General features: G+C 40.7%; 3 long non-coding RNA genes across 3 annotated transcripts; 1 reads left to right on the top strand and 2 right to left on the bottom strand.

Moving 5' to 3' along the window:
• Positions 1-26,846: 26,846 nt before the first annotated feature.
• LOC119016355 lies at positions 26,847-28,261 on the bottom strand. Its single transcript, XR_005074052.1, has 3 exons — positions 28,111-28,261; positions 27,051-27,145; positions 26,847-26,948 (listed from the first exon to the last, which is right to left on the bottom strand). It is a non-coding gene; the product is annotated as an uncharacterized LOC119016355 (long non-coding RNA).
• Positions 28,262-48,788: 20,527 nt separating this feature from the next.
• Positions 48,789-50,166, bottom strand: LOC119016354. The gene is made up of 3 exons (XR_005074051.1): positions 49,961-50,166; positions 49,141-49,262; positions 48,789-49,041 (listed from the first exon to the last, which is right to left on the bottom strand). It is a non-coding gene; the product is annotated as an uncharacterized LOC119016354 (long non-coding RNA).
• A 4,463-nt stretch (positions 50,167-54,629) lies between these two features.
• Positions 54,630-55,850, top strand: LOC119016349. Its single transcript, XR_005074044.1, has 3 exons — positions 54,630-54,640; positions 54,731-54,890; positions 55,184-55,850. It is a non-coding gene; the product is annotated as an uncharacterized LOC119016349 (long non-coding RNA).
• Positions 55,851-72,089: the final 16,239 nt, after the last annotated feature.

The following is a 72,089-nucleotide window of genomic DNA, read 5'->3' as shown; positions in this document are numbered from 1 at the left end:
TTAAACAGAGATGTGAACTGAAGTCTTACACAGGAATGTTCAATGTAGCTGTTTAACATGACCTATAAATTGTGACCTTGTTTTAGGCTGTTTTATTACCTGTGTCTGGTATTGAGTGACCACTGGATCTTATCACTTACTTCTCTGTGAAGTATTCCTTTAAGTGCAGGTCATAAATTAGGAACTATTGTAGTGACAAACACACCCACAGAGAGGGATAAATACCATGCTTTTCTCTTCACATATGGAGTCTTCACTTTGTAACAGACCTGCGTGTTGCTCTGTGAATGCTCCTCTTGTACAAGATTAAAACCTTGTTTGAACCTTGAGCTGATTCCGATCTCCTTCCTCCAGTTCTAAATTATCGCATAATTGTTTTAACACACAGTAAAGATATTTACAATAAGTCAGCCCCTTCCCTCAAACTAATGGCAATTTGTACCTTATTATTGCCCATGGAAATGGGCTTGTGGAGGTGTAATTGTGTCATGACTTGTGGCTGATGTAGAAGTTTCTCTTCCATGTTGTGTGCACATGTGCTTTTAGAAGTGTTGCCCATGCTATTTGATACATGATATTTTCAACAGATGCTTCATGTGTTGTTCGTACATCCAGTAAATTAAGGTTGCAACTGGTTCTTAAGACATGTTTTATTTTGCAGAGATTTTTGGAGAGAGGTAGAGCTCGAACTGAAATAACTTATTTTAACATGTATTCACTCAATTTTAAGATTCTTGGACAAGTTGAGACAAAAAAGACATGTCATTGATCAACTGAAGATTATACCATTCATGCACAGATTAAAAAAAACAAGTGAACACATTTTAAAAGAAAATAATCCATGTCACATGTCTAAATCTGAGATTTTATATCTTGGCAAGTGCAGAATTAATTGCAGTGTATCTTCTATTATTTACCTGAACACCGTGAATTTAGCAGTTAGCTAGTGATTTTTGTGCTGAACTGTAAGTTGTCAAAAGGAGAATTATGTGAAGGTCACTGCCAGACTGATAAAGTGTCAGGCAACCTTAAAGGAGGACAGTGGCTGTCAGCAGCCCAGATGTGTTCCACTTGTGGTGTCTTTTGCAGCAGCTTTCCACAGCCAAATCCTAAGTGTGGCGGCTGCAGTTGGCCTCTACGTCCACAAGGTGTCATGCTCACCAACGTCAGCCTCACCATCTGCGCCTCTTCGTCATATCTGCTGCACTCTTTAACCACCACCACAGGATTTTAACAAGAGTGCACCCTGGTGCACTGCATCGTATGTGCTGTTGTCTGTTGCAAGTGATTTTGACCATCACATTTGTGCCCCAGAAGAGAGACAATCCACCTTGTCCTTCAGACTCTCGAACAAGACTCGTTTTCCCCTCCAAGGGGAGAAGGAAGGCACACGGTCCATCACGCCATCAAATCTCCCGTACCCCCGGTCCCAAATGGGTTGGCGGTCACGCTTAGGTCTACGCCCATAGCGCACCTCCGTCCAACCCTCCTCCATATGTTGGGTTTAGTGAAAGGTGTATTTAAATAATTATAGTTATTTTTTTATGTATGATTGTTTTTATTAACATATAATAATAGCTATCTATGAAATAAAATATTCAAATCAATTTGTTTTTAATTATCAAAAATATATATATGAACTATAGAAAAATATTAACTAAAAGCGCTTTCCCAAAATTAGGAAAGAATCCTTATTGTTCTTTTGAAATAAAATAAAATAAAATCCTTTTCTTTTCATCTTTTTTTTTTTGTCTTTTTTTCTTTTTTTACTTTTTTTAGTATTTCTTTCAAAAACAAAAATGTGTGCCCACAAACAACATTTCGACCTACTCTAGGTCTTCATCAGGTTGAGGCACACTAAAAGAAGAAGACTAGCTTGCTAGCTATCTGGCTGCTTGATGTGTCTCTGTTGATGATCTGAACAGAAATGACTGATTCTCCATCTGCATCCCCTTATATAGCATCCAAATTGCATCCTGTAACATTTCTAAATTTGTCTTAGCCGTTCCTTATTTCAATATTTTTGGCCCCACCCCTTTTTTTCTTTTTCCTTTGTCTTTTTATAAAAAAACAAGTATAATACAAATGAATTACAAATCAAATATTTTGTTTTAACACAATATGAATTGTTTTTAACATTTATAACCATGTATTATATTTCAAAAGTATTTATAATGAATTATATGTTTTAATATATTATGATTTTACTACATAAACCTATATATCAATTATTATAAACTTATTCTAAATTCAGATATAAATGAATTACTAATACTTGGATTAAAAAATATTTGGATTAAATAATACAAAAAATAGGGTTTACAACAAGAATTAAAATGATTAAAAATAACATTTCCTGGTTAGGGTTAGAACAGGGGTAAGTGTAAGGGGTATAGGTATGAAAACCACTTTTTGGTTGAACTTTGGATGGCCATATCTCCTAAATGGAAGGTCGTAGAGACTTGAAACCATGTCCTACCCCGCCAATAATGGTGGGCTACGAGTTGCCTGGTAACACTGGCAAGTCTCTACGAGTTTGGGTTCCCGACATATGACTATTCTTTTGCGTACCTCGGCAACCGAAGGTCGGAGGGAGCTGGGACCAGCACAGGTGTGTTCAGCAGCCTGGATTTGGGCTAGACGCAGTCTTAACTCAAGTCTGAAATTTTTTCCAACTTTTGAAGGGAAGGTCCTAGAGAATTGAAACCAAGTCCTACCCTCCCATAACAGTGGGTTCTGGAGTTATTGCGATTTTCCTGATCGCCCATTAGCGGCCATTCAAACTTTGGCTCATTTGTCAGACATCTATTGGACTCTTTAGTCTGCCATCGGTGATGCTAGGCAACTGGAAGTCACCTAGCATCACCGATGTACCTAAGCCCCCACGCCACGTCAAGGCAGAGTCCATGTGGGGGTCCTAACTATAACTATATACAACTAAATTAATGGAACTAAGACTACATCTAACTAACTATAACATAAAGTGTCCAACTAAAAATAAATCTAACAAAGTATACTGAACTAAAACTAAATCTAAATACAACTAACAAACTAAACTAACTATATACATTATAACTATTTACAAAAAGGAGAACGTCGGCCATCTTTAACTCATTGTCTCTGTTGATAGAGGTCATAGAGTGCTGTCAGTGGGAAAACTAACGTGAATGTCAGGCACAGTATTCAGCAGGTATCAGTTTGGCAGCTACAGCCAACCTATGCTGGCTGACATAGGTCGGCTGTAGCTGCCTCTGCGATACCTGCTAAATATTGTGCCAGACATTCACTTTATTTTTTCTGGGACTCTTCTATGGGGTTCCCACTGGGTGTCAGGGGATGGGGAGGGGTGGGGGGTGGGGGTGAAGTGTTCCCAGTGGCAAGTTGTGCCTCATTGGGGAAATTATCTTGTCTTTTAGACAAACTTTATCCTCCCGTTACTGGGGAGGGAAGGGAGGGGAAGTTGGTGGCTGGGTGGGGGTTGAGGGCTCTTGAATCCCTCAACCCCCAAAGGAACCCCTCATCTTTGTTTTCACCCGATACCTTCTTTGTGGGCGGAAGCGATTTGCCCAGTCACTTTTACATTTTTTGTAAATGGCATAGTTAAGGCTTTTTTTCACTCCATCATGGTCCACGATTTAGTAAGGCACTGCAAAAACACTCAGGCCAGCGCTTCACCTGATGCTAACAGAGAATATATGGAGAACGTAGACTCTTATTTTCCCACAGGCGTTTCCACCAGCACCTTGCAAACACAACAGGTGCATATTCTGCTGAGTTTTACACTGTTGCTAACATTATTTACCAGGTATGGGGATGAAAACCACTCAAAGTCAGGTTTTTTGGGAACAGCTGGAGAACGAAAAGTCCAATCGACTTGAAACCAAGTTCTAGGCTCATTTTAGGCCCCTCCGGACCATCTGGTAGCAGTCCCAAGAGGATAGGAGCTATGTTTTCTGAGACCATTTGGAGTCTGTAGATAGCACTAAAAAATGTTGAAATTTTCCTGAAATTTCCCCCAATTTTCCCAAGTGTGAGAGGCCAAATGGTACCTCCCAGAAAGTGTTTAGGAGCACATTTCAGGCCATTTGGAGTCTGTCTATACCTGTAAAAAAGTGCCCTTTTTCCAACTTTTTCTGGAAATTTGCCTGAGACGGCTGTTTTTCTGCACATGCCCCGAGTGGTTGAGGTCAGTAAACATGGCCAGGTCAGGGTAGGGTAGGGAACAAGGCTCGTTTTCCTGTCCAAGGGGAGAAGGAAGATGCACGGTCCATCCCCCCATGAAATCTCCCATACCCCCGGTCCCAAATGGGTTGGCGGTCACGCTTAGGTCTACGCCCATAGCGCACCTCTGTCCAACCCTCCTCCATATGTTGGGTTTGGTGAGTGGTGTATTTAAATAATTATATTTCTTTTCTTTATGTATTAATTGTTGTTATAAATATATGATAAGAGCTATCTATAAAATAAAATATTTAAATCAATTTGTTTTTAACTCTCAAAAATATATATGAACTAAAGAAAAAATATTAACTAAAAGTGCTTTCCCAAAAATTAGGAAAGATTTGTTTTTCTAAGATAAAATAAAATAAAATAAAATCCCTGTTTCATCTTTTTTCTTTTTTTAGTATTTCTTTCAAAAACTAAAATCTACGTGTGCCCACAACGTTTCGACCCACTCTAGGTCTTCATCAGGTAAAGGCACACTGAAAGAGAGCTGGCTTGCTAGCTATCTGGCTCCTTGATGTGTCTCTGTTAATGGTCAGAACACAAATGAGTGTTTCTCCCCCTGCATCTCCTTATATAGCGTCAAAATTACATCCCTTAACATTTCTACATTTTTGTTAGCCATTCCTTATTTCAGTCTTTTTAGCCCCTCCCCTTTTTCATTTTTCTCTTTCTCTATGTGGAAAAACCATTACAATGAAAATTTATATTAAATTAAATTTTAGTGTTAGCAAAATGTGAATTGTTTTTTAACCCTTATGATAATGAATTATATTTTTGAATTATTTATAATGAATTATATATTTAATTTATTATGATTTTAATACATAAATATATATCAATTTTTCTGAAGTTATTACTCGGTTCTGACTTTATGTATTGGCGCGGCCTTCAAGCTATGTACAACTTTTTAAATTGTGTTGATAGGCCAAGTAAAACCGGAGTTGTGATCAATATTGTCCGCCACGTTTTTTCGCTAACATTGCCGTCACGTTTGCTGCGCGTTTGGTGCAGGAAGAAGCGATGATAAAAACGGGCTGCTCTCGCAAAAGCGTCCGCAAGCAGTAAGTGTTTACAAGCAAAACACATTCCCGTTGCTGGAAAAAGGCATCATACCAACCAATCACAAAATGATATGATAAATCACGTGATTTGGTTGCTGAGGAACGGGGGAAGCTGTGGGAGGGACGGTGACGGAGACAGACAGCAGATAGAGACAGCGACAGAGATGGCGAGTTGTGAGAGTTGAGAGATTTGTGACATATAGCGTGTTTGGAGTGTGTAATTCGTGTGTCATATAGTGTTTAGTGTAGTGTGTTTAGTGTGTTGTGTAGTCGTTTTTTTGTTTCATGAGTCAAAACAATGAGGAGACTGCTGAATGTGGAACAGGCAGGAGAGCTGAGAAGCCCTGAGCTTGAGGCACTGCCTGCATTTAAATGTAAGTAGTTACTTATCACTTTGTAAATTTCAAAAACTTATGCACAACTTTAGCAAACAACTATTTGTATTTGCATTCTAAGTAATAAAATTGGTTCATTAAACATATTTGTGGTTTTCACAATCAAAAATCTAACTTTTTTCTACTCTGATTTTATGATTTTTCTTGAATTTAGGTCCATTGTGTTAATACAGTTTGTCAAAATGAAAAAAATAACTGTAGATTCACACATGTGAGGTTGTGCTGAAAATAATGACACCAAACAAGGCAAGGTAAATAGTTTTTAAGGTGAAGTATAATGGTAAAATCAAAAATAGTCAAAAACGGCCAATTATACTCTGGACTCCTAAGGGTTAAGTTCTGGGCAGACAGATGGATCAGTAACATTTTAGATCTGTATGAGAATGATAATCGTTTAAGTTTCAATGAGATCAAGCAAACGCTTAGCATTGACTCTAAACATTTCTTCAAGTATCTTCAGATAAGAAGCTTCATAACAAAGACACAGAACTCTATAATTCTTCCCTGTCAGAATTCTTCAGAAAAAACAGTTCAAAGTTCAAAGTTTTATCAGATCATCATGGCTGCAGGAAAAGAATCTTCAGAGGATAAAAGATTAGCATGTTGCTCAGACCTTAATGAGGAAATCACTGTAGAAGAGTGGCAGGACATATGTTTTCAATGCCAAGCACAAACAATAAATACAAGGTTTAAACTCCTCCAGTACAAATGGCTGATGAGAACACACTTCACTCCAGAATTATTGCATTGCATTTACCCTTCTACCCCAGATACTGTGTCAAATCCAGCTTTCCATAAAGGTAGCATGTTTGATATGACGAATATCTAGGTTAAAGGGCTGTAAAAACAAGCACCACCTCATCAGACGCTGATTTGGATTTTGTAATGAGTGCAGGAACGTTAGCGGGTTATGATCAGTATAAACTACTACAGTTCTACCTCCACCAACATATACCTCAAAATGTTGCAGGGCCCAAATGAGGGCCAGGGCCTCTTTTTCAACAATGGAGTAATTCAACTGATAAGAATTGAATTTTCTGGAGAAAAACCCGACTGGATGGTCAATACCATCAGGACCAGTCTGCAGAAGTGCTGCTCCAGCCCCCAAATTGCTGGCATCGACCCGAAGGTGGAAAGGATCACCTAACCGGGGAGCTGCCAAGACAGGAGCAGAGGAAATCAGATTTTTAACATTCACAAAAGCACGTTGACACTGAGGAGACCAGTCAAATTTAACCTTTGAACTCAGAAGCTTAGTAAGAGGTGCAACTACCGAGGAAAAGTTCTTGCAGAATCCTCGGTAGTAACCTACCATACCCAGAAACCGCATCAGCTCTTTCTTAGTGGTGGGAGTTGGAAACTGATCAATGGCTATGACTTTAGCTCTAACTGGACGCACCTAACCCTGGCCAACGACTTTTCCCAAATAAGTCACTGTACCTTGAGCAAACTCACACTTTGCTAGGTTAATGGTCAGGTTTGCCCAAGCCAACTGCTCAAACAAAGCACCAATCTGAACAACATGCTCTGCCCAGGTTTCACTGTAAATGACAACATCGTCCAAGTATACTGCACACCCCTTTAAACCTGCTACCACTTGGTTCATTAGCCGTTGAAAGGTGGCAGGGGCATTTCTTAAGCCAAATGGCATGACAGTGTAGGAGTAAAGGCCTGAAGGTGTTATGAACGCAGCAATTTCTTGAGCACGTTTTGACAATGGCACTTGCCAATACCCCTTTAAAAGATAAAATTTGCTGACATATTTTGCAGTGCCCACCTGATCTACACAATCCTCCATGCGTGGAAGTGGATAAGAGTCTGGCTTTGTGATGTTATTTACTTTACGAAAATCAGTGCAGGGTCTGAAAGTTTTATCAGGTTTACTAACCAGCACACACGGAGAAGCCCAGCTAGAGCAGGACGGTTCAGCAATTTTATGCTCTAACATGTATTTCACTTCTGCTTCTAACTGAGTTTGTTTCTCCTGAGGGAACCGGTAAAACCTCTGACGAATTGGTGCCGCATCGCCCACCTCAATATCGTGCTCTATGAGGTGTGTCCTTGTAGGAGTGTCTGAGAACAAAACAGGAAATGACAAAATGAGATCAGACAGCTCCTTCCCCTGTGCTGTTGGCAAATGTCCCAACAATCTTTCCAAATTTCTCAGGGACTCTGAATTTTTAAGCCTGCCCTGCAACACACCAGCATCTGGACTCTCAATCTTCTCTCCACCATCCAAAGATGGAGAGACCACATCCCCCACTGAAGACACTGAAGACACCAAAGCCACCGGCTTCACTTCCCCCCCACTAGTACGTGGAAAATAGGGTTTCAACATATTAACGTGACACAATTGGGTAGTCTTCCGTCTGTCAGGAGTGGAAATCAGATAATTTAAGTCTGTAACCCGTCGAACAACAGAATAAGGCCCCCCAAACCTAGCCTGAAAAGGAGATCCCACCACCGGGAGGTTGGCCAGGACCTGATCACCGGGGTAAAAGACATGCACCTCAGCTCGGCGATCATACAGTCGCTTCATCTTATCTTGCGCCTTTTCTAAATTTAGTTTTGCCATCTTTACTGACTCATACAACCGTCTCTTGAACCCATTTACATACTCTGTTAGTTCTTCCGGAGGAGGAGATTTTTTCCAATCAGACTGTAACACAGTCAACGGACCACGAACTGTGTGACCAAACACAAGGTCATTTGGGCTAAAACCAGTGCTCTCTTGTGTGACCTCACGAGCCGCCAGCATTAGCCATGGCAGTCCTTCCTCCCAATCACGACCCAACTCAGTACAATATGAGCGCAAAAGTGACTTGAGAGTTTGATGAAAGCGTTCAATGGCCCCCTGACTCTCCGGATGATAAGCAGTTGACTGGATGTGTTTAATATGAAGCTTTCCCAGAGTATCTGCAAACACCCTTGATGTAAAATTGGTTCCCTGATCGCTTTGAATCACCTTAGGAATACCAAAAACAGACATGAACTGTGTCAAAGCTTTCAACACTGACTTTGTCGTTATGTTGCGCAAGGGAAAAGCAGCCGGATAACGAGTTGTCTGACACATCACTGTAAAAAGATACAAACTTCCAGACTTAGACTTGGGTAGTGGCCCAACACAATCAATTAACAAATGTTCAAATGGTTGATTTGCAACTGTTATAGGATGCAAAGGAGCTGGCTTAATGCCCTGGTTTGGTTTACCTGTGAGCTGACAAGTATGGCATGTTTTAATGTAGGCAGAGATGTCTTTCTTCAGCCGAGGCCAATAAAAATACCGCAAAACCTTGTCATAGGTCTTTTTAACCCCCACATGTCCCATATCATGAGCAGTTTTCATTATGCCAGCCCTCAGTCCAGATGGAACCACAATTTGGAAAATGGCGTCACCGACAAAACTTTCGCCCTGGGGCAACCATTTCCTCACCAACATGTTATCTTCAAAGAAATACCCCTGCGCCACACTCTCCATCTCCTCCACTGGACGCGCCTGCTGGAGCAGCTCTATCAAAGGAAATTGGACATGTGGAACATTCTTGTCTTTAACCACCAAGTCATTTTTGTTTAGTGTCTGTGACCTTGTGACCACACACGCTGGAAAAATCTGTTTGAATTCCTCACACTCAACCTCCACCGGGCCAAGAGCTGGCAAAGAGGTGACAACTAATGAGTGAGGAGACTCAGAAAATGGACCATCGATCAGATCATTCCCCAAAATCACCTGCACCCCTTGAACTGGAAGAGCCGGCCGCACTGCCAAAGACACCTCCCCTTTAACCAGATCTGAAAAGATGACAACCCTATGCAAAGGCACTGGAAACACATTCAACCCCATACCTTTCACCAGCACAGAGTCTCCAGTGGCAGTGTCTGTTGAAAATGGCAATATAGAGGCTACAATGAACAAGTCCAGAGCACCAGAATCTCTCAGGATTTTAACTGGAACTTTTTCCTCACCCCCAACCAAAGAAACAACCCCCTCACTCACATGTTTTCGATAACCTGGATCAATATCTTCAAACTTATCAAAGTTGTGTTTTTTCTCTGGAGGGTTCACAACAGATTTCTCAGAGGGACACAACGGCTCCTCAAATGAGAGGTGGGAAACCAGTGCAACCGGCTTAGTGTGCTGCTGTACTGCAGCGATGGCCTCAGCCTTCTCACGCAGCATGTTCACTGTCCCTCGCAGAGGAGCAACTAAGGCTGCAGGTTTAACAGGACGGTAACCTGTGTGGGACTTGTGCTTGGACCTTAAAACAGGACAGTCAGCTTTCCAGTGACCATTGCCCAAACAATAGTTCCAAGTTCGACTAGAATCCCATTTGCCAACATGGCTAGCTGTTTTGAAACCAGGAGAGTCACTCCCTGAACTCCTGAGATAACCACTAGCTCCGCCCTTACGTCCATTTTCTCCCCGGACTTTATGCGTCAAAGCATATTCATCGGCTAAAACAGCAGCCTCAGCTAAAGTTTCAACACTCCTCACTCAGATAAGTGGTCAGGTTCTCAGGAAGAGTTTCTCTGAATTGTTCCATCAAAACCAGTTCACACAGTTGTTCAAAAGTCTTAACCTCAGAGGCCAGCCGCCAACGGCCAAAAAGAGTAGACAGTTCACGTGCAAATTCAACGTATGTTTCCCGGTCCTGCCTCCGGACGCCCCTGAACTTCTGCCGATATGCCTCCGGTACCAATTCATAAGCCTTTAACACGGCCTGTTTGACCATCAGATAGTTTTCGCTGTCTGACATTGATAAAGCAGCATAGGCTTCCTGGGCCTTCCCACACACTGGAGCAGCAAGGTCTGCTCTGAATCACTCCAGTTCCTGTTTCTGGCTAACCGCTCAAAGAGTAAGAAAAAAGTGTCAGGGTCCCGCTCTGAAAATTTTGGCACCAACCTTAAACATGAAGACACATCAAAATACGGAGACCCACCAGCTCCATGGACCCCCATGTTACCCGACGCTGGATTAACCATCTTACCCTCCTTTAACAAATCTAGCTTGTAACGTTCAACTTGTTGCTGTTCCCTCTGCTGAAGTAATTCAGCCTCACGTATCTTGGCGGTGCATTTCAGTTTCTCCAGTTCAACAGCGTGTGCCTGAGCACGAAGAACCTGGGCCCTCTCCTGAGCCTTTTCCTCCCGTTCCATTTCCAATTTATGCTGCAGGGTCAACAACTCTTTTTGTTGCTCAAAAGTCAAAGACATGCCAACCACAGGCCGCACAAATTTCAAAGACTGCTCTGGGGGACTGACCTGGGGAAAAACAGTAGGTAAGGTAGGAGTTGATGCATTTACAGCATCACCGCTTTCAACAGCAGCAGGCAACACCCCCAACTGCACCAAATGATCCTTAATTGTACTCAAGATACAGTCCTTGAGGGCCTTACTAGGGATTTCCACATCAAAATAGTCAGCCACCTTGAATAACTGCTCCTTAGTGAAGGTGTTTAACAGATCCTCCCTGGGATTCTGCAAAAACTCAACAGCAGACATGGTTCACCCCACAGCAACCAACCCAAAGCAACCAAATTCAAAAGGGAAATAAACACCCACACAAAAAAAATTTTCCCTGGCAAATCTCAAGTTAGACTAACCTGCACAGCACAACACTCAGACAAATTCCCCTTAACCCAGGGCAACAGCCAAAATGTGGAACATCTTTCCCCTAGCTGACTACCTAACCAGGAAGCTAGCTGACTCTCTCAACCCTAGTCTTCATGCACTAGCATTGGTGGGAAATTGAAACACAGAACCCAATGACCCGGCCGGGCAACTATCGAAATAGCAGCCCACCTGGACAGTCACGGAGGTGTACCCAAAGCAAAAGTTGCTGTGGCCACGCTAGTGCACAAAAATAACAAACTAAAACAATAAACAACGAGCTCACAGGTGGAGGTCGTTCTTATGCTTACCGGGAAAGTAGTTCCACTAACTTAGGCTGTTTCAAAGCACCACAATGATTAAGGGCAACAAAATGCAGGCAGGTTAGCAACACCAAATCCTGAGCCTACAACCTCATCACACACTGCCCAACACACATTTCCACAGAGATGTGAAAGCCTCTCCCCAAACAAATGTTTTCTGCAGGCTGCAGCAATAACATCAGCTTTTGGTACTCACCACAACAGACCACTGATGAGGCCAACAACACCACCCAGCTGAAACCTACCAATCCACCATACTATCCAGGCTTTCAGTATCCTGGACAAGCCCCCATTTGTTACAACCCTGGCTCTCAGGTTGAAACAAAGGAGAGGAGACACACAGAGCTCTGAGACGATTTCAGTATTTATTTAACTAAACAACCTGAAAAGAACATAATGTGGGTGTGTGTTGTATCAAATGTAGTGTGTGTGTGCATGTCTATATGTATTTAAGACAGCAAACACCAAACCACAGCAGGTTGTAGGCCATAGCAGCAGTCAGCCGCTCAGCCACCAGAGAGAGAGAGCAGACTGACTGAGGCAGCCTTTTATCAGTGATGCCACACCCTAAGGTGTGGTCTGCTTAGGACGGCCCACTGCTTCCTGGTTCTCCTAGAAGGCACTGAGAGGACAAGCAGATGCTCAACAGGGCCGTCACAACTTCATGTAAGTATTTACACTTAAATGCTACTTTATACTTCTACTCCACCCGCCTTCAGAGAGAAATATTGTACTTTTCACTCCTTTATTTTTGCTTGAGTGCTTTTCAAATGAAATCTTAACATTGTACATAACATTTGATATGTGTAGAAATGACTACACATTATTTGATTAAAGTGGTTGATCTTAATCTTTGCAATGTAAAACCCTGTCTGTCTATGAGTCGTTAGCAGCTCCACTTAAGAAGGATTTCCTCTCGTATCTTTTCACATGCTTTCCATGAAATAACAGTTCAAGGTCCAATGAGGCACAAGTATGAATAAGTAATTTTAAGAAAGCAAAGATTAAAGAACTGTTTTTCTTCTCCCCTCTCCCATTAATCTTCTCATGACCCACCAAATAAAGGGAGGGAGAGAGAGAGAGAGAGAGAGAGAGAGAGAGAGAGAGAGAGAGAGAGAGAGAGAGAGAGAGAGAGAGAGAGAGAGAGAGAGAGAGTAGCAAAGCAAATTCTCCCAGATGCAAGACGGAGGAAATAACAAACAATGACAATATCAAAGATACTAATGAAATGACAACAATAATGACAATATTACAGAGGGTGTTGAGCAGGACCATGGGGCAGAGGGTGGTTTGTACAGGTCCAGAAGCTACAGCTCCAAATACCTACAGAGAGTAAGGGGGAAGAGAAAGTATACAATGATGGGAAAGAGAAGATGTTGGGTTAGTAACAGGCATTGAGAATTTCTCAATGAACACAAAGATGGTTTCTCCAGATGATATTGCTGTATTTACACTACACCACAAACATGCAGACAAAAGCAGATGATTTGGCTTCTCCAGCATCATTTATATAAAAATTTGGGTAAGTTTTAGTTTGAATGTATGTAAAACACTCAGTCAGAGCATGTCATTTTTCATCAATATCACTGAGGTTCTTCTTCATAGGGACTTCCTAACTCTGTTGTAGGCTACAATAAAACAAATAGTGTGTCAGAATTTCCCATTTAGATTTAGAAGATCAAAATGTGAAATTCCTGTCCAAAGTAGATTGAAAACCATTAACAATGCAAGGGGCAAATAAGGGACATTTCAAATTCGATGTCATATATCCTCATTATGGTTCTTTTCTCAATGAGAAAAGAGTTTGTTGTTGTCATTCAACATTTGATCGTCCCTCCGGGTTGAGCTCTGTGCACTCACTGCCTATCACAATGCAGCTCCATGAAATAAACTGATACAACCTTGGAAGAGGGCACACTAACAAAGTTTGATGTTAAAACTTTACCTTTTTCCATTTTTGGTGACTGGTGGTGAAAGGCTTGTGTCCTACTGTACTGCTGCATCACTGTAGAGTGCATCAGGCATCGGGCTCTTGTTCTCTTCTCCCTGAGTGGACTCTGAAAAAACCCAAAGGAAAACAAATTACAGCAGACTCCACTACACATTTTATCTTGTTCAATCATTTCAACCACATGACATGGCCAATACAGCTTGAGCCGAGCTTTTCAGGAAGCACTCATATTACATGTCCAAGCCAGGCTCTAGCTGTTGGAGGCCCCAAGTTGTTTATAAAGCTACTTCCAGTATGGTAGTGGCAATCGACATGCTTTCTGGATACCATGATTTTACACTTCTCAGTGATCTCCTAAATTCAGGTTATGGGCCTCCATCTGTTTTGGTGACCAAATGAGGTCGAAAGAGCAACTGGTTATGGAAGACCTCAGTCAAGGTCAAAGGTCACTGGAGACCATTCTTTCAGTATATACACTCAAAAAAACCCAACCTCTGCAACTTTGTCCCTTCAACCTCACAAGGAAGGAAACACTCATAGTACATGTCCAAACCAGGTTTTAGACGTTGGAGGCCCCAAGTTATTTGTTATTTGCATGAAATAAGCAGAGACCTTCAGGCATCACATTTAGTAGTTCAAAGAACATTATTATTGAAGTTGGTGGCCCTATGTCATTCCTAAAGCTACTTTTGGTTTTAGAGGAGCAAGAAACCCACTGCTAACAGTCTTATAGTACATTTTCAGACCTCTATCTTTTTTGTGGGACCAAAAATCACCATTTCTTAATGGCCCCTAGGGACCTCCGTGACCACTTTCTCCTTTTTATCATCTAAAAAGATCCATTTTCTGCAACATTGATCCCTTAAAGCAAAAAAACATATGTATAAGCTCTAAATGTCCAAAAACTCAAACAACTGACCATGAGAGATGCTTCAATCCATTTTTCTGAAGTCCCATACATTCTGCATATGTTCCAGGACTATTATTTTTCAAGGGGCCTTTCAGGACTGTCAGGGGCCATTGGGACCCCTTGCAGACCACTCAGATTGCAAGAAACAACTAATATTTTTGGACACTGGGGGAAACTCATGGTAAGTCAGTGACTATTGGGGTACCTTGCAGACCACTGAGAAGGCCACGAAATGCCTCTATATTTCGGGGCTACTAGGGGCCGCCCAGAGTTCATTATGCTCTTTTGCGGGGCCTTGTAGACCACCAAATTGGTTAAATAAGGCATTTTTATTCTGGGGGACATGCAGGATACTGTGGGTCCCCAGAGTCACACTGAGGGCCAATAGAAATCATTGCAGGCAACTCCAATGCATTTTAAATAAATGGCCACCTGTGCCCAAGATTCATATTGTTAGGGTCTAATAATGATAAACTGGATGATATTGAAATATTGGCCCCCAGAGTCTTGATTAAGTGCCCCCTGGTACCCAAAAATGCAACTACTAAAAAATAAATGCATACCTGGATACTGGCACTGCGATATTGGCTTACTGGGAAAATGGCCCCAATACACATGAATGGATGGCATGCCCAACATATTGAATACTAAAAAAGATGTTAACTTTTAGGTAGATCCCGATAAAAAAGGTCAACTTTTCAATATAAGATTCTGACCAACCTTGGAGCTGCTGAAGATGACTCTATGTTGGCATAGGAGCTGAAAATCTTCTTTGCCCACTTCAAGGTCACAGCACCAGAGACAGCACCACTACACCACATGGCCCACAGCAAACCTCACAATTGAAGAACATAAGGTGAGGTGCATGCTGTGGGCCGTCAACCCGAAGAAAGCGGCTGGTCATGAAGTGCTTTGAAAAACTGTTCCGTAGTCACATTTCAGCAGCCCTACCCCACAGCCTTGACCCCCACCAGTTTGCCTACCGAGCAAACCGATCCACAGAGGATGCCACAGCCATAGTACTCCATACTGCACTATCACACCTGGAGCAGCAGGGGAGCTATGTGCGTATTCTCTGTGTGGATTATAGCTCTGCATTCAACACCATCCTCCCTCACAAGCTAGTGGTCAAACTGGGGGACCTGGGGCTTCCACACACAACCTGCATGTGGATCAATAGCTTCCTTTCTGTGAGGGTAGGAACGTAGATTGAGCGGTAAATCGAGAGCTTCACCTTTCGGCTCAGCTCTCTCTTCACCACAACAGACTGATACAACGACCGCATTACTTCGGCCGCTGCACCGATCTGCCTGTCAATCTCATGCTCCATCCTTCCCTCACTCGTGAACAAGACCCCAAGATACTTAAACTCCTCCACTTGAGGCAAGAACTCTTAAACTATAACAAACCACCATGCTGTTGTAAGTACTCTTAATAGTCCACAGAGTTTTCATGATGGATAGAATATAACACAACATTTTTTCCACAGAGAGGGAAGATGCAGGTTGAAGTTTCCAACTTTTTAAAGTGACTTTGGATTCAGTTAATGATAATGTTGTTCCACAATGCGACTTGCAGCTTCTTTCTCTCTAACAGAGCAATGCTGGAAACAAGGAAGAGGGTCCATCAACCTCCACAGCACAGCTTTCCTCAGTAAGATATAGTTCAGCATTGACCAACAACTTACTATGACACTAAGTAGAAACTGTGAAATTCAGCGTCATTTATGTTCCTATAGCTCCCTGTGAAACAACTGTACAAGGTGTACTTGCAAACACAAATCTTTAAGTCAAATCTGGAAATGGACCACATAAAACTGCAGATGAAAAAGACACAAATGGAAATACAACTGCTGGATCATCAGTTAGAGGTGGGTGATGTGCCCACAGGTGGATGATTTTTTAATTGTTTCAATAACAAAAGATTAATTGTACAACATTTCTACTTCCAGGAAATAAAGAAGACCTCATAACATGAGAGGCATATTGTCTCTCTTTGACAATGGGGAGGTCATGGGTCAGTTAGAAATGATTGAAGCATATCATGTCTCTAGCAGCTCTTCCATCTTGTGCATCAGCAGGGGGGTTAGGATTTTTGTATGGATCATCAGGGGAAAGAGTAGGACATTGCTCCCCTCTGACTGTGGCAATGTTGTGTAGGAATACACATGCCACTATGAAAGTGTAAATTCGGGCATTGAGCATCCCAATGATCATCTCCACCCTGGCTCGTGTCCTGCAGAGAGAGCTAAGTTGTATTGTTGCTGTGGGCCGGGCTCAGGGTCAGGGTAAGGGGTCAGCAGATGGGGCTGGCAGGATCACCTCTGTCTCCGAGTAGGTAACCATCGAACTCTCCTATGGTAATACAAGATACAGTTTAATGTTTCAGTTGCAAAAAGAGGAAAGAACATATTGAACATAGGATATAGCTTTACTCTATATAAATTCCCCACAGGCAAATGTATCACTCAGTGTAGACCCAGGCCACTTTGCCTCCACATTGTTGATCATGTAGGCTGCATCACACACGATCTTCACAGTGGTGAACAGTAATGAGCTGCAGTAGCTGTATTGAAGTGTATTTCATTTGGAATGTTAAAAGCTACTATTTAGGCTTACCTGTACATTAATGCTGTGGACAGATCTCCTATTTCATTTCAGTGCTACTGTCACATTTCTGACAGCCCGACCGACAGCTGCCTTGGACACATGCTCTGCATCACCAGTGTTGTACACAAAACTGCCGTTGGCAAAAAAACGGAGTGTAATATAAAGAAATTGTTTGGAACTGAGAGCATTTCCATGATGTGTCATGTAAGCGATGTGAGGGCTGAGAATATTGTTTAGATAAATGATTGATGGTGCTCATCAGGTAATGATAAAACATCCAATCCAAGTCTGATAATCCTCTACCGATCGAGATTTCTGCAGAGTATTTGCGCTTTGACATCAACTGACACCTCGAGAAACGGAAACGCCATGTCTGCCACTGCCTTCAGTTTGCAGGCTTCACTTTAATAGCAGGGGAAACTCAAGGTTAGTTGAAGCAAACCTGCCAGCGAGCAGGTTAGTTTCATGGAGTATGTTGCCCGGGTAACTTACTCAGAGTTATGATGAACTGGCTTTGTGAAACCAAAAAACTAGAGTTTTCCTCATCTCAGGGTTGACTAAACCTGCTCTCTGAAACAGGCCCCTGATCAATGAACACAAGGACAAATAGACTCAAACACAGTTTTTATCCAACAGCAATAACAACCATCAATGCTGCAAAAAAATAGTATGCAATATACTGTTTTTATGCAATGACTGGGTGTGACATGATTTTTATTCTTTTTTATATTGTTTATTTTTAATAGACTCAATGATGCACTGACTAGAGAGAACTTTAAATTTCGAGAGGGTCTGTACTGAGATGTTTGGCATTTGGGTTTAGGGAGATCTTGGGTCTTTACTGACATATTGGTGAAGTTAGGGTTAAAGGGTCCATGGAGATGTAGGGCTTCATTATGGAAGTATTAGGTGTCACGAAAAAGTCCAATGCCCCCTATAATTTTATTAGGTCTCAAGAAAGGGGTCAAAAATAGGGTGAAATGACGTCCAACTTTGAAATCCACTTTTGCAGTTTTTAGATCCAACTTTGCAGTATTGATAAAACCCGGACCCTAAGAGCGCTGCACTAAAACAAACCTGAACATCTGAGCTAGACGAGCTACATGATCTACAACATATTTTCACATCTTGTTTCTGTTTCTTTTTTTAGATGCAGCCAGCTTTTGTAAGCCCAGGAACAGCAAAGATGTTGACAACTCACACAACAAAAATGCATGTATTTATTTATGTGTTGTAGCACAATCAGTTTATAACTTAAAAATGAGGAAGCAAGACTGTTAATTCCATTCAGATGTCCTTTAGTGAGTAAAGAAAGGGGACAAGAAAAACTTACATACAGCGTGTGCTAACTAAACGAGAGGTCCAGCACAGCTTCCTGCAACAAAATCTGATGTCATCATGCCACGTTCACCTTTTTCCGCCAGAGCGTCCTGGGTAATGAGGTCGGTTTTTAATATAACTCTAAATGAAGTAAGGTTCTCCTTTAAACTACATATTTAACATATGAACAGGTTTTATGAATTTGAATGTTGACTCATTTTACAGTTTTTTCAAAATGTGAACACTAAAATCAAAAGTATTACATAATTATCAAAACCTTAAACTCAAGAAGCAAAATATGGCCCAGATGTGCACCACTATAAGCACAATGTCAGCCTCACTCTTTTTACAAAACAATACACAGTGATTTACAAAACACTGACAAATGACCACACCTATGAGCCAGTCAGTAAATACAGCCATCAGATGCACCAACACATGATTGCTTAACTGGAGACACACCAATCAGGTTCAAGCACTATAAAAATGTAGCAGATAAGTTCACTTGCCTTTAACTAAAATGGAGGGAGTCAGAAGAGTGTGAATGAGGCTGAGAGGGGGAATCCACAGAGGAGAAGAAGGTGGTAGAGGAAGAGGCGGAGGCCCAGCCAGAGGTAGAGGCCGAGGTGGAGGAAGAGGAAGAGGAAGCCCTGAAGCAGGAGGAGAACAAGGAAGAGGAAGGAGAGGACCAAATTTATCTAATGACACTCGTGCAACACTAGTGGACCATGTCATGAACCATGAACTGATGCTACGGGAGGCTGGACTAAGAGTTCAGCCAAATATTAGCAGATATACAGTGGCATCTGCCATACAGATTTTCTCAATTTCTAAAACACAATTTCTGAAACCGTGCTCCATTTTCTGAAAACATTCAACACAAAACCTCAGCTTCAAGTACTATTTACAAAACGTCTGACTTCACATGCAAAATGAAACTTCTGCCTTAACACAGATTTACCTGTGCTCAAATCCAAACACTGCTCTCAAATCAGAAACAAAGTGATCATGATGTTATACACAATCAAGCAGTCAGCAAACAGTACACCAAACAATAGAAAACACGTTGTTCAAAACATACTTCTCAGGGAGATGTACATCTCAATCAAATTTCATATTTTTCCGTCATTGTTTTTTGATGAATGAAAACATGTTCTATCATAGTAGCTCACAATTGATCAGAAATTATACTCTGCTTTGCTCTTTGCATTGTTTTTGTTCCTCCTCCTCCTTGTACCCCTATTTTTACAGTACTGTAACCTGCATCTCACAAACTTGTCCTTTTTTTTCTGCGATACTGTAATTCTTGTTCTGTGTTGATATGAACCTGCAACCAGTCAAAATCTATTGAGCACTCAGAACTGTAAACAAATGGAACACACACTGTTCAGGGCCAGACAATGTGTTTATTGTACAGTATACAGCCTACAATGCACTGTACTACAGTGAATACTGAATATAGCTGTCCTTCCACCTGCATGTGGCAGCCTTGCAATTCTACAAAAAGTAGATGTGCAGTTACAAAAATATTCATGCAGTACAATACATGCAGTGATCAACTTTACAAATGTCTACTGAAAAAGCTGCATATAGTGTAGTACAGTAAATTTGCAATTACAAAAATACAGTGGTATACTGTACCTGTTCTCTTCTTGACCTTGTCCTCACTATGGTAGACACAGAAAATCAGCTCACATTGGGTTGACTGTTGCTTGAATTTCATCAGATATTTCCACTCTTTGTCTTCCTCTTCATCCTCCTCTTCCTCTTTCTTGCCCTCCTCCTCTTCCTCCTCGTTGCCCACCTTGCATACGCACTCGTCCTCTCACATTGTTTCTTCCATCCATTCTTAGACTTTCTCTGTCCCATCTTCAACAACCTGTTTGCTCTCTGAACTGGCTTATATTGGTTGTGTCACATGATTTGAAACAAGTGAAATCAATTTTAAATGCTTGTGTTAAATAAATGGCATGTGTTCTCTATTTGTATTTGATTGGTGCCACTTGTGTTCACCAGTAAAAAAAAAAAAAAAAGAAATCAAAAAAGAGAATGTGTTTAGAAGTGAAATCTATTGACAACAGACTGCACAAATAACTAAATGAGTTCAGGCAATTGTGAACTTTGCTCAGCCAATGGGATTTAGCGTTTTAGCAATTGAGAAAAACTGTAAGAAATGTATTAAACAAAACAATACTTATGAACAACAGCAGATAGGGTGAACTTTTTTCATGTATTAACACCTAACATCCCATATGACCCACCATCTCTGTATGGCCATACAATGACAAGACAGTGAACTTTTTTCACAGTTTTTATTTTTATTTTATTTATGCAAACGAGTTAAGGGGGTTATATGGCGATATTGGGCTTTTTTGCCATGATATCTTTTTTTAACAGTTTTTTATTTATTTATGTTTTTTAACAAAATTACCCCGTAATGAAAACTGAGTAAAGAATAAACCCTGTCATGATCAGGATCATGATACTACGATAGCTGTCGGGATCAGACAGTCATCGCAGGTACACTGGTTAGGGCAGCACTGAAAAAGATAGAAAGAAGAAGCCAGTGAGCAGTAACTGTGTGGACAAAAATGCCATTTTGATGTCAGAGGTCAGAGGAGATGAGCAGACTGGTTTGAGATGGTAGAAAAGGCAACAGTAACTCAAATTACCACTCGATACAACCAAAGTATGCAGAATACCACCTCTGAACACACAGACCTTGAAGCAAATGGGCGACAAAAGCAGAAGACCACACGGGGTGCCACTCCTTTTGCCTCCACAGTCCCCAGACTTCATTCCAATAAAAGCACCTTTGGGGTGTGGTTGAATCTTATCACATCATGAGATAAGAGTAGCTGCTACATTGGAGATGTACACATGCTTAGGAGAAGGGGCAGCTGTGGTGGAAGTGGGTGGGGCCACAGTATCAAATCAGTTGAAGAACTGGTTGACTTCATCAGCATTTTCCACATCACCCACTATTGGCTGTCTTTTTGTTATAGCCAGAGATGGTATTGATTCCTCTCCACACCTCACAGATGTTATTGAGCTGTAAATTCCTCTCTAATGTCATGTTTTTGATCAGGACCAGGTCTAATCTGGTCTATATGATGAGAAAACAGTTAAATCTGCCTTTATTGCATTTTCACAAACAGAATGAAGGTTTCACAGATCAGAAACTGTCTTATAATGAATGTTTAGCCTCGGTGGGATAAGCGAGGGCTTGGAGCCAGAGGGGCGTAAGTGGCATTTTGGGCGAATATGAGTTCTATATATCAAAATAAAGATCTCGATGAGCTCTATCCAATGGTGCCAAAAAGACCTATCTGAGATCAAACTGTATTGAATAAACCAACAAAACAATGAAGACCCAACACAAAAGTGTGACTAATGATTGGAGCCAGAAGGGCGTAAGTCCACTTACGCCCTTCTGGCTCTGAAAAATACATGTAGGACCCATGTGTTTGTTCAGAGCCAGAAGGGCGTAAGTGTAGTTGCTGCCCTTAAACTGCATTCAAAATGGCTGGCACAACTGTAGACATGGAACTATCTGAGGCAGGAAAGATTTTGATGAATATTATGCAAAAAAGTGATGAACCCTATATTGGGAACATGCAAGTTAAGTACCTACAACCTCACTGTATATGAAATAGATAGTAAAGATGTTGGGTGTTACATGTGGCATGAGCATGAAGGCGGCCAAGGATCATCAGAGATCTGCACTTGTGTTTACTCGTACCGTTCACAACTTAATTCTGAAGTCAAACATGCAGTTTTTCATTTAGATACATGTGGTAGACAGAATAGAAATGCTGCCTTTAGCACAATGTGCCTGCATGCAGTCAGCACATTGCCCCTCTCCTGTATTGACCATAAGTACGTGGAGTCTGGTCATAGCCAGATGGAGTGTGACAGTGTGCATGCTGCAGTGGAAACTGTGAGGAGAAAGGTTCCAATCTACTCCCCTGATGGCTACTACACCCCTGTGATAGTGGCAAGAAAGAACAACCCATACACTGTACATGAACTTGGTCATGACTTCCTTGACTTCAAGTCTTTCTCCAATCACATACTCAAAAACAAAGCCGAGGATGAGGAGGGACAAGTAGTGCTTTGACAGAAAATTAAATGGTTTCAGTACACATAAGAAGAACCCAGACCAATCTTCTTCACGACCCAACCTTCCGTGAACTGAAGGTGGCAAAGCAGGCAACCAGGGACACCAGAAGCACCCATTCTGTGTCCAAACCAAGTTCAATGTATGAAAGTCCTCCTGGGATCAGTGCAATAAAGAAGAAAGATCTGGACGGCTTAGGTGGTAGCGCGTGCCAGTTGCCAAACAGTTCAGTTACTTTTATTACAGTCTGTACTGTTCAGCAGATGTCTAGAATGGAAAAGTGAAATGAGAAAAAAAGAAAAAAAATGATAGTGATTTAAGTGACAATTAATGACTTATTCAAGTGTTGATTATTCAGTCAATTCCCATTTTGACCAGTTATTTTCTGCATTGTTCAGCAGATATGTCCAAAATGTCAATAGAAGACTTGGAAATGTTTGGTGCCACAAAAGGCATATCTGACGTTTTTGCCATTTATTTTTTTATTTTTTTATTTTAAAATGTTTTAGAACATGTTGATTGTGTTAATATGCCATGAATTTATTATTTAAATACTCATTCATGTAAGTATGCCTGTGGTTGCAATGTTGTTGTTTAAGGGTTAATAATACAGTTGATTGAAGTGTGGTCAAAATTTTGTTTTGTTTCACCCGTAAAGTTTGTCAAAAGCCACTTAAGCCCCTCTGGCTCCAAGCCCTCGAAAGGTTTCACAGACCAGAAACTGTGTAATAATGAATGTTTAGCCTCTGCACAATAATCTAATCCAGATTTGACAAGTCTAGGGATTGTGGTTTTTGATCAGGACCTGGTCTAATGTGGTCTATTGTCAGGTTGGGGTTTAAAAGGGGAAAACTATGGAAGGGGAAGGAAACTATGGAAGGGGAAGGTGGACCCAAATGCAGTTACACACAGGAGGCAAAATAAGGAGGAACAAAAGGCGAGCTTTAATGAAAGCTGATACAAAAACCAAAAGCAGACAAAACAGGGCAAAAGACAAAGTAGCAAACAAGAACGAGACAAAGTACAAATCAAAAATCAAAGTCCAACTCAAAACATGGAAAACTCAAAACCAAAAACATACCAAACGGGACAGGAGCCTGGAACAGGAGCCTGGGACAGGAGCCTGGAACAGGAGCCTGGGACAGGAGCCTGGGACAGGAGCCTGGGACAGGAGCATGGAACAGGAGCATGCAGAAAACAGCAAACAGCAAACAATGACCAAACGAAGAGTGAGGGGAAACACAGAGACTAAATACACAGACACTAATGACATGACGAGGAACAGGTGAGGAGAGAGGAGGGAGGAAGCCAGGTGAGATAATGAGGGAGAGGAGCACAGAGGAACAGACCAGGAGGGAACAAGACAACAGACAGAGGGAGCCAGAGGGGAGAACACAGGAGAACTTAAAGGACACATGAAGGCATGGAAATTCAAACACATGACACACAAGACATGGAAAAAACACAACACAAGACATGATACAAGGATGTAAATCATAAACAAGAAACCAAAAACCAGACACAAGAACAAACAGAAACAGGAGTCCTGACATCTATATGCTGAGAAAACAGTTAAATCTGCCTTTATTGCATTTTCACAAATACAATAAAGGTTTCACAGACCAGAAACTGTGTTGTAATGAATGTTTAGCCTCTATAGGATAATCTAGGCCAGATTTGAGAAGTCTAGGTACAGTGGTTTTTGATCAGGACCTGGTCTAATGAGGTCTGTAGGTATCAAACAAAAATGGTGAAATCTCCCCTTTAGCATTTTCACAAATAAAATAAACGTTTCACCAATACAATAGCGGGTGTCAGGCAAAGTTAATGTCTTACCTAAAATGTCTAAACAATTTTTACATCAAGAAATGTCACAAAAAACAGACAATCAGTGTACAAACAGTCGCACTGCACGTTACGTAATTTCCTCTTAACTTTCCCCTCAAGTGCTGAATCGGAAGGTGCTGAATCAGAGGCTAACTTCAGCGTCATCAAAAACAATGGATTTCTTGTAGGGATGACTTCACGGCACTACACGCAGGTTGCACTGTGCTGATCCAGGTGACATTATGTATGCAGGTACACTGCAAGTCAATGCACGAGACACTGCTGGTCCTGAGTAATTTGGTGCCCTGGGCAAGATGTTAGCGGGCGCCCCCCTGCATCACAGTCAACTTCACAATCAATTTTCATACACTCACACAAAAACTGCATATATGTATTTAAGATCTGATTTGTTTTAAGTCAAAAATATCACAGCAAAGAAAAACTGAAGAAAGAAACAAGTGATAAAAATACAATATAAATAAGGCATTACTCAAACATGTTATCTCTCAGCCTCAGAGTGCCATCTCTCACTTATCTATTGTCAGCCACTTTGCAAAATGACCTCCAACTCCTTCCATGTTGCCATGTGGGTATTGTGCTGCTATCTATCCTCATGAACCTTCAGCAAGTGGCTTTCATGTCTCCAGTCCTTTAGTCCTTCTTTATTTAGTTTGTATTCTGTTGGAGAAAACATTTAGCACGTGAAGCAGTGCAAGCTATCATTTCTGTTTGAGTACATCAGCCAGCTTCTTTTGATTTTTTCAGCATTGACTAAGACTCTGTTACAAAAGTCATGTTGACACTCTCCCATCTTTGTTTTATTTGAACTGGTCCTCTGTGAACTAGCTCTGATCTTACATAGTCAGTTAGAAGAGATGTCCAGTCAGCAGGTCTACTGGTGCAGCCTTAAGTCCTGATGCTGTGTCAGTCTGCTGTGCTGAGGTAGAGGGACAGCAGCACCTGATGCTGTGTCACTCTGCTGTGCTGAGGTAGAGGGACAGCAGCACCTGATGCTGTGTCACTCTGCTGTGCTGAGGTAGAGGGACAGCAGCACCTGATGCTGTGTCAGTCTGCTAGCTAGCAAGCTAACACTCTGCTCCAATAACAGTAACTACGATTATTAAACTATGAATTTCATTCACTTCATCACATTGATGTTACTGTACCTGCATCTTCTTCACGTCTTCCTCTCCTTTCCTTCTTTTCCTTCACTGGGTACCGGATGGTTTCAGTCTTTTGGACCTTGTAATTCCGCTACAGTATCAGTAAATCTCTCCTGGTCTTGGGGTCTCAGTGCGGTCAGATTCAGACAGCTGGCCTCTCGACCTGCCCCCCTCACAGAGGACAGGTGCAGTGCAACTTTGCTATGATGCTATGTAGTTCAGTAAAGTTGGAAAGATATTCACAGATTCAAACTTCCGGGATTAATAAATCTGAAGTGAAACATTTTTCAAACACAAATGATGCCTCTGTCACACTGTAATAGCATAGACTACGAGCTACAAGGACCAAAACCCCAATTGTTTACAAAAATGAGCCGTCCTCCGAGCTGGACGGAGATCATTGATCTCTATGCGCGGTCGGCAGCCGGGCGAGCTGCAAACAAAAATCAATAACTCCCCTGTTATACAGACTCCAAAATCACTACACACACCAAGGGTCTCCTCATGGTCATACTACAACAGATGTTTTGTGCAGTGCAAACTGAACAAACCCAAAAGCATGACACAAGAGACAGGCTAGTAGATGTTGCAGGAAACTGTTTAATTCAACAGAAAGAGTTAGACAAACAAGATTATTGTCAGTCAGACACACACACACACACACACACACACACACACACACACACACACACACACACACATGCATCTGCATCTGCAGTCATCCCCAGACAATCTGTATGGATCCATCGTTTGCAAGTTCCACACTAGATCCACATAGAAATAAATATGTTAAACATAATAACAAAGCGTTTCATTTATGTTGTAATGAATTGCATATATAATCTAGGGTTTTTGTTTGTTTTTGTAAGAGTGTGTATTAATGTTTCATAACAATTTAACAGCACTGTTACCCAAATAGGATTACCAGCAGTATTGGTCTGGTTCTCACTTCCACAGAAGGAGCAGAAGTCATCCTTTGAAACTGAGGACACAGTCAACACACATACAGGCAGGCAGGCACACACACACACAAACATATATATATGGGTACATCATTAAATGAGGTGCTAAACAGATTCATAGAATATTTTGAAAGATACCTGATCCTTTGAGTATTTCCTCAGCCATTTGTCTTCTTAGATTATGAAGAGATTTTTTGGACGCCTTGATGCGAAAACGCTTTGGGATGTCTGGGAAGTCCATAATTGTCATCTTGACCATATGTGCAGACGGTGAGACAACTGTGTATGAACTAGCCATCCTCCTATATATTTTTATGATCGCTACAACTGCTTGTAGAAAATCACCTGCATGACAAAAACTCCACAACTGCTGTCATCTTTCTGGCAGGTGTCAGCTATCTTGGCAGGCTGCCACTTGATGTTGACCCAGTCCTCCTTCCCAAGCCTGTTTCGTCTCATCTTGAAATACTCTCTACAAGATGAAAAGAATCAAGTTTGTTTTATATTTGCACTTAGTCTTTGGCTCTACTAACTCTGGGCACCTTTTATTTTCCCACATTCTATTTAATATTACCCAAATTTGTATGCCACTTTTCTAGAGTCCTCCAACTTGTTTGTCCCTTGCAATGGATCCAGCACAAATATCTGGTTTGACAGGGCATGGAGATACTGTTTGAAAAATAAACTTATAATTAAACCAAAGCATCTTTCTAAATGTCAACAATCACAACAGAATTAATACTATGGTTATTGGAATATATTCATCTTTATACCAAGGATTATAACCTTTGAATAAACAACCCATCAACCACAAATACGTTCTGTAAAGGCACATCGATTTACATGTATAGTTTTATACTCACCACAAACTTCCAGTGAATGTTTCTGATATTTACAAAGCCAATGGCTCAATCATAGTCATCGAATTTAACCTGAGATGTTTTTTTAATTGACAAAGATTCAATTATTCTGTGATATTCACATATGAAAGCAATGTAAGTGGTATCCATGTCTTTTTCTCCACAGGACCGAGCAGAAAAATGTATTCTAAATTAAAAATAAATAAATAAATAAGCTTTTCCTGTATCACATCACAAGACTGTAGTAACACTAGGTGTGTAAACACAATTAAATTCAGTCTTATAGCTGCAGCGTACTGGCAAATTTACTGAATACATTATTTATGTTGCTGCTAAGCCTAACCAAAGTCTGTATAGGCCGTTACTGGCCTAACACGTAAAACCAATGTGGGGCTTCATATGGGCAGAGCATGCTACTGTATGACTGTTAAACAGACCACTTGCAGCATCTTTCATGCACATTCAACTTTTTCTTACGGAAGCTTAGATCTCCTGACATCTCTAGTGAGAATATGCCCATGTTTTATCAGTCTTTGGTGGCAAGTGTGTTGTTTTATGCTGCAGTCAGCTGAGGAGAAAGCATCAGCCACAAAGATCTAAGGCAGCTGGACAAACGAATCAAAAGAGCTGGCTCTGTGATTGGAACCAGGTTGGTCACACATGACTCATGCAACCCCTAACACGATGATCATGTTGGCCCAATTCAGTATCTTTCATACATTTGCATAGAAACAGCTCATACAAAACCAAACAAATCATTACAGCTGTACTTACATTTTTCAGTCCTTGCCTGGTCATCTGCTCTCTGGTTCCATGTAAAATTACACCAATGGTGTAATGGTTCAGCAGGAACAGACGGCCAGCAGTATCCTTTGAGTTTAGGACGGCTCTGATGAAACATTCTATTGCCTACGTATGGGGGAAATTGAAGAGAAATTAATATTACAAAAATGTCAGTTAATGTTGGGGACACTGTCAGCATGTTTAAGTAGTTTTGCTTCACGTGAGCTAAGTTTGTCAGAGGTCACTCTACAGACTCTTTGAAATGAAAATGGATTTGGATGTCCAGCACAACTCATGACCTTTTCACATCAAGTGTTGAAAATATATTTTTTAAATTAATTTAAGGACAACACATATTAATGAACATTATACACATGTAAATATGCCAGATTATAGCCATAGCTTGTTTCATCTGTCGTACCCAGGCATGTTGTTGTAGTAGGAAAAGAGACACATGAGAAATACAAGAACCATAGAAGACCAATACGAGGATGCATGCATAGATGGCTACATCATCCGATGATTTAATGATTTTTAGATCTTTCTGGTTAAACAACATTTTGTGAAACTTGCCTCTCCTATGACGAGCTCATCAGGCCTCAAACTCAGGAAATCGCAGTGCCGGAGGTTTAAATCCACCTTCTGTTGTGCATCTCTTAAAACAGAGTGCAGGCATCGGTATTGGCATCCCTAATAAAAACTAAACATTTCCGCTTAATGCTCAGACCAAGTGGGCCATTACAGGGATTAATAGTATTGGGCTTACCTCACCTGTGTGGTTCCATAAGGAAACCGCATTGGGGAAACGGCAAATATCCAAAACCGCCCATACAAAAGAGAAAATTGGATTGAGCAGTTTACGTGCAGTAGCCAAACAGCTGGCTCAGGTCCAAGTGAGGAAGTTGCACCACTTGTGATGATCAACTGCAGGCAAAGAGAGTCTGAATTCCCAACCGCAGGACCGCCAAGATGGCGAGGCGAAGAACGGGCCAAGGAGTGAGAGGCAAAATCACCATGACGGCAGCCAAGGGGCAGGTCAGATGACAAAAGTGCCGAGCGGTAATAGCTCCCAGCGTTAGCTCAGCCGATGTGGACCGGGAATGGGAGACCAGCAGTCCCCGGCGTCCAGCCCAGTAGCCCTCGGTGTCAGCGGCGGCAGATCGCGGCGTTCGCCTCCTCGGGTCCCGGAGTCAGCAGCGGTGGCTCGACCGACGTCAGAGTCTGGGAAGCTGACAGATGTGTCTTCCTCGTTTCAAGCGACAAATTCTTTAGTTTGAGTTGTTGCTTTAATTTTTGGCGTCACTCGTTCAGCAAGTTTAAGATGCCCTGTGAAAACACACATTTCAGACCGAAGAATTAGCTGTCATTCATGGTAACCTGTCTCTTTCTCGCACTTAATGTTCCCACCTGGGAGCCACATTCCCCACACCTAACAATGTATCATACCTGTTCAAATGCCCCACATATGAAGATTTACACATTTAAAACTAAGCACTGCTCTGGTATTCGTCCTCACAGGACAGAGGAGGCAGAGTTGAAAACACTGTAAGGATGATTCTAGTGTCTATGCAATATCTCGTGTGGATGACATCAAGTCGGGCTTCCAACTGTTTTTAGCAGAGTCCATGGAATTTTTAGAAATACATACTTTTTTTTTTAAATGAGACAGGCCGGAAGCGGTGTCTGTTAGTTCTGTAAACTTCACGGAGAGACTGAATATTAGCTGTTTAGTAGTTTATGTTGAATCGTATTTTTTGACCGTAAAGATTGCCTTTCGGGGATGACTCTGCTGTTTGTCGAGAAGCAGGCTACAGTGGTATTTTATATGTGTTCTTTATCGGTATTAGCTACAACACAAAGCAATGCTATTTCTGTAATGACTGCAATAGCTGGTGTTATCATTTTGTTTACCTGAAATTTTATTTGTACAGTGTTAAACATCTGTGAAAGAAACAGAAGTGTCGTATCCAATCAATCGGCGGCATAACTTGTATGAGTTCGTGTTGATATACTGGCACATCCAGTATTGCGTACGCACAGACGTATGGTAGTAATGGGCAACACTGTCTGAGGCATAATGTTTCCCTGTCAATGCAAACACTACTTACGCACTTGCCAGAAGGCAGCTTCACAAACACCTCATGGTTGGGGTGGTTAACGTACGTCACAAGCTTGCTGGTTATCGACATACACCGCCTGGTTAAATACTTGCAGAGAGCAACTGCTAGTGCCGGCGAATCTCCATGCCTTCTCTGTCGTTCACTGTGGTGAACTTGGCTGCGGAGTGTGGGCACGCCATATCTATATTTACAATGTGGAAACACACAACCCATTCAGATTTACATATGAATCACATTACTAACAACAAAGGTTTTGACATGAGTTGTAACATTAACTTTTTCATTTATGCATCCGTCCATCACAAGCTTTTGCGGGTTATAGCTAATGTTATATACATCACAGTTTACTCATCTGGGGAATGTAAGCGCAGATGCTGACAGGGCTTTGGTGGTGATTAGAGTCTTTGATATATCACAGATTAGCAACAAAATGTATTTGATTGCATTCATATATTTATGTGGTAACCGTTACTCCCTCCAGCCATCTTTGTGGCCAAAAATGCCTCATTGACTTGCAGTACAGAACTGGACCTGGTGGTGATTTCCCCGCTGTTTCTGACAACATGAACCACCATAGACATATACGTAGACGCCTCATGGCGTGCTGGAACGTAATCTCGCACCACCACCATCTTGGTTAGGTCTCCTCACTGCAGGCTAGCACTAGAGACAATTGGAATCAAGGAGAGCGAGCAACTATGACCGTATTTTGTGCAGTTTATGGTTGCAACTGGCACAGTGTTGTTACCAGATCGCGGGAGATCACCTTTCACAAGTAAGATTTGTTTGTTTTTTGAAAATAATTTTTGTGACAGCGCCCTGTATCGTAACTAAATCTCTGCCATTTGTAACCGTGTGAAAATACGGTAAAAATTCAGGAGGTTATGATCATTGTAGTTGTGGATACACCTTCCTCAGTAGAAATAGATGCGGGGGGGTCACATTGGAGACCCATCCAAGATGGCGGCCGTGCTGATACGTTAGCTCCAATAGGCAGCATCAGTGTATGAGGCGTCTACGTATATCATGTCTATGTGTACCACAGTCTATGCTACCAACGCAGCCTTCACACTCTCCACTTGTCTCTCCTCTTGCTCCAGCGTGTAATCTGCCGCCTCCTAACATAGATGCGTAGCGCGGTCAGTCAGACTGGGGGCTGAAGAAGAACAGAGGCTGCTGACGTCACTCTCCTGCGCCGCTTGGGATTACAAATTCAAATTGAATTTCGGAACATTTTTTGTGGGGGGCGGGCTTTTTAGTTGTGTAACAAAACGAGCAGTCTTAAAGAAGAAAATGAAAATGCAATTTGGATGATTTATTACTCATTTTACATATGTGTCAAAAAATGCAATTATGGAACAGATTCGCTTCCATAGGATATATGTTTGTACACATATATTTTAATAAAGTCTCCCTTATTTTATTCTTTTATCCTTATTCTGTTGGTGTTTGTTCGGAAAGTAACTATATTACGTGCAATTTCAAACTTTTTTGTTCCTGTGAGTTCATGATGAGCCCACATTGGGCCTCATTCATGGGGCGTGCTTATGAACAAATTTGTTCTTAAGTCCAATATTACAGTGATAATTCTGTCATATTTATTCATGTATTCATTTATTCATGACTTGCACCTTGCAACTTGCAGCAGGAGCGGACACTGCGGCCGCTCGCTCTGTGGATTTGAGACCGGATGGCTGCCGTTTACTCTGTTGTGATCTGTTACTTCTCTGTCTTCTTAGTCTTTCGCGGTTCCACTGGTACCTTGCCGGTGATAACCTTAAGATGCTGAGTCTTGATCTTTTCTCTCACACTTTCTCTCCAGATTAGGATGTTCCTCTATCTTGTATAGATGCACATAGTTTGTTCTTCTCCTTCCCTTTACTGTTTTTACTTCAAAGTAGTGCAGTGTCCGTAGGAAATATGTATTCCTACAGAAACGTGGGAGGTTAAGTAGCTTTTTCATGGATGGGCAAATGAGGCTGTGTTTGAAGGTGGGACATCAGGGATATTTAGGTTTGTTGTGAAATCCGATATTCCAAGGCATAATTGGCTGTTTGTGACTGTTTTTGATTTTGCCATTATATTTCACCTTATAAACTATTTACTTGGTGTCATTATTTTCAGCACAACCTCACATGTGACTGTACAGTTTGTTTGTTTGTTTGTTTTTGACATACTGTATTAACACAATGGACCTAAAATCACAACAAAAGTTTTTTTTTTTACTGTGAAAAGCACAAATATGTTTAACAAACTATTTTTTTTATTACTTATAATGCAAATATAAATTGTTGTTGCTGAATATGTGCATACATTTTAAAAATGTACAAAGTTATATGTAACTATTTACATTTAAATGCAGGCAATGCTCAGGTCTGCCTGAGCTCCTTCCAGCTGAATGAAGAGCTGCACTGCCTGCTCCACATTCAGCATCTCCTCATTGTTTTGACTCATTAAACAAAAACTGACTCCACTACACACTAAACACACTACACCAAACACTACATAACACACTAACTATACACTCCAAACACGCTAAATGTCACAAATGTTCGCGAAAAAGCGTGGCGGACATTATTTACCCTAAGTCCGGTTTGGACCTACCGATGCGTCCGTCAACTCGGAAGGTGGGCCGCGTGGGTGGCTTAGTGGCTAGCAGCTAACTACACAAGAACATCCACAGATTCCGATTACACTTTGTTATCCGCGCGTCTCCGGATCTCCTCAGACCCAAACAGACAAGTTCCGGACTCATTTAGTCTCATTAATCCACAACAGTCAGTTTAGATGCACAGAACAGAACCGGACAAAACCGCTGGCAAAATCTCGGTCCAGCTTGCACCTCTGCAGGTATAAATCCGCTTGTTGTCGTGGGTTTGAGCTCTGCAGTGATTGGCTGTGGTGCACACAGACACACACACACACACAGACACACACACACACACACACACACACACACAGACAGACAGAGATTCCTTGCTTTTCTAGATATGATTGTCTCTGTAGTGTGTTTCTGATAATTTGGGAAAGATTTCTCTATTAACCTTTTGTATGTAAAGATAATGAAAAAATAATGAAGCAAACTAAGTAAAAAAAAAAAGTTTAAAAAAATAATAAATAACACACAACCAGTAAGATATGCAAATTGGTATGTGATTATGTCATCAGTATGTAAATGAGCGTGTGACACCAGCTGGCGACTTTTAGTGTCTTTTGAAGCTAGTGCTAGCTACTTTCTTTGGAAAAGAGTCGACGACACTGCTTTCGCCAAAGGTGCTCCTTTTGATCACCCCCAGTCCACTGAGTGGATGAGAGGGGTTCCTCAAAATTGTCCTCATCCCGGGTAGAATAGAATAGAATAGAATAGAATAGAATAGAATAGAATAGAATAGAATAGAATAGTCTTTATTGTAATTGTACAGGAGGGTACAGTAAAATTGAGGGTGCTCCCGCAGCAACAAGAACAATACTAATACTAATATTAATATTAATATTAATATTAATTATTAAGCGTAACAATCCTCGCCTCCGCGTCCAGCAACACCAGCCAGCTCATTCCCAGGTGCATGGAAGCATCAACGGGTGGCAAGGGAGGTAAGGGTCGGAGGCTAGGCAATGGTGGCATTGATGGGAGGGTTGTACAAATCCACGTGGGTTTTTGCATAGCTTTTGCTGAGGTTTAACATATCTACATTTCCTAATGCATGGCTTGAAACGGAAGCAAATACTGACAAATAACCATTCTGGCTTTCATCTCCAGGTGTCAACAGGTAATTGAAACAGCTTTTTCAAGTGCTAAATTTTGGTTTCTTTAGTCTGGCCCCAGTCCTCCCAGGGATTCTCCAGGCCGGCAGTTTACTCTTGTGTGGCAAGGCAGGAGTATTCTATGCTGGTTAACATAGAATCGTCCAATGAGAGGTTGTGCCTGATGCGGTGATCCATCTTGTCCTTGAGACTCTCCTTGCTTGGCTGTTTATTCATGACCCTACCTGAGGTGGGATGCCACTGTGGAGGGAGGTAGTGTAAGGGAATGTGTATGGAAGGGAAGGGAAGGGAAGGGAAGGGAAGGGAAGGGGCATAGGTGTGTCATTCAGTGACAAATTGTGCCTGATGGGGCGATTGACTTTTTCCTTCTGAATGTCCCGGCTTGGCTGCCATGGGGGAGGGAGGGGAAGGGAAGGGAAAGTAAAGTAAAGGGGAACTCCAGATGTTCCTCTTATTCCCACATTCTAGGGGTTTGGGGAATGGGGGGGTCAGGGTCCTTGAATCCTTCACCCCCAGAAGAAAGTTTGTTGCCTCCAGACTGTCCAGACAAGTTTGACATTAGGATAAAAAAAACATTAACAATTACATGGGATGCCTTGTCCTGCATAATTTAATGTATACACATTGGGAACAGGGGAAATAAAACATTAAAAAATTACAATCTGGGAAAACGAACAATATATATCTGCCTAACTAACTATAACAACCTATGTAACTGAACTATTTACAAACAATCTAACTCTAACTACATCTACAAAAAACTACACAACTTCTATATACACATGAACTATTTACAAAAGACAGTACATACAATAAAATATTCCACCTTAAAGGAGAACATCGACCGTGTCGCAATCATATCCCTGTTAATGGAGGTCAGAGAGTGCTGTCAGTAGGAAAAACAGTGAATGTGTGGCACAGTGTTCAGCAGGTATCAGTGTGGCAGTTAAAGCCAACCTATGCTGGCAGACATAGGTTGACTCTAGCTGCCTTTGTGATACTTGGTAAATATTGTACCAAATTGTTTTGTTATTCTTCCTACTTCCTATCCTAACAACAATTTATATTTGCATTATAACTAATGCATTTGGTTCATTAAACATATTTGTGGTTTTCACAGTAACAAATCTAACTTTTTCCTACTCTGATTTTACGTTATTTTGTGATTTTAGGTCCATAGTGTTAATATAATATGTCAGGCAATTAATCTAATTGATTTGTAATTGATTAATCTAATTAATCATATTTTAATCTCATATATGCTAAAGGGACCCAAATAAAGAATTCGAATTCTAGGACATTACAAAATTATTACAAAAGTATTGCATCACTAATCAATTGATTACACTATGAAGAGAAGATTTGAGATCCTTTGGGGGGGGTGAAATACAAATACACTTAAATAAATAACATTCAGAAATAAAATAAGGCTGAGTCTAAATTAGGCACTTAATGAGCACTAAAGCTGACTCAATACAGCAATTCAAAATGAATACCAAAGCTGACTAAATACGGCAATTCAAAATGAATAGTAGAAGTATAAGGCTGTGAACAGTGACATAGAATTTGTCTTAATAAGAGCTTTACATTGCACCCCATTTAGAACTGGGTTCTTAGTGGGGGGGTTTAATTTGAAAGTAGCGACCGTCCTTAGCTTGCCGCAGAACAACAAGCTAACACAACCAAACAGCTATAGAGACCGAGGAGACGCTGCATCTCCTGGATCTCTGCAGCTGTCCAGTTGTTCACCTTAATTTCCACGGATGAAGTGATGGACTGACAGCTGTGATCGGCTGTTTCCTGGTTTTAAAACTCCTCGGTTGTGGGTCGCACAACAGTGCAGGTCACTGGCACTTCCGCCCACCTCACGCAGAGGCCGGCACATTCTTCCTCGTTTTTAGATAGCAGGCGTGGCAGAAATTAATTGGTATTAATATAATTGGCTGCTCGGTGCTCTTGTCTAAAAACGGCTCATGTCTGTTGTCACCAATGCAAATTAACGCGTTATAAAAATTAACACAATTAATTCTGAGATTCTGAGTGGCAATTCAATGTGCCCTGCATTTTAAATTTGGCCCACTGAATGACCCGTAGGCTACCTGGCAGTGGCACGTCACGGTAGCACTAGCATAGACATTTTATGGTTGCAATAACCGGCGCAGTGTTGTTACCAGATCGTGGGGGATTACCTTTCAGAAGTAAGATTTTTTTTTTTTAAATAATCTTTGTGACAGCACAAACCATGCAGAACCAACGACACACAAAACACATGCAACAACAAAATGCTGCATCGAGTTAACACAACAGAAGTGTCAACACAACGGAAGTATTAATCTTTTCGACCTGTTATTGTTATATTATTTTAAAAGATTGTAACCAAATATTTAAACCACGTAGCTTTTTATGTCGCCTCTCTAAAAGTTTTACTCCACTCTCGTCAGGTACAATGTTCAGACTGTAACGCCCACCAATGTAATAATGTCCACAAATGTAATACATTTTCCACAGACGGAATAGTCGCTCCCTACTACAAAACATGCTATTTCCCACAAATGTAATAACTGTTACGTTTGCAGGGATTTATTACGTTTGCAGGGACGTAAACATCTTTATTGTGATAACTTCCCACAGATGTAGGCTAATAAGACAATGAATAACTTTGATATGCTGCCAAAATATGTGTCTTGAAGAGGCATCAGATCCAGAGACATAGGCTAGCCTACTGCTCACAATGTCAGTACATCGAAACAACTTGGAACCCACCTTCTGTGTTTTTTTGGACTCAAACTGTTTGATACACTGTAAAACTTTTCAGTGTGAATTTACAGTATTTTACTGGCAGCAGCTTCGCCAGCAAAGTACTGTATTTTTACAGTTTATTGCTGTATTTTTGAATAAAAGTATATTACTGTAATTGAACATTCAGTTTATTACTGTAAATTTACAGTACTTTACTGGCCACAAAGTACTGTATTTTTAGTTTATTGCTGTACTTTTGAATAAGAGTATATTACTGTAAATGAACATGCAGTTTATTACTGTACAATTTACAGTACTTTACTGCCCACAAAGTACCATATTTTTACAGTTCATTACTGTAGTTTTGATTACAGTATATATCCTGTATTTAATGATAATTAAAATAGGTTACTGTAATACCACCAGCACTACTACTATGAAAAATGACAAGAAGACATTTATGCAGCTCCTTCTCAAATATTTATTAAACACACTCATACATGCATTTTGGCTTACATTTTTCTGTTACAAGCGTGTTTATTGGGGCATGCAAATGAAATTGAAAAAAATATAGGTGATTAAGAGGCAATAACCACTGATAAGGAACATCAAATAAACTACTTTTAATTACTGTAACTTGCTGCAGAAGAGCAGCATTCTAGTTGCATGAGTGTATAAGTATAGAGTGAACACAAAACAATTATGCAACTGTTTTTCTTGAAACGTTTTTTAACATTTTTTTCTTGAACATCAAACTGAGTTCCTTGTGTTCCATGAGAATGAGATGACACTGGGGTTCAATCACTGAATGAGGGAGAGTGTGTGTGTGTGTGTGTGTGTGTGTGCGCTCGCGTGCATGCGTGAGTGCATGCATGCATGCTCAGATAAAGTTCCACTTGAAGTCACTCAGCTTTTTGATGAGTGTGCAGACGTGGATTCACTGTTGTTGCCTTCTTCTTCACCATCTTTCCGCTCTTCTTACTGTGCACCATCTCATTGCTTGCTTTTGTGCCCCTCTCTGGATTGATGTCAATGCAACATCTGAAAAACAATGGAGGATGACAAAAATATTCTTTTGATATCACTCTATGAATGAGACATGTCAAGCAAAATCTGTTCAGTAAAAAGTAGTGATGCAGAATACTGAACCATATAATTGTCATATTTCACTAAGTGGAAACTGTAGGAACCATGACTAGGTGTTTGGATATTGGTTTGGCGATTATGAAAAGTGAATCAAGTCCAGCTGTGTGGTAGTAGGTGTGAAAAAGCTCCTACCTCTGAATGAATTCCAATGTGCATGCAGCATCATGTTGATACTGCATGTTGAAATTGTAGTAGGACGAGAAGAGCACAGCGAGACCAAGCAAAAAGGATGTTCCCTCACACAGCACTTCTTTTTCTATGCTCATCATCCATTGGTCTGTCTGTGTCACTGGACCTGAAAAAAAGATTAGAAACATAACAATTAATACAAATGAAAAAAATAAAGCATTGTTAAGACTACAAGATTTTCTGTGTCGTCAGATAGCCGTGCTGTTCACACTAAACAACTCTCTCTTGTAATCGGGAGTCTTGGAAGTCTTTGTGCTGTTCACGTTACATGACTGATCACCAGCAGGTGTCGCCAATGGTTCTGTCTGGTCTCCAAATGTTTTTTTTTATTTAATCAAAAGCTAACCCTGATTATGCTATAAACATCTGAAATTATGCTTCATAAGAGCAAAAAGTTTAGAAATCAAAGGAGGAAAACAGTCAGTCTGATCCCAATTTTATGAAAGATGCAAGTTATAATTTCAAGCACTTTCAAGCATTTAAACTAAAATTCAAGCACTTTTCAGACTTTGACAAGAACATCACTAAAATTCTAGCATTTTCAAGGATTTCAAGCACCCATACAAATCCTGCACTTTATAAAGGGGAAAAAAGTAAGAAAAGAAAGAGTGTAGCTGTACATATTTTATTTCATTCATTCATTATTTACTTACCAACCACAATCAACCGTGGTGTGTCAGGCAATGGGACAGTCATCTGCACAATGGCTGGCGTGGCAGACACCTTACAAAAAGGCACAGAAACAAAATGATTAACAGTACGGTACCTTGCAGATGCACGTTAAATATTAAATATACTGTCCTAGAATTCTAAAATAATGGAAAAGACCTAATGTTAAGAAAGAGGAAGATGTTGAACAAATGAAATACTGTTGTTTAAAATAGACACTGTAACAAAGATAACCTTACATCAGTTTCTATTATAAGGGCATCCAGTGGCTCCTTGAAGTGTGCCATCAGAACCGGCAGGATGTTTAAAGCAGTCACACTGCAGTCACTCCTGTAGAGAACAGCCTTTACATCAGCATTTGTTGGGTTTTGTTTGAAAAACTCCAGAATGTTTCTGCCATGCTCTTCAAGAAAGGCCTCCATCTTTCGGACAACTGGAATATTGGTCAGCAGTTCAAAATGAGCGCACATCTGCCAAAGCTGGCGCTGGACTGGCATTTATCATTTGCCGTTGCAAGCAATATGTTGCCTCCATGAGCTGTAACACTTCTGCTCTTTCCATTCCTGAGGAAGCTTCATGTGAAAAGATCGCTATCAGCTTTTGTCTCTTATTTTCCAGAGATTCTTCTGTCTCCTCAGGTGGAAGCTGAGTATCTGAACTGACTTTTGAAAACTGATTTTCTTCTTTTATCACTTTTCAATGTACCAGTGTTGCATGCATGGAAAAGATCCTCTGACTTTAGGGCATCCACAATACTATTCATATCAGCCTCAGAAATATCTAGAGTCACCAACTTCTCTTTGAGCTTGTGAAATAGATGAGACTGGCTGACATCATGCACGTCCTGTAAATCTTCAATAATGGTCTGGATTACTGAGGATGGGAGTAACAGTTTTGCCTGGAGTTTAAGGTAACACAAAGCCAAACTGTTTAAAAAGAGGGATTCATCAGCACGCTCGGGAAAAACATCTGATTGCTCTTCCTCTCTATCAGCATCATCCAGAACATTACCTTGCATATTCATGTTCTCTGCCTGTTCACCCAAACACTCTGCGTGTGTAACTGCTCCACTAACAAAGGTCAAAGAGCTTGAAATATATTTTTTGTGAGTTCTTGATAAATGAGATGAAAATGTGGACACCACAAAGAACCGTTTACCACAGTTTCTAAATGGACAAGAAACTGTCCTGCCCTCTCTGATGTGTCCCTTCAAGTGAGACAGTAAATTGTTAACACTGTCACATCTTACAGTGCAAAAATCTACATGACAAGACAGTGTGTCATTAGTGCATTGACATGAAAAGCCACTTTCATCTGATGCCCTTTGGCCTTTAGCTTGGTGATCTCTGTACACATGTGTTTTAAAAACACTTACTTTTCGGAATATGCGCTTACAATTAGGTAGAGCACATTTGAAGGTCAAGTTTCGGACATTCTTGTGAATTTTCATATGCCTCACAAATGCAAATTTTGTGTCACAGCTATGACCACAGAGTTCACAATGAAACATTTTGTAAAATGGAAGAAAAGTTAAATGAAATGTAATTTATTTGCCTATTTTGCAGGGAAAAAATTGTGGCCAGGAACTCTGACTTGGTGAAAACTGTAAACGTATAAGAAAATTCACATTAGCTTACTAATATACCTCTTTTACACCGTGGTCTGTCTTGGCGTCCTGTGTCGGAGTTTGAGTGGCTTAAACTCTGTTAAACTTAAACTCCGTTAAGCTAGCTGCTTAAGGAGGAGAGAGAGATCCTACAGAACGGAGTAAGGGAGTAAACGGAGTTCAGGCTAGCAGAGGAGGAGAGGAGGAGAGAGCGATCCATACAGATTGCACAGCGAGACGAGCACTCACTCTGTTTCCGAGAAGTGACGATGGAGCAAAGACCGCTCACTCCGTAACTCACTTATATTAGGCCTTCAAATTTACTTTAAACTTGCAAACAACTTGCTGTTTTAAGGCCAACATGCACTAATACTTGCTAGCTTACCTTTACAATATCGCAAATATGAAGCTTTTCAACAGCCTTGTTATAATAGGCTACTGTTCTAAAAGGCAGAAAATTAAACAGCAGAAAATCTTTGCATCTTATACATTTTAAAGGTTGAATAAAAATGATTACTTACTCGGTGGAGGTTGTCGATGCAGCTCTGGACACAAGAGGCTGAGCTGAGTGCAGCCTGTCTGTGGCAGAGACTCACAGATCTGCTACAAAGTTTAAGTTTAAATAAGACGCAAGTTGCATTCAAGCTTTTGCCAGAAAATAAAAGAAACTCTTCGCTGCGTTCGCTTTGTCTTTTTTCCCCGCACTTTTTCTCACCTTCCCAAGATTCATCGCTGTTTCAAATTTACAGTAAATTCCTGTAAATTATGGAATTCTCTTAAATTACAGTAATCAGTTTGCATTGCAGTTTACAGTATTATACTGTATGACACTAATACAGTAAAATACTGTTCAGATTTTACTGTGAATTTACATCAAAGTCTTACAGTGTACAGCTCCCAAGGACTTTCATCTGTTCCTTGTCTAATTCTTTCAAGAGGAGTAAAGTCAATTTGTTGCATTACCTCGTTTTTAACTGCTAAAGCTATGACACTGTAACATGTCTTAGCTTCCTCTGGTGTCATTCTGGCAAACTCTGTGGGATCGTGGGGGATTTCACAAGCATTGAGCACTTTGTCTTTCAAATCAGGTGGCAAAGTCGACTTTAACAGTTGCATCATAGCGTGCATATGAGGACTGTAGATCATGCACACCAAACTCCATTCTTCTAACCATTTTTGTTTATTCGTCATTACGTCTTTGGGAAAATGTCTGACTATGGCTTTTAGCTCCCTGCGGCTCCAAGGTTTGTAGACGACATCTTTTCCCATTGTTGAGCTAATTTTGTTGGGTTTGTTTTCTTTGGTTTTCAACCACTTATTTATTTATTTATTTATTTATTTATTTATTTATTTATTCATTCATTCATTCATTCATTCATTCATTTATTTATCTATTTATTTAAACCCACCCTTGTTATTCTACTTCATTATTTGACTCAGGTCTTGGGTATTCAACAACTCAGTCATCACCAGTGTTATGAACACTGGATTCTTTTATCTCTCACACAGAATAAACACTTTCTATTTTCATTTTTTTTTTCTATGTATTTTTGTTTTAGTGTTTCTACAGGACATTTGATTGTCCGGCTTAATCTTAGTCTGCATTGTGGTTTTTTTTTTTCTTCTTCTTCTTCTTCTTCCTCTCCTTGTTCTAAGTGAGCTATTAGCTTTTTATTTTGATCTGTAAGAGAAACCATTTTAGATTCTGCACAGGCACAATGTCTCTCAATTTCTACATTAAATTTCTTATTAAATTTTATAATCTAACTTGACTCAATTTAAACCAATGTCGCAACAACTGACAAACAAACAACAAACAAAAACTAGCGTTAAACAAAACAAAACCACAGGAATTTCAACACTGACCAGACCATCAGACCAACAGAATCACCGAAATTCTACACTGGTCTTTTCTATGAGACTAATAGAATCACAGGGGTTTTCAACACTGATTTTCCATCAGAAACACAGAATCACAGGGGTTTTCAACACTGATTTTCCATCAGAGCAAACAGAATCACAGGAATTAAGACCTGATTGTTTGCAGCAAAACAGACAAAACCAAACAAAGTTCAGACCTGGTCTTTTCTATCAAAAATGACAGAATCACAGGATCTTTAAAACAAAACAGAATAACAACACCACAGGAATGTCAACACTGATATTTTCTATCAGACCAACAGCATTACAGAAATTCGACACTGGTCTTTTCTATGAGACTAATAGAATCACAGGAATTTTCGACACTGATCTTTTCTGTTAGAACAGAATCACAGGGGTTTTCAACACTGATTTTCTATCAGAGCAAATAGAATCACAGGAATCTAGACCTGATTGTTTGCAGCATAACAGACCAAACCAAACAAACACATGCAGAAAGAGAAAATTGCCACTAAGATCATTTGTTGCATTCAAATGCAAGAGACAGCACTTGATGACATGAAGCACACAAAAGATGATATATATAGGTGTGTGTGTGTGTCGCAGTGTTTGACATTGTTATTTATTGTGTTTGTAGACAGTAGTTCACTGAAAAACCAAAAACCAAAAAAAAAAAAAACCACATGGGCTCTGCCTTGATGCGGTGTGGGGGCTTAAAGCTTCTGTGATCTCCTGGTGTCTTGAAGAATCTCCAGAATCACTGAGGCTAAACCAAAGAGTCTCCAACATACAGCTAAACTTAAACTAAAAATGCCTCCCTGCCTTCCAACAACACATTTGTGGTTTCATGTCGTGCTTCTGTTCAGCTGGCAGGTGCACGATTCACATACTCATTTCTGAAGGTGGAGATGGAGGGAAGTACCGACACTCTGTCACAGCGGCTGAGAGGGAAGAGCTGAGAGGCAGCGATGGTCCTGTATCCCACCGCGGCTTCTCCCAGATAGGTGCGTCAGTGCCGAGAGACAAGAAGGTCAGTGTGAAAACCAGGGATACCTTAGCATTTTGATTTGAACCAGGAGTTCCTGGGTTTGCTATTGTAAAAGCACAATCACAGTAAAGATATTTACAATAAGTCAGCCCCTTCCCTCAAACTAATGGCAATTTGTACCTTATTATTGCCCATGGAAATGGGCTTGTGGATGTGTAATTGTGTCATGACTTGTGGCTGATGTAGAAGTTTCTCTTCCATGTTGTGTGCACATGTGCTTTTAGAAGTGTTGCCCATGCTATTTGATACATGATATTTTCAACAGATGCTTCATGTGTTGTTCTTACATCCAGTAAATTAAGGTTGCAACTGGTTCTTAAGACATGTTTTATTTTGCAGAGATTTTTGGAGAGAGGTAGAGCTCGAACTGAATTAACTTATTTTAACATGTATTCACTCAATTTCAAGATTCCTGGACATGTTGAGGCAAAAAAAGTCATCGATCAACTGAAGATTATACCATTCATGCACAGATTAAAAAACAAGTGAAGACATTTTAAAAGAAGATAATCCATGTAACATATCTAAATCTGAGATTTTATATCTTGGCAAGTGCAGAATTAATTGCAGTGTATCTTCTATTATTTACCTGAACACCGTGAATTTAGCAGTTAGCTAGTGATTTTTGTGCTGAACTGTAAGTTGTCAAAAGGAGAATTATGTGAAGGTCACTGCCAGACTGATAAAGTGTCAGGCAACCTTAAAGGAGGACAGTGGCTGTCAGCAGCCCAGATGTGTTCCACTTGTGGTGTCTTTTGCAGCAGCTTTCCACAGCCAAATCCTAAGTGTGGCGGCTGCAGTTGGCCTCTACGTCCACAAGGTGTCATGCTCACCAACGTCAGCCTCACCATCTGCGCTTCTTCATCATATCTGCTGCACTCTGTCACCACCACCACAGGATAAGACATTTTGACAGGAGTGCACCCTGGTGCACTACATCGTATGTGCTGTTATCTGTTGCAAGTGATTTTGACCATCACATTTGTGCCACACCAGATGTGCTACAATGCTGCATTTTCAGGGCTGTGTGTGTGTGTGTGTGTGTGTGTGTGTGGTTTCACATGTTTTGGAGTAGTATGTGACAGACATCCATTTCAGTGTGTTCATGATATAGCATTTAAACATGTATTTTGACATGAGTTATGTGGATGAATTGTAAGCTCTCAGGTGCCTGTCACAACTGTAGGCCATTGCATGAAGTTGCAGAGCCCACAAGTCTCACCTGCCAAGGCCGTGGCCATTCATTTTTACATTGTGACCTGTTGACCTGTCAGCCTAATCCTGTGTGTGTGTGCGTGTTTGTGTGTTTTCATGATGTATCATTTATTGAGAATGTTATGACTGTATACATGTATTTTGATGCGCACCGCTCCCTTTGTCTGTGGATATGGGGTTATAGGTTAAACTCAGGATTGGGGTCAAAGGTCAAAATCAGGGTTGGGTTTAGAATCAGGGCTGGAGTGAGGTTAAGTTTAGGTTTTAAGATCAGGGTTGGGGTCAGGTATAGGGATGAAAACCACCCAAAGTCGGTCTTTTTGTGAATAACTCAAGAACGAAAAGTCCAGTCGACTTCAAACCAAGTTCTAGGCCCATTTTAGGCAGTTCCGGACCATCTGGTACTGCTCGCAAGTCAATTGGACCTACGGAAGCCGAGATATAGCAAAAAGACCCATTTCGAAGTTGGTCTTTTTCGAATAACTCGAGATAGAGAGAGATGGTTCAGGTATCCAGAGACTCGTCTCAACGAGGCGCATCCGTAGATACATCAACTTCCTAAGTCGGACTTGTAGTTTTTGAGAAATTTCCAAAAAACCCCGATCCATAGGACTTGGTCGGATGGAGCTGAAACTTTGGCTAACCCCCCCCCCCCCTTTTTCAGGTCCCCTGAGTCCACTGGTAGCATTGAATCATGAATCAGTCAAGTTTGGGTGAAATTGGTGAAAATTCACAAAGTGTTGGGCGCTGCTTAGCTCGGTTGGTAGCGCGTGCGACCCATGTGTTGAGGCTCTGCAGCGGACCAGGGTTCGACTCCCGGCCCAGGTCCCTTTGCTGCGTGTCACCCCCCCTCTCTTACCCTGGTTGGGTTCTGGGCCATTCCCGAACTGGTTGAGGTAAGTAATCATGACCAGGTCAGGCGTCAAGTCCCATGTGAAGCACAAGCTGAAAGGAATTGACAAAGTGTATGGAAAAGATTGAGGCCCCGTGGAGTCTATCAGCAAGTGTTTTGGAGCTGAACCAAGATTGACCATGATCAACTTTTTTTGTCAGCGACGTTTCGTGTCGGACCCGACGTCTACCCCCCATGGCGGATGCAACGGTGTTGCTCCTGGATTTTTCCGACAGGTGGAAGTATGTGTGACGTGGTGTGATGGGTCATAACTGGGTCCAGGAGAGACCTAGAGAGTTGAGTGGTGTCGGGTTTTGTTCGTCTCGCCGAGAGCTTTCCATAGAGGTCTGAAGCGTCCGGATTGGACCAGCGGTTTCCGGAGCTATGAACTTGAGAAGGTTGTTATTTTTGCTGACCTACATCGTCTAATAACTTTTGATAGGAAGGTCGTAGGAAGATGTGTGAAGTGTGTGCGTTGGACTCGGGATGGCCTGGCGGTGTTATTTCATGTGTATTTTTTCCAAAGTTGTTTCTTGCTTCTTTTCTCCACTAGTTGGTAGATGGTAGAAAGTGGCCTATTCTGAAAGCCCTCAAAGAGCTCTATAACATATGCAAAAATCAGGCCTTTAGCTGGTGTCTAAATATTGATGTTCCCAAATGATGTGAAATTTTGGGGTCCATGAAAACTTGTAGCCATTGACCCCCTCTGCCAGGCTTGGGCCAAAGTGGGCCGCTCACCCATACTTGGTCATAGAGACTGGCCAAAGACAGTTTCGGAAAGGTCTCGGGGAGCTGGATGCAGCTGTACCACGACGGGAGCTGTGCGTTGTTCCTGCGCGGCACCAAAGTTAGAAAATTGGTACCTTGTCAAGGTTGATATTTAAGCAAGGCGAGCAGTCAGAGATGTGGTGGAGGCATCCATGGAACCATCTGACAGAGCTTTCCTACATACGTGCCCCCCAATGTGCCGGACCTTTGTGGACCAAACTTGGCAACGATGGGTGCTACTGAGAAGACATTGACGGTGGGCATCAGGCAGTCCATGGACTGCAACATATGTCACTCCCGTCCCTCACTGACCACTTTTGGGCCAAAGTGTGTGCACTGTAAGACATTTCAAGCTGTTTCAACTTGCAAATGAGAGTTCACCTGCTGCCTTGAAAACGCAAGTTCACTCAACTTGAGGATAATCTTTGTTTCAACTCAAAAGTTGAAGTTCATCAAGCTGATATGACTACAATGTTCTAGTACTCTCAGCACTGTTTTTGAAGTTGTCCAAGTTGATTTAATCTTTAACCACTAGTTGTTTCAACTTCTTAATGTAAGTTAAAACAAAGAATTATTTTACATTATCAGTGCATGAAAACTTAATTTACCTAGTCCAACTAACTCTCATTTCTGCATTGTTATAACTCATAGTTCGCAGTTAAAATAACTCATCGACATTTATACAACTTGCCATTTCGAGTCGAGGATTTAACTTTAAAATTTGTTGCAACTTAGATGTATAAGTTATCTTGACTGATTCCATGTTTGCTTATTTTAGTAACAATCACTGAATACTCACAGCCTCTCTGTTCAGAAATATAACATTTATTTGAAAAACAATGTTATACAGCTTAAACATTAGGTTTTGATCTCAAACATGCCTTCACAGCTAAATAGGTGGGTTGAGGCTTAACAATCAGGCTCATGTAAGACAATCAATGGGTTCATAAAATCCTGAGATGTACAAGAACAGTATTGCATGTTGGTAAATCTAAACCATTCTTTTACAAAACAGCTGACTTTTAACACATCAGTCTCAGTTATGATAACTACCTGTGCTGGGGTTGAGAGAGACAGTAAACAGTTTTATAAAATCCAAATATAAAGAAGAACAATATGATACAATGTATCATTATACAATCCCAAAAAACAACAAATCTGCTGGTTCCCACATTCTTCCAAAACCTGTAATGAAAATAAGAAAGATGAAAAAAGAGAAACAGAGTTTGAGGTATTGTGGGGTTCTCCTGAGGCAAATTAAGGGATACCGAGAGCTTTCTAAAACCATACAACAAACCTCCATCTCTAGACAGCAGATCTCTTTAAAACAATACAAGTACACTTGTTCTTTTGTTAACATAGTTAGGACCTCACCAAAAGTTCTTACACATTTTAACAAACCTATAGTTCAGAACAATGTGCAAAGTCTACACTTTTTAATTTATGATCTTTTCTTGACTTGCTTGGTTCATAACTGACTTGTGTTGTACAAACTACACTTTAAAAACATAAGCAATTTGTAAGAACAATGCAAAAGTCCCCCAAAACAGCTTCTTCTCAGTATGAGCTTGAGATGTGCATTAATTTGTGTAAAGGTGTTACCTTGGCAGCTTCATCTATATCTGACCTGCACTGTACAATCTACACTGCTGGAAACACAATTTATGAAGAACAATCCCAGAGTCCAAAAATGTTTTCTTCTACAAGGAGCTAAAGATGGGCATTCATTTGTTTACAGGTGATATCTGAGCAGTTTATTTCTGAGGCCATGGATTCTTGCTGAGCACTGGTCTGGTTTAATGCTCATGATGACCCTCTGAAGGAATTCAAAGGAGTAATTTATGTTGCGGGGGTACTCGATGTTAAGGCAGTAGATTGCGCCCATTAACATGGCAAAGCCTGTGGGCACATCTTTGAGGTCATGAACGATAATCATCTCCTCTGCCGCCACAGCCACATTAAAGACTTCCAGAGGAAAAGCATCATGGAGACGGCCTTCATGTCCAATAAGCAGTCCGACCTGCATTCCTTTTATTATCACATCGAGGGTTTCTCCATGAGCCTAATGACAAAGACATACACATCTCAACTGACATCATGACTTAAAAAATGCAAAACAACAGTATACAAATTGCTATTATTACATTTTAGATATTAGTAGCCTCAAAACAGACTGGATTTTGTGGAGCCAATGCCAAAATCAAGTCATTATTTTGTGTTAGTTTATCATTAAAGTAACTTGGTGTTCATTAATCTGTTCTTTTAACCGCACATCAGGCTCACTCTGATATTGCATCAAACATAGATCATGTTAGGGGTTAAATCAGAATAAATGTCAAACATTTTCTGGATAATTTTTTAATGACTAATCAATAATAGATTGTTAAGGCAGCCAACGATTAATTAAAGATATTGACTGAAATTTGCATCCCCACCAATAAATGAAGACCACTAAAAATATGTTTAATGAATTTTAATCTACCAGTGGTTACTTTTTCCCAAAGTATTTAACATACAAAGACTTTAAACTATGAATAAAATATTTTTTTCACAATGCTTGAAAAAAATATAACATTAAGTGGACAATACAAGACAAACAGCAAGATTTGGTGTTCTGTATAATGCTTTAAAGTTGGGGGGTGTGTGTCCATGTGAGTATGGGGACTGACATGTCGAAGTATGGTGTAACTTAACCCGCAATAAGAAGTCTATTTTTAAAAAAAGCATTTCTTTGGCAATGGCAATATTTCAAATAAAGCGAGAGACAAGTGTAGTATAAAATCTGTTAATATACTGACTTACATCACACATCCTGATTATCTTCCTCTGAAAGAAATTGAGGAAGACCAAGTAGGGCAGCTGCTGTCCTGTTTTGGTTTGTGTCCTCCAGGGAAAAATAAGATAACAATATCAGTGAATCCTAAGCTAGAATCCAAATTTTAGCAAACATTATTAGCAATGTTTTTCTCGATGCCATACATACCTTTTTTTGAAGACACTCCAGAATTCCACTTAGGGTCAACTTTCTGCTTGATGCGACAGCAGCTTTGTACACTCCCAAAAGGCTTGGCACCATGGCATCTAGTCCTTCCAGGAATGACAGGTCTGTAATGACAATTCTGTGGAACTCAGCACTTAACTGAAACAGACATAACAAAACAGCAGCGAAAAGGACATGAGTGAGGGAAAATCAGAGCAGCATAGCGCTGTAGCGGTAGGAACAAAGAAATCACAAATATCACTGCAAAAAAGAGAACATACTTGTTGTGGAAGAAGCATTCAGATACCTCAGTAAAAGTATCAATACTGCACTGCAAGTCAAAGTCCTACATTCAAAACATTACTTTTGTGAAGTACGCAAGCATTATCGGCAAATGTAAGTCACTTAAAGTAAAACCATTCATGTTGTAGCTAAATCTCCCTCCTGTCAGTGTTTTACTATTATATCTGATGTCTATGGATCAGTATCACTACCGCATTCAAATTAAAAACATCTGGAGATACATGGTTTCACTGGAGAGGAAGGAGATGACAAACTCCAATCTGAAAGTAACTACTAACTAAATAAATCAGACAAATGTAGTGCAGTAAAAAGTAAAATATTTGCCGTAAGAGGTAGAGGAGTGAAAGTAAACAACTGTATAAAAAAGAAATACTCCAGTGAAGTACAAGTACCTATAAATTGTACCTAGTAAATTGTAACTGAATAAAGTACTTGAGTAAATTTCACTTCCACGACTGTTTTTGACCACACATAACAAAATACAGGAATTGTATGCAGTACTGAGTTGGCAAAGGATTACCTGTCTTTGACAAAACAGTGCAGGCCATCTGTCCATGACTGCAGAGATGAATGGCTCATCACCGATGATCTCCTGTCTTCGCCGTGACAATGTTGCAATCATCAGTTCATCCAGGAGTTGTAAATCTGGATCTCTCTTCTGCACTTCTAGAAGCATTGTCTCACGATCCTTCTCTGATTTAACAGCAGTCTGTCCATCAGGTGGCTCTGGCAGGTAGTGGATCTCTCCTTTTTTGACTTCTTAACTGGCTTGCAGCATCCCTCTCCCCTTTTTCTTTTATTTACAAGAACTTCAGGACATCCAGCTGACATCATTCTCTGACGGTAACTGCCCATCTTGAATCTCAAGCTGAACACCCAGCAATACCATCCTTTACCCGACCCAGGCTCCCTGAGACAAGGATGCTTTGCAACAAGAGCTTTGGCTATGCTTTCATAATGGTCTTTGTCAGGATAGGCTGTGATTTTGGATATGATATCAGCAAGTTTGTCCAGTATTTCACTCTTCACACCCTTTGAGATGACTATCACAGTTCCATCCTTGGCATAGGCATCATTTGCTGCCCGTAGTTGAAACTCAACATCATGGGGAAAAGCTGGGATAACAAAGGGATCAGGCCATTCAACTGAATCACAACTAGTCGGGGAACCAAGGCTTGCGGTGTCTAATGTTGAGTCAGAAGCCACTTCAGAGGATGTGAACAAAACAAGTGGCTCGTTCCATTGGTAGGTCCTTGATATCTGTCAAATTACAGAGCTCATTCCCAAAGTCTGGATCTTCAAATTGTAAAATGAAGTTCCCTCGGAAGCCCAGAGTGTTGCGCAGTACTATACACAGTTCATGGACTGACGAGGGAACATCCTGTAGGGTGACTCGCCTTATTTCCTGAGGTGAGACGATAACTCGGAGAAGCATCATTGAGGAGTCACCAACAGCTGAAACACAGTGAACAAACAAGAAAACACTTGTTATTAATATTAAAAGACCTTTTTTTTTCTTTTTGAGTGAATCTAAAAAAATAGGCGCATTTACTGCAGTTAAGTGAATGTGATTGTGTTGATCAAACGGTTACTATCCTGTTATATGCTACAGAGAGGAAGGGTGTATTTAATTGTACAGAACATCCCTCCCTAATCAAACATTACCTTAATGTAACAGGAACGTCCTTGGAGTGACAAGCAGCTTTCCTTCAACAGGGTTTGCAGCAAGGTGTAGTCATTCAGACTGTGAGGATCAACAACCACAGTTACTTTAGGGTCTCTTTTGGCCAGCTGGTAACACTTGACATGCTCCAGGAAGGCTGATGTGAATAGCTCCATAATGAATGATATCCAACCATCCACTACACAGATCTCCAGCACTGTCCCAAAATCTGGCAGTCCACTTGTCTGTCCAACTGAGAGCACCATTCCTTTAGAATACTTTGTGTGTGTATGTTTATTAAAGCAGACAAACAGAAAAGAATACAAGTCAAAATATAAAGCCAAAAAATAGTACTACGATGGTCCTTTCTTTCCTTTCTTTTCAATAACAAGACACGCATAACTTTGTGACAATACAAATTGTATTTTCATTTGTTTTAAATACATGTTTAGGAGACATATGCTTTGTTGCCATTAGCTACTTAAAACATGGAAACCATAATTTCTAAAAACATACATAAAGCTATAGCCAAATAGACAGCTCGAGCACATATTTACGTCTAAAAAAATGTTCAAACTTTGTTATGGAAAATCTTTTAACGACCATCTTAAAAAAACAAAAAAGGAAAAAAAGAAAACCAGTTCGCCAGAAACAGGTGGGTGTGTGACTACTGTTTGAGTCCAAGCTGATTATTAAAATATGTACAAAAAGATATCTTGCCAGATGTCATCAATTTTGAGGAAAAAAAAACGCAGGCAACCGTATGGGATTGAGGGCCAATCAGATCAAGTCTCTAAATAAAAAACAATAAACACGTATCACCACCTTGGAGCGGTTGCTGAGCAATGGGTTGAGAGCCCCAGTTCTGATTATTGGTCTGGCGACTCTTGGAATCTGGCTGGTTGAACCCATCAGCTTTGCGCTTTCCTCCTACATTTCCAGCGCGGCCACCCCGAGCACCATGTACCCCTCCTCGCCCTCTTGGCTGCACACCTCCTCTTGCTCCCCGCCCGCCACGGCCTGGTTCTAGTCCACCACGCTGGGAGAAGTTGGCTCTGCCCCTGGGTGCCCCGGTGCCACCACGTCCTCTGGCTGGAGAGGCTCCACCCCTGGTGCCCCTGTTGCCACCCCGCCCTCGTCCCGGGGCCTGGAAGTCGTCATAGCCATAGTACGGGTCATCGTAGCCTCCACGGTAGTTGTGATAGTCATAGCCATAGTAGTCGTAGTAGTCCTCATAACCATAGTAGTCAGGGGGGTATGAATAGCCACCCCGGTGGCCGGTTTTTGAAAAGTTTGTATGGATTGATTGAGGTCGGTCAGTTTTGTCACAAAACTGAAAGGGAAATGATGCTATTCTTTCATTAAGGTCAGTCAATGTGAAATTCTTTTTAGCAATCAGATCTGAAAGACATATGAAAAGTTCCACAGGTACGATTCCTTCCAACAGATCATTCAGAAAATCCGGAGGAAACCCTTTTGCAGGATGAAAGTGGGGAAGTCCTCTTAAAGGACAGTCTTTTTTCAAACCATCAACACACGAGGCATCAGTTGTCTGAAGGACGGTAACAGCTTCATCAAACAATTGTGGTGTTCTCAAAGTAAAATTCCCACTTCTGACATCATGCTCCTGAATATCTACACGGTTAGCCAAACAAAATCTGCAAAATTTCTCAACATTAAAAGACTCTTGGTATCCAGGAAGTGAGTGTGCACCTAAGTTATCTGCAGACACAAACAGAACAGTACCTTTGACATAAGACCCAAGACTTTGTACAAATACACCTATGTTCTCTAAATGCTGAAGATCTCTGATAAGTGGCTCCAAAACCTTGCTGTAACTATACTGTTTTATGTGTACAGTTTTGCACAGTACAGCTAGATAAATTGATGATAATGTTGAAATAAGTCTTATGGGTAAGTTGGCTATCACCCAATAAATGCCACACACTTTGTGTTTCTTTTTCGAAGTCCCTAATGGATTACAAAGTTCAAAATCATCGATGTATAAGCCGAGAGCAATTCCTAATTCAGTGAGAAGTCTGTTTTCTTTAAAGTATTCGAAAATAGGGACATAAAAAAAATGAATGTTTTTTAGCAAATACTCAACCGGTTCAATGACCGGTTCAATGTCCCTGCCTTGAGAGAAATTTGAGTGGGTTCAAAGACTGTATTTCATCAGACAATGATGCTACATCAGAGGCATCAGCTACACAGTTATTTGCATCCAATACTTTCTGTATAATTTTCTTTATGTTTTGATTAGCAAATTCTCCGATGTCAGATAACTCATCAATTACTTCTTGTATTGCTGAATTTGAAACATGTAAAATGGTTTGCATGTGGAGCAATAAAGATGCCAACTGAGTTTTAATGGCCTCTCCATTTTCAAGAAGAGTATAGGATCATATGAAGATGATTCCTCAGTATCAGAAACAGAATACTCCCCAACCCCTACTACTCTGTTTGTAAGGTTATGCTCTGATCTTAAACTATTTAGGGTGGAAAACTTATGATAGTGACTTCTATGAGCAGTAAATGTTGACAGTATACTAGACTTGAAAGAGCAATCTGCAAATGGACATTTAACTGTTTCCCTGTTCCTTAAATGTGTCTTCAAGTGAGCATAATATTTGTTAAAGGTGACATATTATGCTCATTTCTGCTTCCTGACATGGTTCCCTGATGTCTAAATGGAATGTTAGTAACATGCTTTGGTCGAAAAAGCTTAAGGATTGAGCACAGCAAGGTTCTTGAAACACCAGCTTCACTGCCTGCGGAAGATGTGAGGGCGGCATTGTGTGACCATGGCAACGGCTGAGTTACCGGAAGAAATGGCCGCCGGACAACAAACTGCGGTGCAACCGTACATGTTTGAGCCGGAGTCCGACCCAGAACAACAAGAGGCTCCAGAAGAAGTTCAGCAGGTGAGAATGAACATGGATGTTTCTCAGTGGTTAGTAGTTGACTTTTTTTTTTTTTACCTCGACATTACTTGTAACTTGTTACTGCACAGACAAACGACAGTTTGACGGGCTTAGTAGCCGTCTGCCCCGCGCTGTTACAGATCACAACCCCCTTCTCCTGCCTCGAGTGTTTACATTACAAAGCTTAGCCAAACCTCGACTGGCGTTTACTGCTCTGCAGTTGCAGTAACGCGGATGCAGTTTAGCAATTGCCGTTACAAGAGAAAAGCGTAACCCCGTATTATTATTTACCTTTATGTGGCCAGGTAAGTCAATTGAGAACCTGCTGTTATTTGCAGAGAGGACCTGTAATTAGCTAGCAATGTCCAACAACTGTAGTTTTCAATAAGCCACAGTTGCCTCCCGTCACCTCTCAACCAGCAGTATTGTTTTTGAACCGGTTCCAACAGTTTATACACTTTAAATATGACAAAAGAAACAACGCAACGTGATTGATTGGCTATGTAGTTTCCAATGAATAATATACATTCTGCTGAAAAACAGGTGTTCCTGTGGCAGTTGTGAACAAGTGCCTACAGAGCCCGAGAATATCTGCTGTATGGAAATACCACAGGTAAGTGTGAACACTGGGCAAACAAGGTTGGTATTCTGCAGTCTCTTTTCTTTAATCCATTGTCACTCACTTACCTCTCATAACTTCTAGGTGACATGAAGACTAAGTTACAGCAGCTTCCTGAGCAACCATCATGCATGCTGGACCATCCTGGCCTAGAACCTGTCTGCCTGAATGTGTTTTCACTGCAGAATGCACTGAACATTTATCGGGCAGACTACGGACCTTTACGTCTGAGGGGAATAGAGCAGTGAGCTTTTTAGGCCCATAAATATTATCAATTTATTGCAAAAGTGTTATGAAGTACATAACTGCTTCCTCTGTCTTACATTGCTTATAGTTTATCTTTACTATCTTTAACTTGGTAACTGAATGAAAACTACATATCAAACAATGAAAACACACAGAACAGTTGGGAGAGATGTTTTATTGCAAGAAACAATTGTAGACATACAAAATAAATATCTAAAGTGGAACAGTTAAACTCGCCAGTTGCCATGGATGTGAACATTCAGTGCTGACTTTCTACTGATTTGTGTCCAGCCAATATAGATACGTAGCCTACAGAAGCTTTGTAAGCTGGTGCTGGTGCTTTCTGGGGTGGAGAGTGAGAGCTGTGCTGCCTGCCTGCGTGGTGCTGAGGATTCGTGCAGAGTTCCCTGACACAGAAGGACAGTATGTTTACAACTGATTTGGATCAGGTGTGTTATTGCTCGGTTGGAATGAAAACCTGCAGCCACATGTCCCTTTACTGGATCAGTTTGACACCACTGTTATAAAGGGTAACTCCAACGTTGGTTATCAGGCTCAAAATTCATTATCAGAGCACAGTTGGGACTGCACAGGATATTTCCCAGATCTATTTATATGCATGATCATGACCCAGATTTATTTGCCACTACAATGGCAGCTCCACCATCAGATCCCCTGTGGACAACAGGTGGGCTCACTCCCAAGTCTCCGGTTCTCCCCATCTCGTCACCACTGACAGTGCCAGGGTCATCTGAACCCACCGGGCTGGTACTCCTCTGGGGTGGATGGCCTTTTGAAGTTGTTCTTATTCTCATTCTATGAATGTCATGTGAAATGAGGGAGCGAAGCTGCTGGACCAATGAAAAGGAAACTGAATCAGGTGTTTCACGCTCTGTTCCTCCTGTTTGTCCAAAGCATTGGAGGCGAGACTGCTCTTGCCTGACTGTTTATTCATGACCCTACCCTACCTGAGGTGGGATGACAGTGGGGAGGGAAGGAGGTAGGGTAAGGGTATATGTTTCCAGTACTTTGGTTTCTGATCAGATAGTTGCATAACTACTAACATTCCCATAGGCCTAACTACTGACATTCCCATAAGGTATAGGGATAAAAACTACCTTCGGACCCCCTCCGACGTCAGGAAGGTCTTAGGAGGTTGGGAGTTGGTGCGCTGGATTCGGGATGGAATTTCACATCAGTTAGATGAGTCATTTATACAATTTGAAAAGTTCAAATTTTGGGGATGTGTACAGGGCTGAAGTCATGCATTCATAGGGTGTGTTGGGAAAAACTTTACAGTGGATCGGAGTAGTGACTTGGAAGCAGCGTCCGTTTCCCCATTTTTGGACGCTGTGAATCCAGCTGTGGCATCCCCGAGCCGACTGGAGTTGTGGAAGTGGGTGTAAATTGAAAAGATGCTGTTTGCAAGGTGAAAATATGGGGTTTGCAAGGTTTAATCCTTGCAGAAAGGGTTGAGGAGCATGTTATAGGCCCTTTGGAGCGGATCTATAGCTATAGAAGAAGTTGAAAATGTCCAGAAATTTTCATGAAATTTCACCAAGTGTCAGACTGGAATTCCTTCTTCCACAAAGTGTTTAGGAGCACATTTCAAGCCATTTGGAGTCTAACTATACTTCTAAAAAATGCACCTTTTTTCAACTTTTTCCAGAAATTTGACTGTTTTTATGCACATTCCCCGAGTGGTTGAGTTAAGGGTTAGTTTTATGGGGTTCGGCTTACGGTTAGAAAAGAAGGGCTTGCCCTGTCCTCCATCTACACAGGAGACAGTTGGTGCACTCGCCTTCTACCCAAAGCCTCTCCCCCTGCTATCCCAGGAGTTATTCCCCCTGGTTAAGTTGCAAGGTGCTTCTTCAGTACGTTCATGCAGGCGTCCACGCCTGCCCCCGGAACATACAAGTATCCATCGGTCATCCTTCTCGTAAGGCACGACCGGATTGGTTTTTAATTGTTTTTAACTATATTTATTTATGTTATTTATTGATGTATCTATTGTAGTATTTATTCATTTATGTATTTATTTATGTATGTATTTATTTATGTATGTATTTATTAGGGTAGATATTAATTAAAAGGAAATGAACAAAATAGAAAAAAATGGAAAAAAATGAAATTGTTTTTATTCTATGTTATGCTTGTAACTTAAATATGAAATAAAATTATGTGTGCCTAATGTGCAATGTTTCGATCCTTATGGCTCTTCCTCAGGTCAGAGGCACACTGAAAACAAACAACTGCTGTCCTCTCAGGTTTGTACAGGGATGTTTCCTGTCAGAGTGCTGAGACAGAGTGAGGAGTGGAGGTACTGCCCTGTATCTATAGATCCTCCCTCCATATCCCTCAGAGGTGCCCGCCCTGTCCTAATTCTGTAAGTGGAGAAGAAATCAGGTTTGTATAGCAGAGAAGAAGGGAGAAGAAGGTCCTGTGGTCGAAGGAGATCCTCTCTCCTGCTTCAAGCTTTTGGCAGGCTGCCTGCATCCAGTGCTGTCCCCTCTCCAGCAGACACTCATGGTGGGACTTCAACCTCTCCTGAGACCTGACATGCATCACACATTCACAGCGGCAATGTACGTGTGAGACACTGAAAAAAAGAAAAAAAAGAATGCATGGCCTTCTCCTAATTGTAGTCAGGTGAAGTGTATAGTCACAAGCACATATGCGTGTTATTACTTACATCTGCCTAAATCAATTAGAAGGGTGACCTGCCTTATCTGTGGAGACACAATGCAGACACACACACACACACACACACACACACACACACACACACACACACACACACACACACACAGGTAACCCTTTAAAGGCTGATACAGCCAAAAAAGCCCAGAAAATTCTAATATTTTGCAACTGAGATGTTTATAACACTGAAATCAGGCCAAAAACTGTGGCCATATCATTTTGTTTATGTTATATTTTTTGTAGCACGTTTGGCAAGTTTTTGCTCACGACTTTGTTGATTTTAGATACAAAGCAAATTATGAAACTTACATTTTGAAAATATAACATTTCAGGGAGTTTCTCTCATTGTTTTTTATACATAAAACTTTTCTCAACCGTTTTCTTTCATCAGACACAGTTGCCAAGTGATTGCTGCTGCAGTGCTTGCAAAATAGTGTGCTTGTATTGTGGTAGGCATGATGAAGATTGCATTACAAAAATGTGACATGACCATTCAGGGATAAAGAACCTGATATGCCTGCATTATTGGATATGACAATAATAACAATTATCCATTAGTGGGCAGAATACATGTATCATGTCATCTTTACATGGAATATAATCCAAAATTAACACCATGAAGTTGCAAATATGACGATGCTGATGGGAATTAAGATAACATCTTGTATCTTACATCCGTAAATTGAATGTTAGAACAATTATTATTATACCTGCACACTGTGTAATTGTCCATCAGCACATGTCTCAAAATACAACATAAATGATCAATGCAGGAATAGCACAACTAAATAAATCTGTTATTAAGCATAATGTATCCAACTTTTAGAATAGGAACCAAATGAATAGAAAACAAAACGCAACCTCCTTGGTTAATGGCTAATTATATACATGACACTCCAAATGAGTCAGAAAGCTACATCAGGAATTAGCTTCCAGAAGTGATAAGTGACTTTACTGAGCAGCACAGGACCTAACGTGATGTTTAACACACACTATGTGAGCTGGTCATGTTGTGTTACATTATTAGGGTGAAATGAATTAGATAGAATGTTTGCAGGTCAGCTGGACTGAAAACGGATGCTGTCGTCATCTACTATTGTAGCCAGCAGTGTAGCAAGAGGCTAACAAACATACCAGTTAGCCTAACTTCTACTAATTAATGTCATTTCATCTCATTACATGCATGGTCACACTTCTGAAGAGTGTTTGACATGGCTCCGTACCTTTATCTTCTGCTGGTTTCTCCTCTTCTTCTCTTGTCTTTTTCCTGAACTGGGCACCTGATGGCTGTGTCCTCTTCTTATCCATTTGTTTATTTGACACTGGGGAATCAACACGTGACCCCTCCCAACACCGTCAACCAAGAGTTAAGACTGAACCAGTTCACCTCGTGTTGTAATATATTTCATTATTTAATCAAACCCCCAAAACATGTGTGAAACTATGGGCTTTTATTCATAATATTATTATGACTGAAATGTCCGTCATGTGGAAGGAATTCGTGATGTGATTGACTTCATCCTACTAAGTGCATTTGTTGTGCACTATTAGATGAATCCCCCACTCCCCCGCCCCAGTAGGTGAGCCTGTCCCCGCCCCGCTACCCTTCCCCACAGACTCTGTGTGACACTCTCAGCAGCAGTTAGTGATGGGAACGGCACTTCTTTTTACTGTACTGAATCTCTAGAATCCGTTCATTTAAATCATATGTTCAAAAGAGTCTTTCATAAGCAGCCAAACGATCCGTCATTCAGTTCATGATTCAGCCCTGAGGTTCACCTTCACTTACTGAGGGACGGTGCGTTCACGGACTATAGTACACAATCATTCGTGGGAGACGCAGCGCTGCTCTGAGTGGTATACATGCACTCAAATTACTACACGGTGAAAGTGTCACAGTGCACAGTAAAATCACTTAACATGATGCTACACGGATGTTAGCAACACAATTTTAGCAGTACGGTTACTGAACGTGAATCAACTCCTCTGCCCTGAGTGAGTCAGTGAGTCAGTGAGTCAGTGACACAGCGGCACTTTCAGCACAGTATGTTAACGAGAATCACATCCTCAGCGATGCAAATCATGAGTGAATCAGTCGTTCGCAAACGACCTGCTGAGAATCACGTTCGCGGACGTGAGTGACTTTTACTGTGCAGTAAAATCACTTAACATGATGCTACACGGATGTTAGCAACAGTTACAGAACATGAATCAACTCCTCTGCCCTGCGTGAGTGAGTGAGTGACACAGCGCAGCTGTCAGCGCAGTACGTGAACGAGAATCACATCCTCAGCATCAGTTCTCTGTGTGCAGTAGGTTCGCGAATCATGAACGAATCACAGCGCGAACGTGAATCACGTCCTCACAGTTCTCTGAGTGAGTGGCGGCAGTTTCACTCCCGGCCGGCATGATCGCAACTGAGCTCAACTGAACTGCAAAAGGAACGAATCAGTTCATGAAGTGATTCCATTCACTTCGTTCACTGAAAAGATTTGTTTGTTTGAATGACACAACACTAGCAGCAGCAGACGCACCTTGATAAAACAGAGGGCAGCCAGCCTGCTCCCAACGTGGCGTCATGACATCATTCACTTGACTGTAAAATAACAATACAAAAACTGGAGGACATGAACGCAAACAAAAATAATTTATGATGTATTTATTATTATTATTATTATTATTATTATTATTATTATTATTATTATTATTATTTCTGGCGCTCATAATTGATCATCCTTTTACCTGCTCATATGCACTCCTCAATTCTCAACTAGTCCTGAACTGAGAAAAAAAAAAAAAGACGAGAGACTTGAGGTCCGAGGACTTGAGGTTGCCAGCTCTTTGGTTTTCACGTGATTCTCACACCGAGCTACATCACGTGGTCATGCTGAAAGATACCCGTGTGTAGTAGTGTAGTGGTCCCTGGAGAAGTGGCTATACTCTCAATTTTGGCCCTTTTTTAACGCAGCCAAGAAAAAAACTTTGTTTTAGAAACAGTGACATGTACGACTACTCTATTTAGTTTACCCAAAACTCCATCAGTAGTATTTGCTCACTGTCACATAATCTCTGCTGCTTGATCTCAGGGAGGAATGATTCTGAAATTACTAAACCAACACTGGCCCACAGACTAGTGAGAGACAGCTATGCATTTTGTGTGAACTATTCCTTATTCCTCCTTAACTCTCCTTTGTCCTGACACCTGGACTTCCCTTCCTCATAAACATCCTACATAAAGAACTCAATGATAATATTCCTGAACATGGCAGTGTTGAAATACTTGATGTAGACTCAGACCAAACCTCTACAGCCTTGATTTTGATTAGGAAACATAACTTTCTTTTGTTCTTGTATCTGCTTTTTATTAATTGTTTTACATATTTTGTTGTTCTTTTCTGTTTTAACTAATCTGTTATAGCCTATATTGTAGTCTATATTATTTTATTCGTCTTATTTAAGATTTCAATATCTTTATTGTATTTCATTGTTTTCATTTATATTCTTTTCTAGTTTCTGAGAGCAGTAACAGGGATGAGTTGATGTCGGACATTTTCTTCATTGAAAAGAAAGTTTTAAGCTCCAACAAATAGCTTCAAGTTACGTAAATGAACACCTAAATGGCATTAATGCAAGAATATGAATGTATTACTATAAACTTGAAGTAGTGCATTTAAGGATTGAAAGCTAGCTTTCTGTTTCCCTCCTGTCACATAACTCCACTTACATGACAGAAGTCATAATGATAATGTTGAGTAATGTCAAAATCAGTGGATGTCTCTAGAAAACATCCTCTAGTCAGGTGTTGTTACGCTGCTATTCATATGCTAATTGGAGCCATTAGCACGTCCGTAAGCTCCACATACGTCATGGTTCGTTTCTGTCAATATGTGGCACAGACAAACGCGATGTTAACAGGCTGTGACTTGTCGTTAACTGCCGAAAATGAGGGAGATTTCTGGGCGTTTACGGGGACGAAAATCCCACTTTTCATGCAGTGATACTTATGCTCTGCTCCCGGTCTGCGGCAGCACCTGGGCAGCCGGGACTATGTGATTGGCTTGATAGCTGTCAATCAATCTAACTTGACCAATGGGTTTTCATGTATACTCACCGTGTTGAGGTGCGATCCATTTCAGTGTGCTGGTACACCTCGAGGGCGGGCAAATGGTTTAATACCATAGGAATAAGTTGGGGGGGATGAAATGTTGTTCATCGGTGTGACACTACTGCGTGCACATCAGGGGGGATTTAGAAGTGGGCATACGCAATGCTGACTGAAAAAGAAGTAGGTATACACCGTATACGCACGTATACCCTGGACTACACCAGTGGCTATAATCCACCACTGTAAACTCTGGCAGTTCTCTGGGGAACACTGCACATTATTTGATGAAGGTGGTTACAGTTTTTAAATTAACAGTTTACGTGTTTCGAGTTGATCAAACATGTCGCAAGATGTATCGTCGGAATCTGACTGGACTTGTGCTGTACATCGCAGTTTGAGGTCCCTTTTCAGCACCTCACCCATCTTGGCCATCTGTAAACCAGACTGACAACGTACATCTTGTTTAAGATAATGATTTTGAAAATATCCACAAAACCCACCAGACTTTAAAGGGGAAATCTGGTGAGTTTTCACAAATATCTCAGTTTCTCCAGGTCACCGAGAACTGTCGGTCCAAAACAAAAGGAAAATTGTTTTGTGTAGACAGTACTCAGTGACCTCGAGAAACAGAGATGTATGTGAAATCTCACCGGATTTCTCCTTTAAAGGAGAACTTCAGTTGATTTAAACATGCAGCTTCATTGCTCAAGCTACGCTTGACTTGCCAGTACCGAAGACGCGAACACATGAACTTAAATTAAGGAAATTACGTATGAATTGTTTTAAACCTTTTAGGGAGTTAAGTACGAATTGTTGTTCTCTGATTTTAAAGGTACGTATAAATGATTGTTTTTAGGTTTTGGGAGGTAAGTATTAATTGTGATTGTAAACTTTAGAGGTTAATATCACTTGTTGTTAAGATATTGTGTTTAGGATAGGGTTAGGGGTTAGGACTGGGGAACTGAGCCTGCGCCCTGAAAGACACAGGAGGTGCACGGTCCTTCCCCCATGAATCCGCTCTCCCTCGATCCTGACTGTGCTTGAGGTTACGTTGGCTTGTTTGGCCATGGTGTTCTACTGTCCAACCGCTTTCCATGAGTTCATTTTTATCACGGTGTATTTAAGTAATTATAGTGTGTTTTATGTATTTATAGTTTTTCATGTATTTATTATTGATATCTATGAAATAAAATGTATATATATGTTTTAAATAATGAAACAAAATATGAAAGGAAATTGTGTTTTTTAAGAATAAAAAAAACAACTTGTTTTTATTTTTCATGAGTGTGTGCTTACAGAGATATTTCGACCAAGTTCTGGTCTTCTTCAGGCCTAGCACAGTGTGAAAGCAACATGACTGGTGTTGAATGACTAACAGTCGTCTGTATCTGTGGTAAGTCAGAGCAGGAATGAGTCTCTCTCCTCCCTGCCTCCATTTATCACCTCCCCTCAGGTCTGTCTCTGTATTTTGGCTGTGGTTGGCTCTCCCCCCTGTATTTTCAAGTGCTGGATGTTTGTGAGTTTTACCATGAAATAAGTATGATGTTTGTCTTTTTTAAATTCTTCCAATGTTCTAAAGTCATTATGAATTATTGAAAGTGCGGTAAATTTATATATTTTAATCCTTTTTGTCAGCAATCATGTCTTCAATTTAATGTCTTTAAACAATTATTGTGTAGTAATAATTTAGAGAAAAAAATGTCTTCGATAGATGTTTTTAAATCATTTTAAAGTAGCTGTGTTTCAATGAATTTAGAGAAATCATGTCTTCAGTTGATGTTTATGAATCATTTTTAAAAAAAGACATTGAAAACTACAAACAATTGAAACTTTTTAATTGATGAAACATTTTCATTGCAAACATTGCAAGCTCACAAGTCAGTGCTTTCATTTAAACAACACAAACTTGGAAAGTGCAGGGCCCTATTGTTGGTGGATGGGGGGGGCGGGCGTTACTCCAGGCAAAACAAAATCATTTCTCAAAATTGGGAAATGTCCCTTTGATGACACCTTTGTCAAGGGTTTTTTTCTTATTACAATAAATAAATAAATAAATAAATTAATAAATACCCCATGGAGTTTCTTGTTATTTCAAATATCACAAATATTATTGGTAAGATTTTCAGTTTTTGCAGTGAACAGTAGTGGTCACTAGCTTATTTGTGTAACTTTAGACAGATGTAAGACTCCTGAAACTTGTTATACTTAAGTTAAATATTTAAGTGTGGCTAGAAAAATATACAAATAGAACTTTGAATGTGACACTCACAACACAGAACAGTACTGGAAATATAAACACTTCCAGGTTTGAAGATCTGCATAGCATTTCAAACACTGTAATTTATGAATTATGTTTAGGTTTAACTTTGCTCTGTATTCGCTATCCTTTCACTTGAGGATAACTCCTTCCAGTTTCTGGCAAAGATTCGGTCTCCATATCGAGGAATAAAGGTAGATATTTTATCTTCTCCAAGGAACTTTGCAATGTCTTGATCGATCTAAAACACAAAAGCAGATATGATGTCATATTCACCTACCGGTAACCATCACACTCAGAAAAAGAAAGCTCTGAAAGGGCTCTTCACAGAGAGATTGTTCTCCCCTATATCCAGAGGTGATAGTAATGAGTTACATTTTCTTGAGTAACTTTTTGGTTAAACTCTAATTTTAATGCAAATACATTTTACTTTCACTGAGTAACATTGTTCTAAAATAGTTTCTGTTTATTTCTGTGAAAGCATATCAACCTCTCTAAGCCTTTTATTACCCCACATACTCATAATTGTGGCCTCAAGTGGTGTTCTAGCCTACACACCAATGTGGACCTGGTGATAAACCTTGAACTAGTGCCCAGTCTGAACATTACTAGTAGTTTCTCCACTACAACCAGAATGACATTAGCTGGTTTAAGCTGGACACAAACTGAGCCACCAGTTCAACCAGCTTGATACCAACTACGTTACAGATCACAAAACCTCTTACGATAAATTAAGATACATTTCTGTTACTCTTTGGTTTCTGACAAATAAAGTTTATATTCTATTCTATTCTTACACTAGTCATCGCTGTTTTTGTTTATTTGTTTTCAACAGCAAGGGTGTGTGTCCAACCTTTGCTGCAATTTAGTAGTTAGCAGTATTAACTGAGGTCATATAAATCATTTTATGTCCACCTAGTGAAGGCAAACTCAGGTATTATGTCATTATCAATGTCCATATGTATCATATTTATGGTTCTACAGACTTACAACAACCAAACTGGTCCAAAATAGTTCTTCATTTGTCACTTTAGCATTAGCAGGCAGTACCTTTTAATACTGACTTAGATTCCACTTCACCTTGTCCTCTGCCATTCTTGCCAGGTTCTCCTCAGGAACACCCCTTTCTCTCAAGGCTGAGAGAAACTGGTCCATGGTGATCTGATTCAACAGTAAATGTAGTCATTGTTAGCAGCTGCAACAAAGTTGTTCAATTCTTGACTGCTGGCCCTCATGCAAAAGGAGATAACGAAATAAGTAAGTCCTTATCACGAGATAACAGTCTTTCATACATGGAGATAACGACTTAATAAGTCGTTATCACAAGATAACAATGCACTAAAAAAATCAAAATCCATGGCTGTTCTCGGCTTCCTTACTCCGCTAACACTAATTGGCCAACTTACCCAAGGTGCTTCTTCAAATTAGATGAGGAATCCCTCCATGCTGAAAGCAGCTTCGTTGATGGTAAGCAAATAGAAATAATTTAAAAAAACAATAATAATGTACCAGTGCCATTACTACTATTATTTCAAAATATTATAAAAGCTCACAGCAACATAGCATCATAGCAAAGACTATTCAATAACGGAGAGGCCTTTCTTCTGAGTTCTGGCTCGTTGCACTGCACCTGTCCTCTGTGAGGGGGGCGGGTCGAGAGGCCAGCTGTCTGAATCTGACCGCACTGAGACCCCAAGACCAGAGAGATTTACTGATACTGTAGCGGAATTACAAGGTCCAAAAGACTGAAACCATCCGGTACCCAGTGAAGGAAAAGAAGGAAAGGAGAGGAAGACGTGAAGAAGATGCAGGTACAGTAACATCAATGTGATGAAGTGAATGAAATTCATAGTTTAATAATCGTTAGTTACTGTTGTTGGAGCAGAGTGTTAGCTTGCTAGCTTACTTCGGACGATAGCAGCATTGTTTAATAATCAATAAATAGCTGAGTCGATGTGTGTTAATGTTACTCCACCTTAAATTCATCAGGACCATTTGGTAAGTTAACGTCAGGCCTGTTCAGGTGTTATTTTACAGGTGTCTTTCCTGCTTGTCAGTTAAAATGCTGTTAGTTTTCCATCCCCTTTGTAATAGGGTCATTGTAAGCCTTTGGTTTATTGTGTCACAGTTTATGTTTGTTATAGTTTACATCAGTGTTAAAGTGCAGTTACACTGTATTACTGTTAATAATCCACACCTTAGCTTTCTCATATCATTCATGGGTGAAATATATACACACACACACACACACACACACACACACACACACACACACACTGCACTTGCACTCTGGTTAGACTGAATTGCATTGCAATGACAACAATGTTGAGTGAATGTCATCACGTTTTCATTATTAGTCTATATTAGTCTTATGTATCGCACACATCAAGCATCTGTTTTTTTATTAAAATGTAACATGCAGTGCTCAGATATATTTCTCTTCTCTCTTCAGATGCAGTTTTAACATATTTCAGCACAGCAGACGGACACAGCATCAGGTGCTGCTGTCCCTCTACCTCAGCACAGCAGACTGACACAGCATCAGGTGCTGCTGTCCCTCTACCTCAGCACAGCAGACTGACACAGCATCAGGACTTAAGGCTGCACCAGTAGACCTGCTGACTGGACATCTCTTCTAACTGACTATGTAAGATCAGAGCTAGTTCACAGAGGACCAGTTCAAATAAAAAAGCAGTTACACATTTCCCCAAAACAAAGTGTGTCAACATGACTTTTGTAACAGAGTCTTAGTCAGTGCTGAAAAAATCAAAAGAAGCTGGCTGATGTACTCAAACAGAAATGATAGCTTGCACTGCTTCACATGCTAAAAGTTTTCTCCAACAGAATACAAACTAAATAAAGAAGGACTAAAGGACTGGAGACATGAAAGCCACTTGCTGAATGTTCTTGATGATTGATAGCAGCTCAATACCCAGATGGCAACATGGACGGAGTTTGAGGTCATTTTGCAAAGTGTCTGACAATAGATAAGGGAGAGATGTCTCTCTGAGGCTGTGAGATAACATGTTTGAGTAATGCCTTATTTATATTGTATTTTTATCACTTGTTTTCTTTCTTCAGTTTTTCTTTGCTGTGATATTTTTGACTTAAAAACAAATCAAATCTTAAATACATATATGCAGTTTTTGTGTGAGTGTATGAAAATTGATTGTGAAGTTGACTGTGATGCGGGGGGCGCCCGCTAAGATCTTGCCCAGGGCACCAAATTACTCAGGACCAGCAGTGTCTCGTGCATTGACTTGCAGGTGTACCTGCATACATGATGTCACCTGGATCAGCACAGTGCAACCTGCGTGTAGTGCCGTGAAGTCATCCCTACAAGAAATCCATTGTTTTTGATGACGCTGAAGTTAGCCTCTGATTCAGCACCTTCCGATTCAGCACTTGAGGGGAAAGTTAAGAGGACATTACGTAACGTGCAGTGCGACTGTTTGTACACTGATTGTCTGTTTTTTTCTGACATTTATTGATGTAAAAATTGTTTAGACATTTTAGGTAAGACATTAACTTTGCCTGACACCCGCTATTGTATTGGTGAAACGTTTATTTTATTTGTGAAAACACTAAAGGGGAGATTTCACCATTTTTGTTTGATACCTACAGACCTCATTAGACCAGGTCCTGATCAAAAACCACTGTATCTTGACTTCTCAAATCTGGCCTAGATTATCCTACAGAGGCTAAACATCATTACAACACAGTTTCTGATCTGTTGAAACCCTTATTCTGTTTGTGAAAATGCTATGAAGGCATATTTCGCCATTTTCTGAGACTGTGGAACCACATTAGACCAGGTCCCTGATCAATAACCATTATGCCTACACTTTTCAAATCTGGATGAGATTATGCTACAGAGGCTATACATTCATTGCAACACAGTTTCTGATCTGTGAAACCTTTATTGTAATTTGTGAAATGTTGTGAAGGCACATTTTGCCGTTTTCTCAGACTGTGGACAACATTAGGTCCTGATCAAAAACCACTATGCCTAGACTTGTCAAATCTGGATTAGATTATCCTACAGAGGCTATACATTCATTATAACACAGTTTCTGATTCTTGAAAAGTTTATTCTGTATTTTAAAATTCAATAAAGGCACATTTCACCATTTTCTCATCATATAGACCCACATTAGACCAGGTCCTGATCAAAAACCACTATACCTAGACTTGTCAAATCTGGATTAGATTATCCTACAGAGACTATACATTCGTTACAAACACAGTTTCTGATCTGTGAACCTTTATTCTTTTTATTCTCTTTGTGAAAATGGTTAGTTTCTCACAGGCAACCTCACATATTTAAAACAAAAGCCAATAATCAAAAAAATAAAACATACATTAGCCATGTTTCATTAGCTTACCTGATAAGGAGGGACTCTTGGGTACTGTATGATTCTTTTCTCGATCTCCTCTGGGCAAAGTTGTCGGCATTGAGTAAAGATGGAATTAGCGCCCCCTGCTGGCACTGCGCTTTCATACAAGCGTGTACTTGTCAGGCCTGAGAGAGGCAAACTGTGACACTGACACGGTGGACCGGCGGGTATTTCACACTTTGACGTGAGACTTGGGTTGGATGTTGGGTGTTTTAGCTTCAATATACAGAGATGTTGGGTGTGATCTGGGTAGAAGTTGGGTGTGAACCAACATCTACCTACAAGACGTTAGAGGGGTGGGCTTCAGAATGCTGGACGCTAGGGTCTCGGTGAGTCCTGTCTTCTGTTAGGGTTTGATGCCACTTGAGATCGACCCAGAGTTTTGGCTAGTGCAATACACTTATATTTGGCTGACCAGGCCTTGGTCAGACACTTGCAAAGTCTGTTAGTCATATGGTGCAGAGACTGGCCAATGGCTTGTTCAGCTTCTCAGGTCTCAGCCAGTGGGCAGATGGTCTTTGATGTTCCCCATCACATTATAACTATTTATGAGGAGGTAAACAACATTTTTTTTCTACAAAGTAGCAGTGGATGACCTGCTCCAGATGCTAAATTGAAACACTATGGTTCCAGGCCACTACGAGACCCCTGAAAGAGACAAGCCTTGGGTCTATGAGGACTGTCCTTCGCCTTCATCACAAACCATGTGTGTGTATTGCGTGCCAAAAGCCAGGAAAGCTGTAGGCCCCAACTTCACACACCCACATGTGGTGGTGCTCTACCATAACCTTGGAGTCCATAATCTCAGTTTGCACCCGCATGTCACTACCCAGACCCTGACTAGGCTAAGCTAATGCCTCCACGGGCCCTGCCCATGACTGGGAGTCCGTGATCTCAATAGGCACCCAGCATCTCATTCCCAGACCCTGACTATAATAACTTAAGGCCTCCAGGGGTCCCACCACACGACTGGGAGTCCATGATGTCAGTAGGCAACCACCATGTCACCACCAACTTAAGGTCCCAGGCAACCCAACACATAGATGCGTCCTCAAATAATCTGAGTTGCCTCCCAGGGGCCCAAGGTGTTCTAGAGGTGCCCCAAAATTAAAATGTATTTTTACTTTGTCTGACTTGTCTACAGGGTCAAGCAAGGTAGCAAAATGGCCCCCAGGGGCCCCAAACTAAAAGTGTAATTGAAGGCCATCAGATCTAGGCTGAGCTGTGCTTCTACATGAAAGAGTACTGTGAGTCTTCTGTTCGAGTTTGACAACATTTGGAGCTGAAATTTGTTTTTCTTACGTCAAGGAATCTTAAGGGTATATGTTATGCGCTATAACCTTTATATACTGAGAAGATGGTCCGAAAGACATCCTGAGTTTTAGGGGTAAAGTTTAGGTCACTTCCTGTTGTCCTAGTGTGCAATTGGACCTCAGCTTTACAGCAAAAATGACAGTGAGTCAGTACAGCCACATTAGCTGAACAGGCCTCAGTAATACACTTGCAAAGTCAAACATTGTGACCTTTGGTGATTTTTAGCAAATTGTAGTTAGTTTTGTTTAAATGTAAATGGAGTATGTAGTGGCAAATATAGGCTGGGGTCATGATCATCGCATATAAATTGATTTGAGAAATACACCTTGCAGTAGTGTGCTAACAGTGAATATGAGCCTGATGTAAGACCGAGGTCAGATGCTCCCTTTAATATTACAAGGCTGGAGTGAGGGAGCACTCAAAGCCACAGATAGAGGGCCTGGGTGAGACACTTTTGTAGGCATTAAGGAACACATTACAAAATGAAGATGATAGTCTCGGGTGATCATGACAAGGGGGGTGGTCAAGAAGGGCGTTGGTGACCTGACCCCAGGTACAAAAGAGGGAGATCGGGGAGATTTCTCAGTTGCACCGGGTACCATCATGGATTTTATAACTTCTCTTGGAATAAACACCTTTTGGCACTGAAAGACCTGCTGCTTGCTCTGATTTGGACTTAGTCTCTGGGCATTTTCAACTCTGTTCTGGACTTAGGCTTCTGAGCAGTTTTCACCTCTGATTGGGACTTAGTCTCTGGGCTGTTTGCCTCTGAGTTGGACTCAGAATCAGAGCTGTTTCTCTCTTTAATTTGGACTTTAACTTTTGAGCGGAATTTACAGGGTCTGATAGTGGAAAACTTGGACGGATAAGGATGGTACTCTCACCACTACAAGTAATTGGCTCCAAAATTTAATCGAATTATATTTATGGGATACTGAATTGAGTTCCAGTGGTTGGGGCCCCTATGTGTCCCCTGAAAAGACCTAGGCCATGGACGGTCCTAGAAGGCTGTGCTTCAGTATTCTACATGAAAGAGTGCTTGTGAGTCTTTAATGTAAGAAAACTGATTTCAACTTGAACAGAAGGTTCAAGTTTGACAACATTTGGAGCTGAAATCAGTTTTCTTACATTAAAGAATCTTAAGGGTATATGTTGGGTGCTATAGCCTTTATATACAGAGAAGATGGTCCAAACAGCTTCCTGAAGTTTGGGGACAAATTTAGGTAGCTCCCTGTTGAGACAGACAGACAATTTATGGGTCCTGGTGTTCAGTTAGACCTCAGCCTTACTTTTTCTAAAAGTGACAGCGAGTCGGTACACCCACTTTTGGCTGAACAGGCCTCAGTCATACACTCACAAAATCTTTCCTTCATTCACGTCTTTTCACCTTTGGTTAGCTGGAGTTGACTACAAACACAGCAGTCTACGAGAATGGCCTGAGCTTTTCTCGAGGAGGCTCAGGTCCTTTAATGTTTTTAACCGGATTCTCCAGATCTTATATAAGTCTTTTGTTGCAAGCACCATCTTCTTTAATGTGGTGTCCTGGGATGCCTCTATCAATGTGCGTGCATGCGTGTGCATAAACATGCGTGTTGATATGGTGTTAGCAACGTTGTAATTAACACCTTTTAATAGTTAATCAATGCATATTGTCAAGTGGTCCTCACTCTTATGAGGTGTAAAGTGCAGCTTGCCCCACTTGAAAAGGCAGCTTGCATCAGAAGATTGGACTGGAATTCACTCAGTGACCAAGATTCAGCTTTCTTTCTTGTTATTTGAAAGTTGCCAAGTCCAATACCAGGTAAAAAACCTTAAACACAAATACAGATAGAAGGTCAAGAAAAATGTAACCCAAGAAACACCCAGAACGAATTAAATACATTTTAAAGCAGTGTCTGATGATGATTTTAACCTCGCAAACTTCATCAGCTTTTAATTCCATAAATACACACATCATTATTTGTCAAATTACTTTTAGCTTGAATACTTTTTAAAAAATACACCATGTCATTAACTGTGTTTTCAACCCACTTGATATTAAATAAAAACATTTCAACTTAACTCATCACAGAACTTATTCAACACTTTACATTTTAACCTGCATTTCATCACATAATTAGTCCACAGCCCTCAATGCAGGCAGCACAGACACATTTCTATTTGTATTCCAGAGTGAAGTGGTGGAAAAAAAAAACATTAATACACAAAAACAGGTGTGAACTGCAAGAGAAAAGGCAAAATGTTTCTTTTTTAAAACCTTTGACACTGGTGAGACTCCCATAACTGAAAAACAAAAACCAATTCATCTCACCCCATACAGTCGTAATGCTCCGTTATTTCACATGTGGCTTGATAAGAAATGGATGCTTCATATCTGCCAAAGTAAAAGATTGCAAACATGAAAATAAAATAGTCATTTTTTTG

Source organism: Acanthopagrus latus, unplaced genomic scaffold, assembly GCF_904848185.1.
Source record: "Acanthopagrus latus isolate v.2019 unplaced genomic scaffold, fAcaLat1.1, whole genome shotgun sequence".
NCBI classification, from domain to species: domain Eukaryota; kingdom Metazoa; phylum Chordata; class Actinopteri; order Spariformes; family Sparidae; genus Acanthopagrus; species Acanthopagrus latus.
This window is presented reverse-complemented; position numbering and strand designations above follow the sequence as displayed.